General features: G+C 50.0%; 17 non-coding genes across 17 annotated transcripts; all 17 read right to left on the bottom strand.

Annotated features, from left to right (window-relative positions):
- Positions 1–1,847: 1,847 nt before the first annotated feature.
- On the bottom strand, positions 1,848–1,919 carry TRNAG-UCC (transfer RNA glycine (anticodon UCC)). Its single transcript has one exon. It is a non-coding gene; the product is annotated as a tRNA-Gly (tRNA).
- A 2,442-nt stretch (positions 1,920–4,361) lies between these two features.
- Positions 4,362–4,433, bottom strand: TRNAG-UCC (transfer RNA glycine (anticodon UCC)). The gene has a single exon. It is a non-coding gene; the product is annotated as a tRNA-Gly (tRNA).
- Positions 4,434–6,864: 2,431 nt separating this feature from the next.
- On the bottom strand, positions 6,865–6,936 carry TRNAG-UCC (transfer RNA glycine (anticodon UCC)). The gene has a single exon. It is a non-coding gene; the product is annotated as a tRNA-Gly (tRNA).
- Positions 6,937–9,378: 2,442 nt separating this feature from the next.
- Positions 9,379–9,450, bottom strand: TRNAG-UCC (transfer RNA glycine (anticodon UCC)). The gene has a single exon. It is a non-coding gene; the product is annotated as a tRNA-Gly (tRNA).
- A 1,171-nt stretch (positions 9,451–10,621) lies between these two features.
- On the bottom strand, positions 10,622–10,693 carry TRNAG-UCC (transfer RNA glycine (anticodon UCC)). Its single transcript has one exon. It is a non-coding gene; the product is annotated as a tRNA-Gly (tRNA).
- A 2,438-nt stretch (positions 10,694–13,131) lies between these two features.
- On the bottom strand, positions 13,132–13,203 carry TRNAG-UCC (transfer RNA glycine (anticodon UCC)). Its single transcript has one exon. It is a non-coding gene; the product is annotated as a tRNA-Gly (tRNA).
- Positions 13,204–20,636: 7,433 nt separating this feature from the next.
- On the bottom strand, positions 20,637–20,708 carry TRNAG-UCC (transfer RNA glycine (anticodon UCC)). The gene has a single exon. It is a non-coding gene; the product is annotated as a tRNA-Gly (tRNA).
- Positions 20,709–21,882: 1,174 nt separating this feature from the next.
- TRNAG-UCC (transfer RNA glycine (anticodon UCC)) lies at positions 21,883–21,954 on the bottom strand. The gene has a single exon. It is a non-coding gene; the product is annotated as a tRNA-Gly (tRNA).
- A 1,185-nt stretch (positions 21,955–23,139) lies between these two features.
- TRNAG-UCC (transfer RNA glycine (anticodon UCC)) lies at positions 23,140–23,211 on the bottom strand. The gene has a single exon. It is a non-coding gene; the product is annotated as a tRNA-Gly (tRNA).
- Positions 23,212–25,652: 2,441 nt separating this feature from the next.
- On the bottom strand, positions 25,653–25,724 carry TRNAG-UCC (transfer RNA glycine (anticodon UCC)). The gene has a single exon. It is a non-coding gene; the product is annotated as a tRNA-Gly (tRNA).
- Positions 25,725–31,891: 6,167 nt separating this feature from the next.
- TRNAG-UCC (transfer RNA glycine (anticodon UCC)) lies at positions 31,892–31,963 on the bottom strand. The gene has a single exon. It is a non-coding gene; the product is annotated as a tRNA-Gly (tRNA).
- Positions 31,964–38,203: 6,240 nt separating this feature from the next.
- Positions 38,204–38,275, bottom strand: TRNAG-UCC (transfer RNA glycine (anticodon UCC)). Its single transcript has one exon. It is a non-coding gene; the product is annotated as a tRNA-Gly (tRNA).
- A 1,174-nt stretch (positions 38,276–39,449) lies between these two features.
- TRNAG-UCC (transfer RNA glycine (anticodon UCC)) lies at positions 39,450–39,521 on the bottom strand. The gene has a single exon. It is a non-coding gene; the product is annotated as a tRNA-Gly (tRNA).
- Positions 39,522–50,707: 11,186 nt separating this feature from the next.
- TRNAG-UCC (transfer RNA glycine (anticodon UCC)) lies at positions 50,708–50,779 on the bottom strand. The gene has a single exon. It is a non-coding gene; the product is annotated as a tRNA-Gly (tRNA).
- A 2,442-nt stretch (positions 50,780–53,221) lies between these two features.
- TRNAG-UCC (transfer RNA glycine (anticodon UCC)) lies at positions 53,222–53,293 on the bottom strand. The gene has a single exon. It is a non-coding gene; the product is annotated as a tRNA-Gly (tRNA).
- Positions 53,294–55,732: 2,439 nt separating this feature from the next.
- TRNAG-UCC (transfer RNA glycine (anticodon UCC)) lies at positions 55,733–55,804 on the bottom strand. Its single transcript has one exon. It is a non-coding gene; the product is annotated as a tRNA-Gly (tRNA).
- Positions 55,805–56,975: 1,171 nt separating this feature from the next.
- Positions 56,976–57,047, bottom strand: TRNAG-UCC (transfer RNA glycine (anticodon UCC)). The gene has a single exon. It is a non-coding gene; the product is annotated as a tRNA-Gly (tRNA).
- Positions 57,048–60,948: the final 3,901 nt, after the last annotated feature.

Raw genomic sequence — 60,948 nt, 5'->3', positions numbered from 1 at the left:
GCCAACACCCCTTCCCCTTCTCTCTCTGTCTCTCTCTCTCTGTCTCTCTCTCTCATTCTCTCTCTCTCGCAAATAGATACTTTACTTCCCAGGTGCAACAAAACAAGCCTTCTCGAGCTGGCAGATATGGGAAGGAAGGAAGGAAGGGCCAGTTTGGAAACTCAACTCAATTACCATAAATCCCCTGCTAAGGGTTATGGGAGGGAGGAATGAAGGAACTTTGCTTCAGGGAAAGGGCTGCTGCTGCTTCAGCATGTGAGGAGCGCAGCCACACGTTTCACCTTCCTCAGTATGTTGGTTTACAGGATGAGAGAGATCCTGAAACCTCACTCTAATAGGCTGAGGTGCTGTGCTCGGTGGCCTGCTGGGACCTTTGCCCGTCAGGGCAAGGCGAATAGGCCTTCGTCAGGGCTTTGTCGGGGAGGGGCCAGGAGCCCTGCTCGCTTCAATCCCCTCACCAATAGACAGTTGCGGAAACTAGGATGCAAGAACCTTTCCTGGATGGGGTTTTGATTTTCGCGAAAAGTGTGTCAGCTTTGCTTTCAGCATGAGTCTGATTTCCCAAAAATGCATTTTGAACAATTTAAAGATTTGATCTGCGTTGGCCGGGAATCGAACCCGGGTCAACTGCTTGGAAGGCAGCTATGCTCACCACTATACCACCAACACCTGCTTGTCTGGGCTATGTGATGGAGCGCCCCTTAGAAATAAGAATAAGTCATTGGCTGGGAATGAAAAAAGCTTGCGTTTGACGCAGAAGCAGTTCGCATCATGAGGTCTTGCCGGTCAGCCCAACATTTCCCCGGGACCCCTTAAAAAAGGAGCTTGGTTTTAAGTTTGGTTTGATTGAACAGTACATTTTGTTGGCTGGGCTGGGACCCTCTCCTATTTAGCGCAAGAGTGGAACGAGGCAGCAAGTTCAAGGAATGACATTGCATCCAGGCACTTACAGCTCTTTGTGCCCTAATGCCATGACACAAAAACATAATTTGAAAAAACTTAGCAGAGGATGGTTTCGATCCATCGACCTCTGGGTTATGGGCCCAGCACGCTTCCGCTGTGCCACTCTGCTGGTTGGAGAACGAGAGCTTTTCGGGGCTTTTACAGCCTACAAACCGACAACCCTAGACCCAGTTTCGAGTGAAGCGGGCAGTAGGCCTTACAAAGCCAAACAACCTGCAACCACGCACTCCCATCCCATGGCCTTTTGCAGACAGGCCTCATTTCTCTAGCTCACACCCTAACTGCCAACACCCCTTCCCCTTCTCTCACTGTCTCTCTCTCTGTCTCTCTCTCTCATTCTCTCTCTCTCGCAAATAGATACTTTACTTCCCAGGTGCAACAAAACAAGCCTTCTCGAGCTGGCAGATATGGGAAGGAAGGAAGGAAGGGACAGTTTGGAAACTCAATTACCATAAATCCCCTGCTAAGGGTTATGGGAGGGAGGAATGAAGGAACTTTGCTTCAGGGAAAGGGCTGCTGCTGCTTCAGCATGTGAGGAGCGCAGCCACACGTTTCACCTTCCTCAGTATGTTGGTTTACAGGATGAGAGAGATCCTGAAACCTCACTCTAATAGGCTGAGGTGCTGTGCTCGGTGGCCTGCTGGGACCTTTGCCCGTCAGGGCAAGGCGAATAGGCCTTTGTCAGGCCTTCGTCAGGGCTTTGTCGGGGAGGGGCCAGGAGCCCTGCTCGCTTCAATCCCCTCACCGATAGTCAGTTGCAGAAACTAGGATGCAAGAACCTTTCCTGGATGGGGTTTTGATTTTCACGAAAAGTGTGTCAGCTTTGCTTTCAGCATGAGTCTGATTTCCAAAAAATGCATTTTGAACAATTTAAAGATTTGATCTGCGTTGGCCGGGAATCGAACCCGGGTCAACTGCTTGGAAGGCAGCTATGCTCACCACTATACCACCAACGCCTGCCTGTCTGGGCTATTTGATGGAGCGCCCCTTAGAAATAAGAATAAGTCATTGGCTGGGAATGAAAAAAGCTTGCGTTTGACGCAGAAGCAGTTCGCATCATGAGGTCTTGCCGGTCAGCCCAACATTTCCCCGGGACCCCTTAAAAAAGGAGCTTGGTTTTAAGTTTGGTTTGATTGAACAGTACATTTTGTTGGCTGGGCTGGGACCCTCTCCTATTTAGCGCAAGAGTGGAACGAGGCAGCAAGTTCAAGGAATGACATTGCATCCAGGCACTTACAGCTCTTTGTGCCCTAATGCCATGACACAAAAACATAATTTGAAAAAACTTAGCAGAGGATGGTTTTGATCCATCGACCTCTGGGTTATGGGCCCAGCATGCTTCCGCTGCGCCACTCTGCTGGTTGGAGAACAAGAGCTTTTCTGGGCTTTTACAGCCTACAAACCGACAACCCTAGACCCAGTTTCGAGTGAAGCGGGCAGTAGGCCTTACAAAGCCAAACAACCTGCAACCACGCACTCCCATCCCATGGCCTTTTGCAGACAGGCCTCATTTCTCTAGCTCACACCGTAACTGCCAACACCCCTTCCCCTTCTCTCTCTGTCTCTCTCTCTCTGTCTCTCTCTCTCATTCTCTCTCTCTCGCAAATAGATACTTTACTTCCCAGGTGCAACAAAACAAGCATTCTCGAGCTGGCAGATATGGGAAGGAAGGAAGGAAGGGCCAGTTTGGAAACTCAACTCAATTACCATAAATCCCCTGCTAAGGGTTATGGGAGGGAGGAATGAAGGAACTTTGCTTCAGGGAAAGGGCTGCTGCTGCTTCAGCAAGTGAGGAGCGCAGCCACACGTTTCACCTTCCTCAGTATGTTGGTTTACAGGATGAGAGAGATCCTGAAACCTCACTCTAATAGGCTGAGGTGCTGTGCTCGGTGGCCTGCTGGGACCTTTGCCCGTCAGGGCAAGGCGAATAGGCCTTTGTCAGGCCTTCGTCAGGGCTTTGTCGGGGAGGGGCCAGGAGCCCTGCTCGCTTCAATCCCCTCACCGATAGACAGTTGCAGAAACTAGGATGCAAGAACCTTTCCTGGATGGGGTTTTGATTTTCACGAAAAGTGTGTCAGCTTTGCTTTCAGCATGAGTCTGATTTCCAAAAAATGCATTTTGAACAATTTAAAGATTTGATCTGCGTTGGCCGGGAAGCGAACCCGGGTCAACTGCTTGGAAGGCAGTTATGCTCACCACTATACCACCAACGCCTGCCTGTCTGGGCTATCTGATGGAGCGCCCCTTAGAAATAAGAATAAGTCATTGGCTGGGAATGAAAAAAGCTTGCGTTTGACGCAGAAGCAGTTCGCATCATGAGGTCTTGCCGGTCAGCCCAACATTTCCCCGGGACCCCTTAAAAAAGGAGCTTGGTTTTAAGTTTGGTTTGATTGAACAGTACATTTTGTTGGCTGGGCTGGGACCCTCTCCTATTTAGCGCAAGAGTGGAACGAGGCAGCAAGTTCAAGGAATGACATTGCATCCAGGCACTTACAGCTCTTTGTGCCCTAATGCCATGACACAAAAACATAATTTGAAAAAACTTAGCAGAGGATGGTTTCGATCCATCAACCTCTGGGTTATGGGTCCAGCACGCTTCTGCTGCGCCACTCTGCTGGTTGGAGAACAAGAGCTTTTCTGGGCTTTTACAGCCTACAAACCGACAACCCTAGACCCAGTTTCGAGTGAAGCGGGCAGTAGGCCTTACAAAGCCAAACAACATGCAACCACGCACTCCCATCCCATGGCCTTTTGCAGACAGGCCTCATTTCTCTAGCTCACACCCTAACTGCCAACACCCCTTCCCCTTCTCTCTCTGTCTCTCTCTCTCTGTCTCTCTCTCTCATTCTCTCTCTCTCGCAAATAGATACTTTACTTCCCAGGAGCAACAAAACAAGCCTTCTCGAGCTGGCAGATATGGGAAGGAAGGAAGGAAGGGCCAGTTTGGAAACTCAACTCAATTACCATAAATCCCCTGCTAAGGGTTATGGGAGGGAGGAATGAAGGAACTTTGCTTCAGGGAAAGGGCTGCTGCTGCTTCAGCATGTGAGGAGCGCAGCTACACGTTTCACCTTCCTCAGTATGTTGGTTTACAGGATGAGAGAGATCCTGAAACCTCACTCTAATAGGCTGAGGTGCTGTGCTCGGTGGCCCGCTGGGACCTTTGCCCGTCAGGGCAAGGCGAATAGGCCTTTGTCAGGCCTTCGTCAGGGCTTTGTCGGGGAGGGGCCAGGAGCCCTGCTCGCTTCAATCCCCTCACCGATAGACAGTTGCAGAAACTAGGATGCAAGAACCTTTCCTGGATGGGGTTTTGATTTTCGCGAAAAGTGTGTCAGCTTTGCTTTCAGCATGAGTCTGATTTCCAAAAAATGCATTTTGAACAATTTAAAGATTTGATCTGCGTTGGCCGGGAATCGAACCCGGGTCAACTGCTTGGAAGGCAGCTATGCTCACCACTATACCACCAACGCCTGCCTGTCTGGACTATCTGATGGAGCGCCCCTTAGAAATAAGAATAAGTCATTGGCTGGGAATGAAAAAAGCTTGCGTTTGACGCAGAAGCAGTTCGCATCATGAGGTCTTGCCGGTCAGCCCAACATTTCCCCGGGACCCCTTAAAAAAGGAGCTTGGTTTTAAGTTTGGTTTGATTGAACAGTACATTTTGTTGGCTGGGCTGGGACCCTCTCCTATTTAGCGCAAGAGTGGAACGAGGCAGCAAGTTCAAGGAATGACATTGCATCCAGGCACTTACAGCTCTTTGTGCCCTAATGCCATGACACAAAAACATAATTTGAAAAAACTTAGCAGAGGATGGTTTCGATCCATCGACCTCTGGGTTATGGGCCCAGCACGCTTCCGCTGTGCCACTCTGCTGGCTGGAGAAGGAGAGCTTTTCGGGGCTTTTACAGCCTACAAACCGACAACCCTAGACCCAGTTTCGAGTGAAGCGGGCAGTATCCCTTACAAAGCCAAACAACCTGCAACCACGCACTCCCATCCCATGGCCTTTTGCAGACAGGCCTCATTTCTCTAGCTCACACCCTAACTGCCAACACCCCTTCCCCTTCTCTCTCTGTCTCTCTCTCTCTGTCTCTCTCTCTCATTCTCTCTCTCTCGCAAATAGATACTTTACTTCCCAGGTGCAACAAAACAAGCCTTCTCGAGCTGGCAGATATGGGAAGGAAGGAAGGAAGGGCCAGTTTGGAAACTCAACTCAATTACCATAAATCCCCTGCTAAGGGTTATGGGAGGGAGGAATGAAGGAACTTTGCTTCAGGGAAAGGGCTGCTGCTGCTTCAGCATGTGAGGAGAGCAGCCACACGTTTCACCTTCCTCAGTATGTTGGTTTACAGGATGAGAGAGATCCTGAAACCTCACTCTAATAGGCTGAGGTGCTGTGCTCGGTGGCCTGCTGGGACCTTTGCCCGTCAGGGCAAGGCGAATAGGCCTTCGTCAGGGCTTTGTCGGGGAGGGGCCAGGAGCCCTGCTCGCTTCAATCCCCTCACCGATAGACAGTTGCGGAAACTAGGATGCAAGAACCTTTCCTGGATGGGGTTTTGATTTTCGCGAAAAGTGTGTCAGCTTTGCTTTCAGCATGAGTCTGATTTCCCAAAAATGCATTTTGAACAATTTAAAGATTTGATCTGCGTTGGCCGGGAATCGAACCTGGGTCAACTGTTTGGAAGGCAGCTATGCTCACCACTATACCACCAACGCCTGTCTGTCTGGGCTATCTGATGGAGCGCCCCTTAGAAATAAGAATAAGTCATTGGCTGGGAATGAAAAAAGCTTGCGTTTGACGCAGAAGCAGTTCGCATCATGAGGTCTTGCCGGTCAGCCCAACATTTCCCCGGGACCCCTTAAAAAAGGAGCTTGGTTTTAAGTTTGGTTTGTTTGAACAGTACATTTTGTTGGCTGGGCTGGGACCCTCTCCTATTTAGCGCAAGAGTGGAACGAGGCAGCAAGTTCAAGGAATGACATTGCATCCAGGCACTTACAGCTCTTTGTGCCCTAATGCCATGACACAAAAACATAATTTGAAAAAAGTTAGCAGAGGATGGTTTCGATCCATTGACCTCTGGGTTATGGGCCCAGCACGCTTCCGCTGCGCCACTCTGCTGGTTGGAGAACAAGAGCTTTTCTGGGCTTTTACAGCCTACAAACCGACAACCCTAGACCCAGTTTCGAGTGAAGCGGGCAGTAGGCCTTACAAAGCCAAACAACCTGCAACCACGCACTCCCATCCCATAGCCTTTTGCAGACAGGCCTCATTTCTCTAGCTCACACCCTAACTGCCAACACCCCTTCCCCTTCTCTCTCTGTCTCTCTCTCTCTGTCTCTCTCTCTCATTCTCTCTCTCTCGCAAATAGATACTTTACTTCCCAGGTGCAACAAAACAAGCCTTCTCGAGCTGGCAGATATGGGAAGGAAGGAAGGAAGGGCCAGTTTGGAAACTCAACTCAATTACCATAAATCCCCTGCTAAGGGTTATGGGAGTGAGGAATGAAGGAACTTTGCTTCAGGGAAAGGGCTGCTGCTGCTTCAGCATGTGAGGAGCGCAGCCACACGTTTCACCTTCCTCAGTATGTTGGTTTACAGGATGAGAGAGATCCTGAAACCTCACTCTAATAGGCTGAGGTGCTGTGCTCGGTGGCCTGCTGGGACCTTTGCCCGTCAGGGCAAGGCGAATAGGCCTTTGTCAGGCCTTCGTCAGGGCTTTGTCGGGGAGGGGCCAGGAGCCCTGCTCGCTTCAATCCCCTCACCGATAGACAGTTGCAGAAACTAGGATGCAAGAACCTTTCCTGGATGGGGTTTTGATTTTCACGAAAAGTGTGTCAGCTTTGCTTTCAGCATGAGTCTGATTTCCAAAAAATGCATTTTGAACAATTTAAAGATTTGATCTGCGTTGGCCGGGAATCGAACCCGGGTCAACTGCTTGGAAGGCAGCTATGCTCACCACTATACCACCAACGCCTGCCTGTCTGGGCTATCTGATGGAGCGTCCCTTAGAAATAAGAATAAGTCATTGGCTGGGAATGAAAAAAGCTTGCGTTTGACGCAGAAGCAGTTCGCATCATGAGGTCTTGCCGGTCAGCCCAACATTTCCCCGGGACCCCTTAAAAAAGGAGCTTGGTTTTAAGTTTGGTTTGATTGAACAGTACATTTTGTTGGCTGGGCTGGGACCCTCTCCTATTTAGCGCAAGAGTGGAACGAGGCAGCAAGTTCAAGGAATGACATTGCATCCAGGCACTTACAGCTCTTTGTGCCCTAATGCCATGACACAAAAACATAATTTGAAAAAAGTTAGCAGAGGATGGTTTCGATCCATCGACCTCTGGGTTATGGGACCAGCACGCTTCCGCTGCGCCACTCTGCTGGTTGGAGAACAAGAGCTTTTCTGGGCTTTTACAGCCTACAAACAGACAACCCTAGACCCAGTTTCGAGTGAAGCGGGCAGTAGGCCTTACAAAGCCAAACAACCTGCAACCACGCACTCCCATCCCATGGCCTTTTGCAGACAGGCCTCATTTCTCTAGCTCACACCCTAACTGCCAACACCCCTTCCCCTTCTCTCTCTGTCTCTCTCTCTCTGTCTCTCTCTCTCATTCTCTCTCTCTCGCAAATAGATACTTTACTTCCCAGGTGCAACAAAACAAGCCTTCTCGAGCTGGCAGATATGGGAAGGAAGGAAGGAAGGGCCAGTTTGGAAACTCAACTCAATTACCATAAATCCCCTGCTAAGGGTTATGGGAGGGAGGAATGAAGGAACTTTGCTTCAGGGAAAGGGCTGCTGCTGCTTCAGCATGTGAGGAGCGCAGCCACACGTTTCACCTTCCTCAGTATGTTGGTTTACAGGATCAGAGAGATCCTGAAACCTCACTCTAATAGGCTGAGGTGCTGTGCTCGGTGGCCTGCTGGGACCTTTGCCCGTCAGGGCAAGGCGAATAGGCCTTTGTCAGGCCTTCGTCAGGGCTTTGTCGGGGAGGGGCCAGGAGCCCTGCTCGCTTCAATCCCCTCACCGATAGACAGTTGCAGAAACTAGGATGCAAGAACCTTTCCTGGATGGGGTTTTGATTTTCGCGAAAAGTGTGTCAGCTTTGCTTTCAGCATGAGTCTGATTTCCCAAAAATGCATTTTGAACAATTTAAAGATTTGATCTGCGTTGGCAGGGAATCGAACCCGGGTCAACTGCTTGGAAGGTAGCTATGCTCACCACTATACCACCAACGCCTGCCTGTCTGGGCTATCTGATGGAGCGCCCCTTAGAAATAAGAATAAGTCATTGGCTGGGAATGAAAAAAGCTTGCGTTTGACGCAGAAGCAGTTCGCATCATGAGGTCTTGCCGGTCAGCCCAACATTTCCCCGGGACCCCTTAAAAAAGGAGCTTGGTTTTAAGTTTGGTTTGTTTGAACAGTACATTTTGTTGGCTGGGCTGGGACCCTCTCCTATTTAGCGCAAGAGTGGAACGAGGCAGCAAGTTCAAGGAATGACATTGCATCCAGGCACTTACAGCTCTTTGTGCCCTAATGCCATGACACAAAAACATAATTTGAAAAAAGTTAGCAGAGGATGGTTTCGATCCATCGACCTCTGGGTTATGGGCCCAGCACGCTTCCGCTGCGCCACTCTGCTGGTTGGAGAACAAGAGCTTTTCTGGGCTTTTACAGCCTACAAACCGACAACCCTAGACCCAGTTTCGAGTGAAGCGGGCAGTAGGCCTTACAAAGCCAAACAACCTGCAACCACGCACTCCCATCCCATGGCCTTTTGCAGACAGGCCTCATTTCTCTAGCTCACACCCTAACTGCCAACACCCCTTCCCCTTCTCTCTCTGTCTCTCTCTCTCTGTCTCTCTCTCTCATTCTCTCTCTCTCGCAAATAGATACTTTACTTCCCAGGTGCAACAAAACAAGCCTTCTCGAGCTGGCAGATATGGGAAGGAAGGAAGGAAGGGCCAGTTTGGAAACTCAACTCAATTACCATAAATCCCCTGCTAAGGGTTATGGGAGGGAGGAATGAAGGAACTTTGCTTCAGGGAAAGGGCTGCTGCTGCTTCAGCATGTGAGGAGCGCAGCCACACGTTTCACCTTCTTCAGTATGTTGGTTTACAGGATGAGAGAGATCCTGAAACCTCACTCTAATAGGCTGAGGTGCTGTGCTCGGTGGCCTGCTGGGACCAAGGCCCGTCAGGGCAAGGCGAATAGGCCTTTGTCAGGCCTTCGTCAGGGCTTTGTCGGGGAGGGGCCAGGAGCCCTGCTCGCTTCAATCCCCTCACCGATAGACAGTTGCAGAAACTAGGATGCAAGAACCTTTCCTGGATGGGGTTTTGATTTTCACGAAAAGTGTGTCAGCTTTGCTTTCAGCATGAGTCTGATTTCCAAAAAATGCATTTTGAACAATTTAAAGATTTGATCTGCGTTGGCCGGGAATCGAACCCGGGTCAACTGCTTGGAAGGCAGCTATGCTCACCACTATACCACCAACGCCTGCCTGTCTGGGCTATCTGATGGAGCGTCCCTTAGAAATAAGAATAAGTCATTGGCTGGGAATGAAAAAAGCTTGCGTTTGACGCAGAAGCAGTTCGCATCATGAGGTCTTGCCGGTCAGCCCAACATTTCCCCGGGACCCCTTAAAAAAGGAGCTTGGTTTTAAGTTTGGTTTGATTGAACAGTACATTTTGTTGGCTGGGCTGGGACCCTCTCCTATTTAGCGCAAGAGTGGAACGAGGCAGCAAGTTCAAGGAATGACATTGCATCCAGGCACTTACAGCTCTTTGTGCCCTAATGCCATGACACAAAAACATAATTTGAAAAAAGTTAGCAGAGGATGGTTTCGATCCATCGACCTCTGGGTTATGGGACCAGCACGCTTCCGCTGCGCCACTCTGCTGGTTGGAGAACAAGAGCTTTTCTGGGCTTTTACAGCCTACAAACAGACAACCCTAGACCCAGTTTCGAGTGAAGCGGGCAGTAGGCCTTACAAAGCCAAACAACCTGCAACCACGCACTCCCATCCCATGGCCTTTTGCAGACAGGCCTCATTTCTCTAGCTCACACCCTAACTGCCAACACCCCTTCCCCTTCTCTCTCTGTCTCTCTCTCTCATTCTCTCTCTCTCGCAAATAGATACTTTACTTCCCAGGTGCAACAAAACAAGCCTTCTCGAGCTGGCAGATATGGGACGGAAGGAAGGAAGGGCCAGTTTGGAAACTCAACTCAATTACCATAAATCCCCTGCTAAGGGTTATGGGAGTGAGGAATGAAGGAACTTTGCTTCAGGGAAAGGGATGCTGCTGCTTCAGCATGTGAGGAGCGCAGCCACACGTTTCACCTTCCTCAGTATGTTGGTTTACAGGATGAGAGAGATCCTGAAACCTCACTCTAATAGGCTGAGGTGCTGTGCTCGGTGGCCTGCTGGGACCTTTGCCCGTCAGGGCAAGGCGAATAGGCCTTTGTCAGGCCTTCGTCAGGGCTTTGTCGGGGAGGGGCCAGGAGCCCTGCTCGCTTCAATCCCCTCACCGATAGACAGTTGCAGAAACTAGGATGCAAGAACCTTTCCTGGATGGGGTTTTGATTTTCACGAAAAGTGTGTCAGCTTTGCTTTCAGCATGAGTCTGATTTCCAAAAAATGCATTTTGAACAATTTAAAGATTTGATCTGCGTTGGCCGGGAATCGAACCCGGGTCAACTGCTTGGAAGGCAGCTATGCTCACCACTATACCACCAACGCCTGCCTGTCTGGGCTATCTGATGGAGCGTCCCTTAGAAATAAGAATAAGTCATTGGCTGGGAATGAAAAAAGCTTGCGTTTGACGCAGAAGCAGTTCGCATCATGAGGTCTTGCCGGTCAGCCCAACATTTCCCCGGGACCCCTTAAAAAAGGAGCTTGGTTTTAAGTTTGGTTTGATTGAACAGTACATTTTGTTGGCTGGGCTGGGACCCTCTCCTATTTAGCGCAAGAGTGGAACGAGGCAGCAAGTTCAAGGAATGACATTGCATCCAGGCACTTACAGCTCTTTGTGCCCTAATGCCATGACACAAAAACATAATTTGAAAAAACTTAGCAGAGGATGGTTTCGATCCATCAACCTCTGGGTTATGGGCCCAGCATGCTTCCGCTGCGCCACTCTGCTGGTTGGAGAACAAGAGCTTTTCTGGGCTTTTACAGCCTACAAACCGACAACCCTAGACCCAGTTTCGAGTGAAGCGGGCAGTATCCCTTACAAAGCCAAACAACCTGCAACCACGCACTCCCATCCCATGGCCTTTTGCAGACAGGCCTCATTTCTCTAGCTCAGACCCTAACTGCCAACACCCCTTCCCCTTCTCTCTCTGTCTCTCTCTCTCTGTCTCTCTCTCTCATTCTCTCTCTCTCGCAAATAGATGCTTTACTTCCCAGGTGCAACAAAACAAGCCTTCTCGAGCTGGCAGATATGGGAAAGAAGGAAGGAAGGGCCAGTTTGGAAACTCAACTCAATTACCATAAATCCCCTGCTAAGGGTTATGGGAGGGAGGAATGAAGGAACTTTGATTCAGGGAAAGGGCTGCTGCTGCTCCAGCATGTGAGGAGCGCAGCCACACGTTTCACCTTCCTCAGTATGTTGGTTTACAGGATGAGAGAGATCCTGAAACCTCACTCTAATAGGCTGAGGTGCTGTGCTCGGTGGCCTGCTGGGACCTTTGCCCGTCAGGGCAAGGCGAATAGGCCTTTGTCAGGCCTTCGTCAGGGCTTTGTCGGGGAGGGGCCAGGAGCCCTGCTCGCTTCAATCCCCTCACCGATAGACAGTTGCAGAAACTAGGATGCAAGAACCTTTCCTGGATGGGGTTTTGATTTTCGCGAAAAGTGTGTCAGCTTTGCTTTCAGCATGAGTCTGATTTCCCAAAAATGCATTTTGAACAATTTAAAGATTTGATCTGCGTTGGCCGGGAATCAAACCCGGGTCAACTGCTTGGAAGGCAGCTATGCTCACCACTATACCACCAACACCTGCCTGTCTGGGCTATGGGATGGAGCGCCCCTTAGAAATAAGAATAAGTCATTGGCTGGGAATGAAAAAAGCTTGCGTTTGACGCAGAAGCAGTTCGCATCATGAGGTCTTGCCGGTCAGCCCAACATTTCCCCGGGACCCCTTAAAAAAGGAGCTTGGTTTTAAGTTTGGTTTGATTGAACAGTACATTTTGTTGGCTGGGCTGGGACCCTCTCCTATTTAGCGCAAGAGTGGAACGAGGCAGCAAGTTCAAGGAATGACATTGCATCCAGGCACTTACAGCTCTTTGTGCCCTAATGCCATGACACAAAAACATAATTTGAAAAAACTTAGCAGAGGATGGTTTCGATCCATCGACCTCTGGGTTATGGGCCCAGCACGCTTCCGCTGCGCCACTCTGCTGGTTGGAGAACAAGAGCTTTTCTGGGCTTTTACAGCCTACAAACCGACAACCCTAGACCCAGTTTCGAGTGAAGCGGGCAGTAGGCCTTACAAAGCCAAACAACCTGCAACCACGCACTCCCATCCCATGGCCTTTTGCAGACAGGCCTCATTTCTCTAGCTCACACCCTAACTGCCAACACCCCTTCCCCTTCTCTCTCTGTCTCTCTCTCTCTGTCTCTCTCATTCTCTCTCTCTCGCAAGTAGATACTTTACTTCCCAGGTGCAACAAAACAAGCCTTCTCGAGCTGGCAGATATTGGAAGGAAGGAAGGAAGGGCCAGTTTGGAAACTCAACTCAATTACCATAAATCCCCTGCTAAGGGTTATGGGGGGGAGGAAAGAAGGAACTTTGCTTCAGGGAAAGGGCTGCTGCTGCTTCAGCATGTGAGGAGCGCAGCCACACGTTTCACCTTCCTCAGTATGTTGGTTTACAGGATGAGAGAGATCCTGAAACCTCACTCTAATAGGCTGAGGTGCTGTGCTCGGTGGCCTGCTGGGACCTTTGCCCGTCAGGGCAAGGCGAATAGGCCTTTGTCAGGCCTTCGTCAGGGCTTTGTCGGGGAGGGGCCAGGAGCTCTGCTCGCTTCAATCCCCTCACCGATAGACAGTTGCAGAAACTAGGATGCAAGAACCTTTCCTGGATGGGGTTTTGATTTTCGCGAAAAGTGTGTCAGCTTTGCTTTCAGCATGAGTCTGATTTCCAAAAAATGCATTTTGAACAATTTAAAGATTTGATCTGCGTTGGCCGGGAATCGAACCCGGGTCAACTGCTTGGAAGGCAGCTATGCTCACCACTATACCACCAACGCCTGCCTGTCTGAGCTCTCTGATGGAGCGCCCCTTAGAAATAAGAATAAGTCATTGGCTGGGAATGAAAAAAGCTTGCGTTTGACGCAGAAGCAGTTCGCATCATGAGGTCTTGCCGGTCAGCCCAACATTTCCCCGGGACCCCTTAAAAAAGGAGCTTGGTTTTAAGTTTGGTTTGATTGAACAGTACATTTTGTTGGCTGGGCTGGGACCCTCTCCTATTTAGCGCAAGAGTGGAACGAGGCAGCAAGTTCAAGGAATGACATTGCATCCAGGCACTTACAGCTCTTTGTGCCCTAATGCCATGACACAAAAACATAATTTGAAAAAACTTAGCAGAGGATGGTTTCGATCCATCGACCTCTGGGTTATGGGCCCAGCACGCTTCCGCTGTGCCACTCTGCTGGTTGGAGAACGAGAGCTTTTCGGGGCTTTTACAGCCTACAAACCGACAACCCTAGACCCAGTTTCGAGTGAAGCGGGCAGTAGGCCTTACAAAGCCAAACAACCTACAACCACGCACTCCCATCCCATGGCCTTTTGCAGACAGGCCTCATTTCTCTAGCTCACACCCTAACTGCCAACACCCCTTCCCCTTCTCTCACTGTCTCTCTCTCTGACTCTCTCTCTCATTCTCTCTCTCTCGCAAATAGATACTTTACTTCCCAGGTGCAACAAAACAAGCCTTCTCGAGCTGGCAGATATGGGAAGGAAGGAAGGAAGGGCCAGTTTGGAAACTCAACTCAATTACCATAAATCCCCTGCTAAGGGTTATGGGAGGGAGGAATGAAGGAACTTTGCTTCAGGGAAAGGGCTGCTGCTGCTTCAGCATGTGAGGAGCGCAGCCACACGTTTCACCTTCCTCAGTATGTTGGTTTACAGGATGAGAGAGATCCTGAAACCTCACTCTAATAGGCTGAGGTGCTGTGCTCGGTGGCCTGCTGGGACCTTTGCCCGTCAGGGCAAGGCGAATAGGCCTTTGTCAGGCCTTCGTCAGGGCTTTGTCGGGGAGGGGCCAGGAGCCCTGCTCGCTTCAATCCCCTCACCGATAGACAGTTGCAGAAACTAGGATGCAAGAACCTTTCCTGGATGGGGTTTTGATTTTCACGAAAAGTGTGTCAGCTTTGCTTTCAGCATGAGTCTGATTTCCCAAAAATGCATTTTGAACAATTTAAAGATTTGATCTGCGTTGGCAGGGAATCGAACCCGGGTCAACTGCTTGGAAGGTAGCTATGCTCACCACTATACCACCAACGCCTGCCTGTCTGGGCTATCTGATGGAGCGCCCCTTAGAAATAAGAATAAGTCATTGGCTGGGAATGAAAAAAGCTTGCGTTTGACGCAGAAGCAGTTCGCATCATGAGGTCTTGCCGGTCAGCCCAACATTTCCCCGGGACCCCTTAAAAAAGGAGCTTGGTTTTAAGTTTGGTTTGTTTGAACAGTACATTTTGTTGGCTGGGCTGGGACCCTCTCCTATTTAGCGCAAGAGTGGAACGAGGCAGCAAGTTCAAGGAATGACATTGCATCCAGGCACTTACAGCTCTTTGTGCCCTAATGCCATGACACAAAAACATAATTTGAAAAAAGTTAGCAGAGAATGGTTTCGATCCATCGACCTCTGGGTTATGGGCCCAGCACGCTTCCGCTGCGCCACTCTGCTGGTTGGAGAACAAGAGCTTTTCTGGGCTTTTACAGCCTACAAACCGACAACCCTAGACCCAGTTTCGAGTGAAGCGGGCAGTAGGCCTTACAAAGCCAAACAACCTGCAACCACGCACTCCCATCCCATGGCCTTTTGCAGACAGGCCTCATTTCTCTAGCTCACACCCTAACTGCCAACACCCCTTCCCCTTCTCTCTCTGTCTCTCTCTCTCTGTCTCTCTCTCTCATTCTCTCTCTCTCGCAAATAGATACTTTACTTCCCAGGTGCAACAAAACAAGCCTTCTCGAGCTGGCAGATATGGGAAGGAAGGAAGGAAGGGCCAGTTTGGAAACTCAACTCAATTACCATAAATCCCCTGCTAAGGGTTATGGGAGTGAGGAATGAAGGAACTTTGCTTCAGGGAAAGGGATGCTGCTGCTTCAGCATGTGAGGAGCGCAGCCACACGTTTCACCTTCCTCAGTATGTTGGTTTACAGGATGAGAGAGATCCTGAAACCTCACTCTAATAGGCTGAGGTGCTGTGCTCGGTGGCCTGCTGGGACCTTTGCCCGTCAGGGCAAGGCGAATAGGCCTTTGTCAGGCCTTCGTCAGGGCTTTGTCGGGGAGGGGCCAGGAGCCCTGCTCGCTTCAATCCCCTCACCGATAGACAGTTGCAGAAACTAGGATGCAAGAACCTTTCCTGGATGGGGTTTTGATTTTCACGAAAAGTGTGTCAGCTTTGCTTTCAGCATGAGTCTGATTTCCAAAAAATGCATTTTGAACAATTTAAAGATTTGATCTGCGTTGGCCGGGAATCGAACCCGGGTCAACAGCTTGGAAGGCAGCTATGCTCACCACTATACCACCAACGCCTGCCTGTCTGGGCTATCTGATGGAGCGTCCCTTAGAAATAAGAATAAGTCATTGGCTGGGAATGAAAAAAGCTTGCGTTTGACGCAGAAGCAGTTCGCATCATGAGGTCTTGCCGGTCAGCCCAACATTTCCCCGGGACCCCTTAAAAAAGGAGCTTGGTTTTAAGTTTGGTTTGATTGAACAGTACATTTTGTTGGCTGGGCTGGGACCCTCTCCTATTTAGCGCAAGAGTGGAACGAGGCAGCAAGTTCAAGGAATGACATTGCATCCAGGCACTTACAGCTCTTTGTGCCCTAATGCCATGACACAAAAACATAATTTGAAAAAAGTTAGCAGAGGATGGTTTCGATCCATTGACCTCTGGGTTATGGGACCAGCACGCTTCTGCTGCGCCACTCTGCTGGTTGGAGAACAAGAGCTTTTCTGGGCTTTTACAGCCTACAAACAGACAACCCTAGACCCAGTTTCGAGTGAAGCGGGCAGTAGGCCTTACAAAGCCAAACAACCTGCAACCACGCACTCCCATCCCATGGCCTTTTGCAGACAGGCCTCATTTCTCTAGCTCACACCCTAACTGCCAACACCCCTTCCCCTTCTCTCTCTGTCTCTCTCTCTCATTCTCTCTCTCTCGCAAATAGATACTTTACTTCCCAGGTGCAACAAAACAAGCCTTCTCGAGCTGGCAGATATGGGACGGAAGGAAGGAAGGGCCAGTTTGGAAACTCAACTCAATTACCATAAATCCCCTGCTAAGGGTTATGGGAGGGAGGAATGAAGGAACTTTGCTTCAGGGAAAGGGCTGCTGCTGCTTCAGCATGTGAGGAGCGCAGCCACACGTTTCACCTTCCTCAGTATGTTGGTTTACAGGATGAGAGAGATCCTGAAACCTCACTCTAATAGGCTGAGGTGCTGTGCTCGGTGGCCTGCTGGGACCTTTGCCCGTCAGGGCAAGGCGATTAGGCCTTTGTCAGGCCTTCGTCAGGGCTTTGTCGGGGAGGGGCCAGGAGCCCTGCTCGCTTCAATCCCCTCACCGATAGACAGTTGCAGAAACTAGGATGCAAGAACCTTTCCTGGATGGGGTTTTGATTTTCACGAAAAGTGTGTCAGCTTTGCTTTCAGCATGAGTCTGATTTCCAAAAAATGCATTTTGAACAATTTAAAGATTTGATCTGCGTTGGCCGGGAATCGAACCCGGGTCAACTGCTTGGAAGGCAGCTATGCTCACCACTATACCATCAACGCCTGCCTGTCTGGGCTATCTGATGGAGCCCCCCTTAGAAATAAGAATAAGTCATTGGCTGGGAATGAAAAAAGCTTGCGTTTGACGCAGAAGCAGTTCGCATCGTGAGGTCTTGCCGGTCAGCCCAACATTTCCCCGGGACCCCTTAAAAAAGGAGCTTGGTTTTAAGTTTGGTTTGATTGAACAGTACATTTTGTTGGCTGGGCTGGGACCCTCTCCTATTTAGCGCAAGAGTGGAACGAGGCAGCAAGTTCAAGGAATGACATTGCATCCAGGCACTTACAGCTCTTTGTGCCCTAATGCCATGACACAAAAACATAATTTGAAAAAACTTAGCAGAGGATGGTTTCTATCCATCGACCTCTGGGTTATGGGCCCAGCACGCTTCCGCTGCGCCACTCTGCTGGTTGGAGAACAAGAGCTTTTCTGGGCTTTTACAGCCTACAAACCGACAACCCTAGACCCAGTTTCGAGTGAAGCGGGCAGTAGGCCTTACAAAGCCAAACAACCTGCAACCACGCACTCCCATCCCATGGCCTTTTGCAGACAGGCCTCATTTCTCTAGCTCACACCCTAACTGCCAACACCCCTTCCCCTTCTCTCTCTGTCTCTCTCTCTCTCTGTCTCTCTCTCTCATTCTCTCTCTCTCGCAAATAGATACTTTACTTCCCAGGTGCAACAAAACAAGCCTTCTCGAGCTGGCAGATATGGGAAGGAAGGAAGGAAGGGCCAGTTTGGAAACTCAACTCAATTACCATAAATCCCCTGCTAAGGGTTATGGGAGGGAGGAATGAAGGAACTTTGCTTCAGGGAAAGGGCTGCTGCTGCTTCAGCATGTGAGGAGCACAGCCACACGTTTCACCTTCCTCAGTATGTTGGTTTACAGGATGAGAGAGATCCTGAAACCTCACTCTAATAGGCTGAGGTGCTGTGCTCGGTGGCCTGCTGGGACCTTTGCCCGTCAGGGCAAGGCGAATAGGCCTTTGTCAGGCCTTTGTCGGGGAGGGGCCAGGAGCCCTGCTCGCTTCAATCCCCTCACCGATAGACAGTTGCAGAAACTAGGATGCAAGAACCTTTCCTGGATGGGGTTTTGATTTTCACGAAAAGTGTGTCAGCTTTGCTTTCAGCATGAGTCTGATTTCCAAAAAATGCATTTTGAACAATTTAAAGATTTGATCTGCGTTGGCCGGGAATCGAACCCGGGTCAACTGCTTGGAAGGCAGCTATGCTCACCACTATACCATCAACGCCTGCCTGTCTGGGCTATCTGATGGAGCGCCCCTTAGAAATAAGAATAAGTCATTGGCTGGGAATGAAAAAAGCTTGCGTTTGACGCAGAAGCAGTTCGCATCATGAGGTCTTGCCGGTCAGCCCAACATTTCCCCGGGACCCCTTAAAAAAGGAGCTTGGTTTTAAGTTTGGTTTGATTGAACAGTACATTTTGTTGGCTGGGCTGGGACCCTCTCCTATTTAGCGCAAGAGTGGAACGAGGCAGCAAGTTCAAGGAATGACATTGCATCCAGGCACTTACAGCTCTTTGTGCCCTAATGCCATGACACAAAAACATAATTTGAAAAAAGTTAGCAGAGGATGGTTTCGATCCATCGACCTCTGGGTTATGGGCCCAGCACGCTTCAGCTGCGCCACTCTGCTGGTTGGAGAGAAGAGCTTTTCTGGGCTTTTACAGCCTACAAACCGACAACCATAGACCCAGTTTCGAGTGAAGCGGGCAGTAGGCCTTACAAAGCCAAACAACCTGCAACCACGCACTCCCATCCCATGGCCTTTTGCAGACAGGCCTCATTTCTCTAGCTCACACCCTAACTGCCAACACCCCTTCCCCTTCTCTCTCTGTCTCTCTCTCTCTGTCTCTCTCTCTCATTCTCTCTCTCTCGCAAATAGATACTTTACTTCCCAGGTGCAACAAAACAAGCCTTCTCGAGCTGGCAGATATGGGAAGGAAGGAAGGAAGGGCCAGTTTGGAAACTCAACTCAATTACCATAAATCCCCTGCTAAGGGTTATCGGAGGGAGGAATGAAGGAACTTTGCTTCAGGTAAAGGGCTGCTGCTGCTTCAGCATGTGAGGAGCGCAGCCACACGTTTCACCTTCCTCAGTATGTTGGTTTACAGGATGAGAGAGATCCTGAAACCTCACTCTAATAGGCTGAGGAGCTGTGCTCGGTGGCCTGCTGGGACCTTTGCCCGTCAGGGCAAGGCGAATAGGCCTTCGTCAGTGCTTTGTCGGGGAGGGGCCAGGAGCCCTGCTCGCTTCAATCCCCTCACCGATAGACAGTTGCAGAAACTAGGATGCAAGAACCTTTCCTGGATGGGGTTTTGATTTTCGCGAAAAGTGTGTCAGCTTTGCTTTCAGCATGAGTCTGATTTCCCAAAAATGTATTTTGAACAATTTAAAGATTTGATCTGCGTTGGCCGGGAATCGAACCCCGGTCAACTGCTTGGAAGGCAGCTATGCTCACCACTATACCACCAACGCCTGCCTGTCTGGGCTATGTGATGGAGCGCCCCTTAGAAATAAGAATAAGTCATTGGCTGGGAATGAAAAAAGCTTGCGTTTGACGCAGAAGCAGTTCGCATCATGAGGTCTTGCCGGTCAGCCCAACATTTCCCCGGGACCCCTTAAAAAAGGAGCTTGGTTTTAAGTTTGGTTTGATTGAACAGTACATTTTGTTGGCTGGGCTGGGACCCTCTCCTATTTAGCGCAAGAGTGGAACGAGGTAGCAAGTTCAAGGAATGACATTGCATCCAGGCACTTACAGCTCTTTGTGCCCTAATGCCATGACACAAAAACATAATTTGAAAAAACTTAGCAGAGGATGGTTTCGATCCATCGACCTCTGGATTATGGGCCCAGCACGCTTCCGCTGCGCCACTCTGCTGGTTGGAGAACAAGAGCTTTTCTGGGCTTTTACAGCCTACAAACCGACAACCCTAGACCCAGTTTCGAGTGAAGCGGGCAGTAGGCCTTACAAAGCCAAACAACCTGCAACCACGCACTCCCATCCCATGGCCTTTTGCAGACAGGCCTCATTTCTCTAGCTCACACCCTAACTGCCAACACCCCTTCCCCTTCTCTCACTGTCTCTCTCTCTCTGTCTCTCTCTCTCATTCTCTCTCTCTCGCAAATAGATACTTTACTTCCCAGGTGCAACAAAACAAGCCTTCTCGAGCTGGCAGATATGGGAAGGAAGGAAGGAAGGGCCCGTTTGGAAACTCAACTCAATTACCATAAATCCCCTGCTAAGGGTTATGGGAGGGAGGAATGAAGGAACTTTGCTTCAGGGAAAGGGCTGCTGCTGCTTCAGCATGTGAGGAGCGCAGCCACACGTTTCACCTTCCTCAGTATGTTGGTTTACAGGATGAGAGAGATCCTGAAACCTCACTCTAATAGGCTGAGGTGCTGTGCTCGGTGGCCTGCTGGGACCTTTGCCCGTCAGGGCAAGGCGAATAGGCCTTTGTCAGGCCTTCGTCAGGGCTTTGTCGGGGAGGGGCCAGGAGCCCTGCTCGCTTCAATCCCCTCACCGATAGACAGTTGCAGAAACTAGGATGCAAGAACCTTTCCTGGATGGGGTTTTGATTTTCACGAAAAGTGTGTCAGCTTTGCTTTCAGCATGAGTCTGATTTCCAAAAAATGCATTTTGAACAATTTAAAGATTTGATCTGCGTTGGCCGGGAATCGAACCCGGGTCAACTGCTTGGAAGGCAGCTATGCTCACCACTATACCACCAACGCCTGCCTGTCTGGGCTATCTGATGGAGCGCCCCTTAGAAATAAGAATAAGTCATTGGCTGGGAATGAAAAAAGCTTGCGTTTGACGCAGAAGCAGTTCGCATCATGAGGTCTTGCCGGTCAGCCCAACATTTCCCCGGGACCCCTTAAAAAAGGAGCTTGGTTTTAAGTTTGGTTTGATTGAACAGTACATTTTGTTGGCTGGGCTGGGACCCTCTCCTATTTAGCGCAAGAGTGGAACGAGGCAGCAAGTTCAAGGAATGACATTGCATCCAGGCACTTACAGCTCTTTGTGCCCTAATGCCATGACACAAAAACATAATTTGAAAAAACTTAGCAGAGGATGGTTTCGATCCATCGACCTCTGGGTTATGGGCCCAGCATGCTTCCGCTGCGCCACTCTGCTGGTTGGAGAACAAGAGCTTTTCTGGGCTTTTACAGCCTACAAACCGACAACCCTAGACCCAGTTTCGAGTGAAGCGGGCAGTATCCCTTACAAAGCCAAACAACCTGCAACCACGCACTCCCATCCCATGGCCTTTTGCAGACAGGCCTCATTTCTCTAGCTCAGACCCTAACTGCCAACACCCCTTCCCCTTCTCTCTCTGTCTCTCTCTCTCTGTCTCTCTCTCTCATTCTCTCTCTCTCGCAAATAGATGCTTTACTTCCCAGGTGCAACAAAACAAGCCTTCTCGAGCTGGCAGATATGGGAAAGAAGGAAGGAAGGGCCAGTTTGGAAACTCAACTCAATTACCATAAATCCCCTGCTAAGGGTTATGGGAGGGAGGAATGAAGGAACTTTGATTCAGGGAAAGGGCTGCTGCTGCTCCAGCATGTGAGGAGCGCAGCCACACGTTTCACCTTCCTCAGTATGTTGGTTTACAGGATGAGAGAGATCCTGAAACCTCACTCTAATAGGCTGAGGTGCTGTGCTCGGTGGCCTGCTGGGACCTTTGCCCGTCAGGGCAAGGCGAATAGGCCTTCGTCAGGGCTTTGTCGGGGAGGGGCCAGGAGCCCTGCTCGCTTCAATCCCCTCACCGATAGACAGTTGCGGAAACTAGGATGCAAGAACCTTTCCTGGATGGGGTTTTGATTTTCGCGAAAAGTGTGTCAGCTTTGCTTTCAGCATGAGTCTGATTTCCCAAAAATGCATTTTGAACAATTTAAAGATTTGATCTGCGTTGGCCGGGAATCGAACCCGGGTCAACTGCTTGGAAGGCAGCTATGCTCACCACTATACCACCAACGCCTGCCTGTCTGGGCTATGTGATGGAGCGCCCCTTAGAAATAAGAATAAGTCTTTGGCTGGGAATGAAAAAAGCTTGCGTTTGACGCAGAAGCAGTTCGCATCATGAGGTCTTGCCGGTCAGCCCAACATTTCCCCGGGACCCCTTAAAAAAGGAGCTTGGTTTTAAGTTTGGTTTGATTGAACAGTACATTTTGTTGGCTGGGCTGGGACCCTCTCCTATTTAGTGCAAGAGTGGAACGAGGCAGCAAGTTCAAGGAATGACATTGCATCCAGGCACTTACAGCTCTTTGTGCCCTAATGCCATGACACAAAAACATAATTTGAAAAAAGTTAGCAGAGGATGGTTTCGATCCATCGACCTCTGGGTTATGGGCCCAGCACGCTTCCGCTGCGCCACTCTGCTGGTTGGAGAACAAGAGCTTTTCTGGGCTTTTACAGCCTACAAACTGACAACCCTAGACCCAGTTTCGAGTGAAGCGGGCAGTAGGCCTTACAAAGCCAAACAACCTGCAACCACGCACTCCCATCCCATGGCCTTTTGCAGACAGGCCTCATTTCTCTAGCTCACACCCTAACTGCCAACACCCCTTCCCCTTCTCTCTCTGTCTCTCTCTCTCTGTCTCTCTCTCTCATTCTCTCTCTCTCGCAAGTAGATACTTTACTTCCCAGGTGCAACAAAACAAGCCTTCTCGAGCTGGCAGATATTGGAAGGAAGGAAGGAAGGGCCAGTTTGGAAACTCAACTCAATTACCATAAATCCCCTGCTAAGGGTTATGGGGGGGAGGAAAGAAGGAACTTTGCTTCAGGGAAAGGGCTGCTGCTGCTTCAGCATGTGAGGAGCGCAGCCACACGTTTCACCTTCCTCAGTATGTTGGTTTACAGGATGAGAGAGATCCTGAAACCTCACTCTAATAGGCTGAGGTGCTGTGCTCGGTGGCCTGCTGGGACCTTTGCCCGTCAGGGCAAGGCGAATAGGCCTTTGTCAGGCCTTCGTCAGGGCTTTGTCGGGGAGGGGCCAGGAGCTCTGCTCGCTTCAATCCCCTCACCGATAGACAGTTGCAGAAACTAGGATGCAAGAACCTTTCCTGGATGGGGTTTTGATTTTCGCGAAAAGTGTGTCAGCTTTGCTTTCAGCATGAGTCTGATTTCCCAAAAATGCATTTTGAACAATTTAAAGATTTGATCTGCGTTGGCCGGGAATCGAACCCGGGTCAACTGCTTGGAAGGCAGCTATGCTCACCACTATACCACCAACGCCTGCCTGTCTGAGCTCGCTGATGGAGCGCCCCTTAGAAATAAGAATAAGTCATTGGCTGGGAATGAAAAAAGCTTGCGTTTGACGCAGAAGCAGTTCGCATCATGAGGTCTTGCCGGTCAGCCCAACATTTCCCCGGGACCCCTTAAAAAAGGAGCTTGGTTTTAAGTTTGGTTTGATTGAACAGTACATTTTGTTGGCTGGGCTGGGACCCTCTCCTATTTAGCGCAAGAGTGGAACGAGGCAGCAAGTTCAAGGAATGACATTGCATCCAGGCACTTACAGCTCTTTGTGCCCTAATGCCATGACACAAAAACATAATTTGAAAAAACTTAGCAGAGGATGGTTTCGATCCATCGACCTCTGGGTTATGGGCCCAGCACGCTTCCGCTGTGCCACTCTGCTGGTTGGAGAACGAGAGCTTTTCGGGGCTTTTACAGCCTACAAACCGACAACCCTAGACCCAGTTTCGAGTGAAGCGGGCAGTAGGCCTTACAAAGCCAAACAACCTACAACCACGCACTCCCATCCCATGGCCTTTTGCAGACAGGCCTCATTTCTCTAGCTCACACCCTAACTGCCAACACCCCTTCCCCTTCTCTCACTGTCTCTCTCTCTGACTCTCTCTCTCATTCTCTCTCTCTCGCAAATAGATACTTTACTTCCCAGGTGCAACAAAACAAGCCTTCTCGAGCTGGCAGATATGGGAAGGAAGGAAGGAAGGGCCAGTTTGGAAACTCAACTCAATTACCATAAATCCCCTGCTAAGGGTTATGGGAGGGAGGAATGAAGGAACTTTGCTTCAGGGAAAGGGCTGCTGCTGCTTCAGCATGTGAGGAGCGCAGCCACACGTTTCACCTTCCTCAGTATGTTGGTTTACAGGATGAGAGAGATCCTGAAACCTCACTCTAATAGGCTGAGGTGCTGTGCTCGGTGGCCTGCTGGGACCTTTGCCCGTCAGGGCAAGGCGAATAGGCCTTTGTCAGGCCTTCGTCAGGGCTTTGTCGGGGAGGGGCCAGGAGCCCTGCTCGCTTCAATCCCCTCACCGATAGACAGTTGCAGAAACTAGGATGCAAGAACCTTTCCTGGATGGGGTTTTGATTTTCACGAAAAGTGTGTCAGCTTTGCTTTCAGCATGAGTCTGATTTCCCAAAAATGCATTTTGAACAATTTAAAGATTTGATCTGCGTTGGCAGGGAATCGAACCCGGGTCAACTGCTTGGAAGGTAGCTATGCTCACCACTATACCACCAACGCCTGCCTGTCTGGGCTATCTGATGGAGCGCCCCTTAGAAATAAGAATAAGTCATTGGCTGGGAATGAAAAAAGCTTGCGTTTGACGCAGAAGCAGTTCGCATCATGAGGTCTTGCCGGTCAGCCCAACATTTCCCCGGGACCCCTTAAAAAAAGAGCTTGGTTTTAAGTTTGGTTTGTTTGAACAGTACATTTTGTTGGCTGGGCTGGGACCCTCTCCTATTTAGCGCAAGAGTGGAACGAGGCAGCAAGTTCAAGGAATGACATTGCATCCAGGCACTTACAGCTCTTTGTGCCCTAATGCCATGACACAAAAACATAATTTGAAAAAAAGTTAGCAGAGGATGGTTTCGATCCATCGACCTCTGGGTTATGGGCCCAGCACGCTTCCGCTGCCCCACTCTGCTGGTTGGAGAACAAGAGCTTTTCTGGGCTTTTACAGCCTACAAACCGACAACCCTAGACCCAGTTTCGAGTGAAGCGGGCAGTAGGCCTTACAAAGCCAAACAACCTGCAACCACGCACTCCCATCCCATGGCCTTTTGCAGACAGGCCTCATTTCTCTAGCTCACACCCTAACTGCCAACACCCCTTCCCCTTCTCTCTCTGTCTCTCTCTCTCTGTCTCTCTCTCTCATTCTCTCTCTCTCGCAAATAGATACTTTACTTCCCAGGTGCAACAAAACAAGCCTTCTCGAGCTGGCAGATATGGGAAGGAAGGAAGGAAGGGCCAGTTTGGAAACTCAACTCAATTACCATAAATCCCCTGCTAAGGGTTATGGGAGTGAGGAATGAAGGAACTTTGCTTCAGGGAAAGGGATGCTGCTGCTTCAGCATGTGAGGAGCGCAGCCACACGTTTCACCTTCCTCAGTATGTTGGTTTACAGGATGAGAGAGATCCTGAAACCTCACTCTAATAGGCTGAGGTGCTGTGCTCGGTGGCCTGCTGGGACCTTTGCCCGTCAGGGCAAGGCGAATAGGCCTTTGTCAGGCCTTCGTCAGGGCTTTGTCGGGGAGGGGCCAGGAGCCCTGCTCGCTTCAATCCCCTCACCGATAGACAGTTGCAGAAACTAGGATGCAAGAACCTTTCCTGGATGGGGTTTTGATTTTCACGAAAAGTGTGTCAGCTTTGCTTTCAGCATGAGTCTGATTTCCAAAAAATGCATTTTGAACAATTTAAAGATTTGATCTGCGTTGGCCGGGAATCGAACCCGGGTCAACTGCTTGGAAGGCAGCTATGCTCACCACTATACCACCAACGCCTGCCTGTCTGGGCTATCTGATGGAGCGTCCCTTAGAAATAAGAATAAGTCATTGGCTGGGAATGAAAAAAGCTTGCGTTTGACGCAGAAGCAGTTCGCATCATGAGGTCTTGCCGGTCAGCCCAACATTTCCCCGGGACCCCTTAAAAAAGGAGCTTGGTTTTAAGTTTGGTTTGATTGAACAGTACATTTTGTTGGCTGGGCTGGGACCCTCTCCTATTTAGCGCAAGAGTGGAACGAGGCAGCAAGTTCAAGGAATGACATTGCATCCAGGCACTTACAGCTCTTTGTGCCCTAATGCCATGACACAAAAACATAATTTGAAAAAAGTTAGCAGAGGATGGTTTCGATCCATTGACCTCTGGGTTATGGGACCAGCACGCTTCCGCTGCGCCACTCTGCTGGTTGGAGAACAAGAGCTTTTCTGGGCTTTTACAGCCTACAAACAGACAACCCTAGACCCAGTTTCGAGTGAAGCGGGCAGTAGGCCTTACAAAGCCAAACAACCTGCAACCACGCACTCCCATCCCATGGCCTTTTGCAGACAGGCCTCATTTCTCTAGCTCACACCCTAACTGCCAACACCCCTTCCCCTTCTCTCTCTGTCTCTCTCTCTCATTCTCTCTCTCTCGCAAATAGATACTTTACTTCCCAGGTGCAACAAAACAAGCCTTCTCGAGCTGGCAGATATGGGACGGAAGGAAGGAAGGGCCAGTTTGGAAACTCAACTCAATTACCATAAATCCCCTGCTAAGGGTTATGGGAGGGAGGAATGAAGGAACTTTGCTTCAGGGAAAGGGCTGCTGCTGCTTCAGCATGTGAGGAGCGCAGCCACACGTTTCACCTTCCTCAGTATGTTGGTTTACAGGATGAGAGAGATCCTGAAACCTCACTCTAATAGGCTGAGGTGCTGTGCTCGGTGGCCTGCTGGGACCTTTGCCCGTCAGGGCAAGGCGATTAGGCCTTTGTCAGGCCTTCGTCAGGGCTTTGTCGGGGAGGGGCCAGGAGCCCTGCTCGCTTCAATCCCCTCACCGATAGACAGTTGCAGAAACTAGGATGCAAGAACCTTTCCTGGATGGGGTTTTGATTTTCACGAAAAGTGTGTCAGCTTTGCTTTCAGCATGAGTCTGATTTCCAAAAAATACATTTTGAACAATTTAAAGATTTGATCTGCGTTGGCCGGGAATCGAACCCAGGTCAACTGCTTGGAAGGCAGCTATGCTCACCACTATACCACCAACGCCTGCCTGTCTGGGCTATGTGATGGAGCGCCCCTTAGAAATAAGAATAAGTCATTGGCTGGGAATGAAAAAAGCTTGCGTTTGACGCAGAAGCAGTTCGCATCGTGAGGTCTTGCCGGTCAGCCCAACATTTCCCCGGGACCCCTTAAAAAAGGAGCTTGGTTTTAAGTTTGGTTTGATTGAACAGTACATTTTGTTGGCTGGGCTGGGACCCTCTCCTATTTAGCGCAAGAGTGGAACGAGGCAGCAAGTTCAAGGAATGACATTGCATCCAGGCACTTACAGCTCTTTGTGCCCTAATGCCATGACACAAAAACATAATTTGAAAAAACTTAGCAGAGGATGGTTTCTATCCATCAACCTCTGGGTTATGGGCCCAGCACGCTTCCGCTGCGCCACTCTGCTGGTTGGAGAACAAGAGCTTTTCTGGGCTTTTACAGCCTACAAACCGACAACCCTAGACCCAGTTTCGAGTGAAGCGGGCAGTAGGCCTTACAAAGCCAAACAACCTGCAACCACGCACTCCCATCCCATGGCCTTTTGCAGACAGGCCTCATTTCTCTAGCTCACACCCTAACTGCCAACACCCCTTCCCCTTCTCTCTCTGTCTCTCTCTCTCTCTGTCTCTCTCTCTCATTCTCTCTCTCTCGCAAATAGATACTTTACTTCCCAGGTGCAACAAAACAAGCCTTCTCGAGCTGGCAGATATGGGAAGGAAGGAAGGAAGGGCCAGTTTGGAAACTCAACTCAATTACCATAAATCCCCTGCTAAGGGTTATGGGAGGGAGGAATGAAGGAACTTTGCTTCAGGGAAAGGGCTGCTGCTGCTTCAGCATGTGAGGAGCACAGCCACACGTTTCACCTTCCTCAGTATGTTGGTTTACAGGATGAGAGAGATCCTGAAACCTCACTCTAATAGGCTGAGGTGCTGTGCTCGGTGGCCTGCTGGGACCTTTGCCCGTCAGGGCAAGGCGAATAGGCCTTTGTCAGGCCTTTGTCGGGGAGGGGCCAGGAGCCCTGCTCGCTTCAATCCCCTCACCGATAGACAGTTGCAGAAACTAGGATGCAAGAACCTTTCCTGGATGGGGTTTTGATTTTCACGAAAAGTGTGTCAGCTTTGCTTTCAGCATGAGTCTGATTTCCAAAAAATGCATTTTGAACAATTTAAAGATTTGATCTGCGTTGGCCGGGAATCGAACCCGGGTCAACTGCTTGGAAGGCAGCTATGCTCACCACTATACCATCAACGCCTGCCTGTCTGGGCTATCTGATGGAGCGCCCCTTAGAAATAAGAATAAGTCATTGGCTGGGAATGAAAAAAGCTTGCGTTTGACGCAGAAGCAGTTCGCATCATGAGGTCTTGCCGGTCAGCCCAACATTTCCCCGGGACCCCTTAAAAAAGGAGCTTGGTTTTAAGTTTGGTTTGATTGAACAGTACATTTTGTTGGCTGGGCTGGGACCCTCTCCTATTTAGCGCAAGAGTGGAACGAGGCAGCAAGTTCAAGGAATGACATTGCATCCAGGCACTTACAGCTCTTTGTGCCCTAATGCCATGACACAAAAACATAATTTGAAAAAACTTAGCAGAGGATGGTTTCGATCCATCGACCTCTGGGTTATGGGCCCAGCACGCTTCCGCTGCGCCACTCTGCTGGTTGGAGAGAAGAGCTTTTCTGGGCTTTTACAGCCTACAAACCGACAACCATAGACCCAGTTTCGAGTGAAGCGGGCAGTAGGCCTTACAAAGCCAAACAACCTGCAACCACGCACTCCCATCCCATGGCCTTTTGCAGACAGGCCTCATTTCTCTAGCTCACACCCTAACTGCCAACACCCCTTCCCCTTCTCTCTCTGTCTCTCTCTCTCTGTCTCTCTCTCTCATTCTCTCTCTCTCGCAAATAGATACTTTACTTCCCAGGTGCAACAAAACAAGCCTTCTCGAGCTGGCAGATATGGGAAGGAAGGAAGGAAGGGCCAGTTTGGAAACTCAACTCAATTACCATAAATCCCCTGCTAAGGGTTATCGGAGGGAGGAATGAAGGAACTTTGCTTCAGGTAAAGGGCTGCTGCTGCTTCAGCATGTGAGGAGCGCAGCCACACGTTTCACCTTCCTCAGTATGTTGGTTTACAGGATGAGAGAGATCCTGAAACCTCACTCTAATAGGCTGAGGAGCTGTGCTCGGTGGCCTGCTGGGACCTTTGCCCGTCAGGGCAAGGCGAATAGGCCTTCGTCAGTGCTTTGTCGGGGAGGGGCCAGGAGCCCTGCTCGCTTCAATCCCCTCACCGATAGACAGTTGCAGAAACTAGGATGCAAGAACCTTTCCTGGATGGGGTTTTGATTTTCGCGAAAAGTGTGTCAGCTTTGCTTTCAGCATGAGTCTGATTTCCCAAAAATGTATTTTGAACAATTTAAAGATTTGATCTGCGTTGGCCGGGAATCGAACCCCGGTCAACTGCTTGGAAGGCAGCTATGCTCACCACTATACCACCAACGCCTGCCTGTCTGGGCTATGTGATGGAGCGCCCCTTAGAAATAAGAATAAGTCATTGGCTGGGAATGAAAAAAGCTTGCGTTTGACGCAGAAGCAGTTCGCATCATGAGGTCTTGCCGGTCAGCCCAACATTTCCCCGGGACCCCTTAAAAAAGGAGCTTGGTTTTAAGTTTGGTTTGATTGAACAGTACATTTTGTTGGCTGGGCTGGGACCCTCTCCTATTTAGCGCAAGAGTGGAACGAGGTAGCAAGTTCAAGGAATGACATTGCATCCAGGCACTTACAGCTCTTTGTGCCCTAATGCCATGACACAAAAACATAATTTGAAAAAACTTAGCAGAGGATGGTTTCGATCCATCGACCTCTGGATTATGGGCCCAGCACGCTTCCGCTGCGCCACTCTGCTGGTTGGAGAACAAGAGCTTTTCTGGGCTTTTACAGCCTACAAACCGACAACCCTAGACCCAGTTTCGAGTGAAGCGGGCAGTAGGCCTTACAAAGCCAAACAACCTGCAACCACGCACTCCCATCCCATGGCCTTTTGCAGACAGGCCTCATTTCTCTAGCTCACACCCTAACTGCCAACACCCCTTCCCCTTCTCTCACTGTCTCTCTCTCTCTGTCTCTCTCTCTCATTCTCTCTCTCTCGCAAATAGATACTTTACTTCCCAGGTGCAACAAAACAAGCCTTCTCGAGCTGGCAGATATGGGAAGGAAGGAAGGAAGGGCCCGTTTGGAAACTCAACTCAATTACCATAAATCCCCTGCTAAGGGTTATGGGAGGGAGGAATGAAGGAACTTTGCTTCAGGGAAAGGGCTGCTGCTGCTTCAGCATGTGAGGAGCGCAGCCACACGTTTCACCTTCCTCAGTATGTTGGTTTACAGGATGAGAGAGATCCTGAAACCTCACTCTAATAGGCTGAGGTGCTGTGCTCGGTGGCCTGCTGGGACCTTTGCCCGTCAGGGCAAGGCGAATAGGCCTTTGTCAGGCCTTCGTCAGGGCTTTGTCGGGGAGGGGCCAGGAGCCCTGCTCGCTTCAATCCCCTCACCGATAGACAGTTGCAGAAACTAGGATGCAAGAACCTTTCCTGGATGGGGTTTTGATTTTCACGAAAAGTGTGTCAGCTTTGCTTTCAGCATGAGTCTGATTTCCAAAAAATGCATTTTGAACAATTTAAAGATTTGATCTGCGTTGGCCGGGAATCGAACCCGGGTCAACTGCTTGGAAGGCAGCTATGCTCACCACTATACCACTAACGCCTGCCTGTCTGGGCTATCTGATGGAGCGCCCCTTAGAAATAAGAATAAGTCATTGGCTGGGAATGAAAAAAGCTTGCGTTTGACGCAGAAGCAGTTCGCATCATGAGGTCTTGCCGGTCAGCCCAACATTTCCCCGGGACCCCTTAAAAAAGGAGCTTGGTTTTAAGTTTGGTTTGATTGAACAGTACATTTTGTTGGCTGGGCTGGGACCCTCTCCTATTTAGCGCAAGAGTGGAACGAGGCAGCAAGTTCAAGGAATGACATTGCATCCAGGCACTTACAGCTCTTTGTGCCCTAATGCCATGACACAAAAACATAATTTGAAAAAACTTAGCAGAGGATGGTTTCGATCCATCGACCTCTGGGTTATGGGCCCAGCATGCTTCCGCTGCGCCACTCTGCTGGTTGGAGAACAAGAGCTTTTCTGGGCTTTTACAGCCTACAAACCGACAACCCTAGACCCAGTTTCGAGTGAAGCGGGCAGTATCCCTTACAAAGCCAAACAACCTGCAACCACGCACTCCCATCCCATGGCCTTTTGCAGACAGGCCTCATTTCTCTAGCTCAGACCCTAACTGCCAACACCCCTTCCCCTTCTCTCTCTGTCTCTCTCTCTCTGTCTCTCTCTCTCATTCTCTCTCTCTCGCAAATAGATGCTTTACTTCCCAGGTGCAACAAAACAAGCCTTCTCGAGCTGGCAGATATGGGAAAGAAGGAAGGAAGGGCCAGTTTGGAAACTCAACTCAATTACCATAAATCCCCTGCTAAGGGTTATGGGAGGGAGGAATGAAGGAACTTTGATTCAGGGAAAGGGCTGCTGCTGCTCCAGCATGTGAGGAGCGCAGCCACACGTTTCACCTTCCTCAGTATGTTGGTTTACAGGATGAGAGAGATCCTGAAACCTCACTCTAATAGGCTGAGGTGCTGTGCTCGGTGGCCTGCTGGGACCTTTGCCCGTCAGGGCAAGGCGAATAGGCCTTCGTCAGGGCTTTGTCGGGGAGGGGCCAGGAGCCCTGCTCGCTTCAATCCCCTCACCGATAGACAGTTGCGGAAACTAGGATGCAAGAACCTTTCCTGGATGGGGTTTTGATTTTCGCGAAAAGTGTGTCAGCTTTGCTTTCAGCATGAGTCTGATTTCCCAAAAATGCATTTTGAACAATTTAAAGATTTGATCTGCGTTGGCCGGGAATCGAACCCGGGTCAACTGCTTGGAAGGCAGCTATGCTCACCACTATACCACCAACGCCTGCCTGTCTGGGCTATGTGATGGAGCGCCCCTTAGAAATAAGAATAAGTCTTTGGCTGGGAATGAAAAAAGCTTGCGTTTGACGCAGAAGCAGTTCGCATCATGAGGTCTTGCCGGTCAGCCCAACATTTCCCCGGGACCCCTTAAAAAAGGAGCTTGGTTTTAAGTTTGGTTTGATTGAACAGTACATTTTGTTGGCTGGGCTGGGACCCTCTCCTATTTAGTGCAAGAGTGGAACGAGGCAGCAAGTTCAAGGAATGACATTGCATCCAGGCACTTACAGCTCTTTGTGCCCTAATGCCATGACACAAAAACATAATTTGAAAAAACTTAGCAGAGGATGGTTTCGATCCATCGACCTCTGGGTTATGGGCCCATCCATCGACCTCTGGGTTATGGGCCCAGCACGCTTCCGCTGCGCCACTCTGCTGGTTGGAGAACAAGAGCTTTTCTGGGCTTTTACAGCCTACAAACCGACAACCCTAGACCCAGTTTCGAGTGAAGCGGGCAGTAGGCCTTACAAAGCCAAACAACCTGCAACCATGCACTCCCATCCCATGGCCTTTTGCAGACAGGCCTCATTTCTCTAGCTCACACCCTAACTGCCAACACCCCTTCCCCTTCTCTCTCTGTCTCTCTCTCTCTGTCTCTCTCTCTCATTCTCTCTCTCTCGCAAATAGATACTTTACTTCCCAGGTGCAACAAAACAAGCCTTCTCGAGCTGGCAGATATGGGAAGGAAGGAAGGAAGGGCCAGTTTGGAAACTCAACTCAATTACCATAAATCCCCTGCTAAGGGTTATGGGAGGGAGGAATGAAGGAACTTTGCTTCAGGGAAAGGGCAGCTGCTGCTTCAGCATGTGAGGAGCGCAGCCACACGTTTCACCTTCCTCAGTATGTTGGTTTACAGGATGAGAGAGATCCTGAAACCTCACTCTAATAGGCTGAGGTGCTGTGCTCGGTGGCCTGCTGGGACCTTTGCCCGTCAGGGCAAGGCGAATAGGCCTTTGTCAGGCCTTCGTCAGGGCTTTGTCGGGGAGGGGCCAGGAGCCCTGCTCGCTTCAATCCCCTCACCGATAGACAGTTGCAGAAACTAGGATGCAAGAACCTTTCCTGGATGGGGTTTTGATTTTCGCGAAAAGTGTGTCAGCTTTGCTTTCAGCATGAGTCTGATTTCCCAAAAATGCATTTTGAACAATTTAAAGATTTGATCTGCGTTGGCCGGGAATCGAACCCGGGTCAACTGCTTGGAAGGCAGCTATGCTCACCACTATACCACCAACACCTGCCTGTCTGGGCTATGTGATGGAGCGCCCCTTAGAAATAAGAATAAGTCATTGGCTGGGAATGAAAAAAGCTTGCGTTTGACGCAGAAGCAGTTCGCATCATGAGGTCTTGCCGGTCAGCCCAACATTTCCCCGGGACCCCTTAAAAAAGGAGCTTGGTTTTAAGTTTGGTTTGATTGAACAGTACATTTTGTTGGCTGGGCTGGGACCCTCTCCTATTTAGCGCAAGAGTGGAACGAGGCAGCAAGTTCAAGGAATGACATTGCATCCAGGCACTTACAGCTCTTTGTGCCCTAATGCCATGACACAAAAACATAATTTGAAAAAACTTAGCAGAGGATGGTTTCGATCCATCGACCTCTGGGTTATGGGCCCAGCACGCTTCCGCTGCGCCACTCTGCTGGTTGGAGAACAAGAGCTTTTCTGGGCTTTTACAGCCTACAAACCGACAACCCTAGACCCAGTTTCGAGTGAAGCGGGCAGTAGGCCTTACAAAGCCAAACAACCTGCAACCACGCACTCCCATCCCATGGCCTTTTGCAGACAGGCCTCATTTCTCTAGCTCACACCCTAACTGCCAACACCCCTTCCCCTTCTCTCTCTGTCTCTCTCTCTCTGTCTCTCTCTCTCATTCTCTCTCTCTCGCAAGTAGATACTTTACTTCCCAGGTGCAACAAAACAAGCCTTCTCGAGCTGGCAGATATTGGAAGGAAGGAAGGAAGGGCCAGTTTGGAAACTCAACTCAATTACCATAAATCCCCTGCTAAGGGTTATGGGGGGGAGGAAAGAAGGAACTTTGCTTCAGGGAAAGGGCTGCTGCTGCTTCAGCATGTGAGGAGCGCAGCCACACGTTTCACCTTCCTCAGTATGTTGGTTTACAGGATGAGAGAGATCCTGAAACCTCACTCTAATAGGCTGAGGTGCTGTGCTCGGTGGCCTGCTGGGACCTTTGTCCGTCAGGGCAAGGCGAATAGGCCTTTGTCAGGCCTTCGTCAGGGCTTTGTCGGGGAGGGGCCAGGAGCTCTGCTCGCTTCAATCCCCTCACCGATAGACAGTTGCAGAAACTAGGATGCAAGAACCTTTCCTGGATGGGGTTTTGATTTTCGCGAAAAGTGTGTCAGCTTTGCTTTCAGCATGAGTCTGATTTCCAAAAAATGCATTTTGAACAATTTAAAGATTTGATCTGCGTTGGCCGGGAATCGAACCCGGGTCAACTGCTTGGAAAGCAGCTATGCTCACCACTATACCACCAACGCCTGCCTGTCTGAGCTCTCTGATGGAGCGCCCCTTAGAAATAAGAATAAGTCATTGGCTGGGAATGAAAAAAGCTTGCGTTTGACGCAGAAGCAGTTCGCATCATGAGGTCTTGCCGGTCAGCCCAACATTTCCCCGGGACCCCTTAAAAAAGGAGCTTGGTTTTAAGTTTGGTTTGATTGAACAGTACATTTTGTTGGCTGGGCTGGGACCCTCTCCTATTTAGCGCAAGAGTGGAACGAGGCAGCAAGTTCAAGGAATGACATTGCATCCAGGCACTTACAGCTCTTTGTGCCCTAATGCCATGACACAAAAACATAATTTGAAAAAACTTAGCAGAGGATGGTTTCGATCCATCGACCTCTGGGTTATGGGCCCAGCACGCTTCCGCTGTGCCACTCTGCTGGTTGGAGAACGAGAGCTTTTCGGGGCTTTTACAGCCTACAAACCGACAACCCTAGACCCAGTTTCGAGTGAAGCGGGCAGTAGGCCTTACAAAGCCAAACAACCTACAACCACGCACTCCCATCCCATGGCCTTTTGCAGACAGGCCTCATTTCTCTAGCTCACACCCTAACTGCCAACACCCCTTCCCCTTCTCTCTCTGTCTCTCTCTCTCTGTCTCTCTCTCTCATTCTCTCTCTCTCGCAAATAGATACTTTACTTCCCAGGTGCAACAAAACAAGCCTTCTCGAGCTGGCAGATATGGGAAGGAAGGAAGGAAGGGCCAGTTTGGAAACTCAACTCAATTACCATAAATCCCCTGCTAAGGGTTATGGGAGGGAGGAATGAAGGAACTTTGCTTCAGGGAAAGGGCTGCTGCTGCTTCAGCATGTGAGGAGCGCAGCCACACGTTTCACCTTCCTCAGTATGTTGGTTTACAGGATGAGAGAGATCCTGAAACCTCACTCTAATAGGCTGAGGTGCTGTGCTCGGTGGCCTGCTGGGACCTTTGCCCGTCAGGGCAAGGCGAATAGGCCTTTGTCAGGCCTTCGTCAGGGCTTTGTCGGGGAGGGGCCAGGAGCCCTGCTCGCTTCAATCCCCTCACCGATAGACAGTTGCAGAAACTAGGATGCAAGAACCTTTCCTGGATGGGGTTTTGATTTTCACGAAAAGTGTGTCAGCTTTGCTTTCAGCATGAGTCTGATTTCCAAAAAATGCATTTTGAACAATTTAAAGATTTGATCTGCGTTGGCCGGGAATCGAACCCGGGTCAACTGCTTGGAAGGCAGCTATGCTCACCACTATACCACCAAAGCCTGCCTGTCTGGGCTATCTGATGGAGCGCCCCTTAGAAATAAGAATAAGTCATTGGCTGGGAATGAAAAAAGCTTGCGTTTGACGCAGAAGCAGTTCGCATCATGAGGTCTTGCCGGTCAGCCCAACATTTCCCCGGGACCCCTTAAAAAAGGAGCTTGGTTTTAAGTTTGGTTTGATTGAACAGTACATTTTGTTGGCTGGGCTGGGACCCTCTCCTATTTAGCGCAAGAGTGGAACGAGGCAGCAAGTTCAAGGAATGACATTGAAATCCAGGCACTTACAGCTCTTTGTGCCCTAATGCCATGACACAAAAACATAATTTGAAAAAACTTAGCAGAGGATGGTTTCGATCCATCGACCTCTGGGTTATGGGCCCAGCATGCTTCTGCTGCGCCACTCTGCTGGTTGGAGAACAAGAGCTTTTCTGGGCTTTTACAGCCTACAAACCGACAACCGTAGACCCAGTTTCGAGTGAAGCGGGCAGTAGGCCTTACAAAGCCAAACAACCTGCAACCACGCACTCCCATCCCATGGCCTTTTGCAGACAGGCCTCATTTCTCTAGCTCACACCGTAACTGCCAACACCCCTTCCCCTTCTCTCTCTGTCTCTCTCTCTCTGTCTCTCTCTCTCATTCTCTCTCTCTCGCAAATAGATACTTTACTTCCCAGGTGCAACAAAACAAGCATTCTCGAGCTGGCAGATATGGGAAGGAAGGAAGGAAGGGCCAGTTTGGAAACTCAACTCAATTACCATAAATCCCCTGCTAAGGGTTATGGGAGGGAGGAATGAAGGAACTTTGCTTCAGGGAAAGGGCTGCTGCTGCTTCAGCATGTGAGGAGCGCAGCCACACGTTTCACCTTCCTCAGTATGTTGGTTTACAGGATGAGAGAGATCCTGAAACCTCACTCTAATAGGCTGAGGTGCTGTGCTCGGTGGCCTGCTGGGACCTTTGCCCGTCAGGGCAAGGCGAATAGGCCTTTGTCAGGCCTTCGTCAGGGCTTTGTCGGGGAGGGGCCAGGAGCCCTGCTCGCTTCAATCCCCTCACCGATAGACAGTTGCAGAAACTAGGATGCAAGAACCTTTCCTGGATGGGGTTTTGATTTTCACGAAAAGTGTGTCAGCTTTGCTTTCAGCATGAGTCTGATTTCCAAAAAATGCATTTTGAACAATTTAAAGATTTGATCTGCGTTGGCCGGGAAGCGAACCCGGGTCACTGCTTGGAAGGCAGCTATGCTCACCACTATACCACCAACGCCTGCCTGTCTGGGCTATCTGATGGAGCGCCCCTTAGAAATAAGAATAAGTCATTGGCTGGGAATGAAAAAAGCTTGCGTTTGACGCAGAAGCAGTTCGCATCATGAGGTCTTGCCGGTCAGCCCAACATTTCCCTGGGACCCCTTAAAAAAGGAGCTTGGTTTTAAGTTTGGTTTGATTGAACAGTACATTTTGTTGGCTGGGCTGGGACCCTCTCTTATTTAGCGCAAGAGTGGAACGAGGCAGCAAGTTCAAGGAATGACATTGCATCCAGGCACTTACAGCTCTTTGTGCCCTAATGCCATGACACAAAAACATAATTTGAAAAAACTTAGCAGAGGATGGTTTCGATCCATCGACCTCTGGGTTATGGGTCCAGCACGCTTCCGCTGCGCCACTCTGCTGGTTGGAGAACAAGAGCTTTTCTGGGCTTTTACAGCCTACAAACCGACAACCCTAGACCCAGTTTCGAGTGAAGCGGGCAGTAGGCCTTACAAAGCCAAACAACATGCAACCACGCACTCCCATCCCATGGCCTTTTGCAGACAGGCCTCATTTCTCTAGCTCACACCCTAACTGCCAACACCCCTTCCCCTTCTCTCTCTGTCTCTCTCTCTCTGTCTCTCTCTCTCATTCTCTCTCTCTCGCAAATAAATACTTTACTTCCCAGGTGCAACAAAACAAGCCTTCTCGAGCTGGCAGATATGGGAAGGAAGGAAGGAAGGGCCAGTTTGGAAACTCAACTCAATTACCATAAATCCCCTGCTAAGGGTTATGGGAGGGAGGAATGAAGGAACTTTGCTTCAGGGAAAGGGCTGCTGCTGCTTCAGCATGTGAGGAGCGCAGCCACACGTTTCACCTTCCTCAGTATGTTGGTTTACAGGATGAGAGAGATCCTGAAACCTCACTCTAATAGGCTGAGGTGCTGTGCTCGGTGGCCCGCTGGGACCTTTGCCCGTCAGGGCAAGGCGAATAGGCCTTTGTCAGGCCTTCGTCAGGGCTTTGTCGGGGAGGGGCCAGGAGCCCTGCTCGCTTCAATCCCCTCACCGATAGACAGTTGCAGAAACTAGGATGCAAGAACCTTTCCTGGATGGGGTTTTGATTTTCGCGAAAAGTGTGTCAGCTTTGCTTTCAGCATGAGTCTGATTTCCAAAAAATGCATTTTGAACAATTTAAAGATTTGATCTGCGTTGGCCGGGAATCGAACCCGGGTCAACTGCTTGGAAGGCAGCTATGCTCACCACTATACCACCAACGCCTGCCTGTCTGGACTATCTGATGGAGCGCCCCTTAGAAATAAGAATAAGTCATTGGCTGGGAATGAAAAAAGCTTGCGTTTGACGCAGAAGCAGTTCGCATCATGAGGTCTTGCCGGTCAGCCCAACATTTCCCCGGGACCCCTTAAAAAAGGAGCTTGGTTTTAAGTTTGGTTTGATTGAACAGTACATTTTGTTGGCTGGGCTGGGACCCTCTCCTATTTAGCGCAAGAGTGGAACGAGGCAGCAAGTTCAAGGAATGACATTGCATCCAGGCACTTACAGCTCTTTGTGCCCTAATGCCATGACACAAAAACATAATTTGAAAAAACTTAGCAGAGGATGGTTTCGATCCATCGACCTCTGGGTTATGGGCCCAGCACGCTTCCGCTGTGCCACTCTGCTGGCTGGAGAACGAGAGCTTTTCGGGGCTTTTACAGCCTACAAACCGACAACCCTAGACCCAGTTTCGAGTGAAGCGGGCAGTATCCCTTACAAAGCCAAACAACCTGCAACCACGCACTCCCATCCCATGGCCTTTTGCAGACAGGCCTCATTTCTCTAGCTCACACCCTAACTGCCAACACCCCTTCCCCTTCTCTCTCTGTCTCTCTCTCTCTGTCTCTCTCTCTCATTCTCTCTCTCTCGCAAATAGATACTTTACTTCCCAGGTGCAACAAAACAAGCCTTCTCGAGCTGGCAGATATGGGAAGGAAGGAAGGAAGGGCCAGTTTGGAAACTCAACTCAATTACCATAAATCCCCTGCTAAGGGTTATGGGAGGGAGGAATGAAGGAACTTTGCTTCAGGGAAAGGGCTGCTGCTGCTTCAGCATGTGAGGAGCGCAGCCACACGTTTCACCTTCCTCAGTATGTTGGTTTACAGGATGAGAGAGATCCTGAAACCTCACTCTAATAGGCTGAGGTGCTGTGCTCGGTGGCCTGCTGGGACCTTTGCCCGTCAGGGCAAGGCGAATAGGCCTTCGTCAGGGCTTTGTCGGGGAGGGGCCAGGAGCCCTGCTGGCTTCAATCCCCTCACCGATAGACAGTTGCGGAAACTAGGATGCAAGAACCTTTCCTGGATGGGGTTTTGATTTTCGCGAAAAGTGTGTCAGCTTTGCTTTCAGCATGAGTCTGATTTCCCAAAAATGCATTTTGAACAATTTAAAGATTTGATCTGCGTTGGCCGGGAATCGAACCCGGGTCAACTGCTTGGAAGGCAGCTATGCTCACCACTATACCACCAACGCCTGCCTGTCTGGGCTATGTGATGGAGCGCCCCTTAGAAATAAGAATAAGTCTTTGGCTGGGAATGAAAAAAGCTTGCGTTTGACGCAGAAGCAGTTCGCATCATGAGGTCTTGCCGGTCAGCCCAACATTTCCCCGGGACCCCTTAAAAAAGGAGCTTGGTTTTAAGTTTGGTTTGTTTGAACAGTACATTTTGTTGGCTGGGCTGGGACCCTCTCCTATTTAGCGCAAGAGTGGAACGAGGCAGCAAGTTCAAGGAATGACATTGCATCCAGGCACTTACAGCTCTTTGTGCCCTAATGCCATGACACAAAAACATAATTTGAAAAAAAGTTAGCAGAGGATGGTTTCGATCCATCGACCTCTGGGTTATGGGCCCAGCACGCTTCCGCTGCCCCACTCTGCTGGTTGGAGAACAAGAGCTTTTCTGGGCTTTTACAGCCTACAAACCGACAACCCTAGACCCAGTTTCGAGTGAAGCGGGCAGTAGGCCTTACAAAGCCAAACAACCTGCAACCACGCACTCCCATCCCATGGCCTTTTGCAGACAGGCCTCATTTCTCTAGCTCACACCCTAACTGCCAACACCCCTTCCCCTTCTCTCTCTGTCTCTCTCTCTCTGTCTCTCTCTCTCATTCTCTCTCTCTCGCAAATAGATACTTTACTTCCCAGGTGCAACAAAACAAGCCTTCTCGAGCTGGCAGATATGGGAAGGAAGGAAGGAAGGGCCAGTTTGGAAACTCAACTCAATTACCATAAATCCCCTGCTAAGGGTTATGGGAGTGAGGAATGAAGGAACTTTGCTTCAGGGAAAGGGATGCTGCTGCTTCAGCATGTGAGGAGCGCAGCCACACGTTTCACCTTCCTCAGTATGTTGGTTTACAGGATGAGAGAGATCCTGAAACCTCACTCTAATAGGCTGAGGTGCTGTGCTCGGTGGCCTGCTGGGACCTTTGCCCGTCAGGGCAAGGCGAATAGGCCTTTGTCAGGCCTTCGTCAGGGCTTTGTCGGGGAGGGGCCAGGAGCCCTGCTCGCTTCAATCCCCTCACCGATAGACAGTTGCAGAAACTAGGATGCAAGAACATTTCCTGGATGGGGTTTTGATTTTCACGAAAAGTGTGTCAGCTTTGCTTTCAGCATGAGTCTGATTTCCAAAAAATGCATTTTGAACAATTTAAAGATTTGATCTGCGTTGGCCGGGAATCGAACCCGGGTCAACTGCTTGGAAGGCAGCTATGCTCACCATTATACCACCAACGCCTGCCTGTCTGGGCTATCTGATGGAGCGCCCCTTAGAAATAAGAATAAGTCATTGGCTGGGAATGAAAAAAGCTTGCGTTTGACGCAGAAGCAGTTCGCATCATGAGGTCTTGCCGGTCAGCCCAACATTTCCCCGGGACCCCTTAAAAAAGGAGCTTGGTTTTAAGTTTGGTTTGATTGAACAGTACATTTTGTTGGCTGGGCTGGGACCCTCTCCTATTTAGCGCAAGAGTGGAACGAGGCAGCAAGTTCAAGGAATGATATTGCATCCAGGCACTTACAGCTCTTTGTGCCCTAATGCCATGACACAAAAACATAATTTGAAAAAACTTAGCAGAGGATGGTTTCGATCCATCGACCTCTGGGTTATGGGCCCAGCACGCTTCCGCTGCGCCACTCTGCTGGTTGGAGAACAAGAGCTTTTCTGAGCTTTTACAGCCTACAAATTGACAACCCTAGACCCAGTTTCGAGTGAAGCGGGCAGTAGGCCTTACAAAGCCAAACAACCTGCAACCACGCACTCCCATCCCATGGCCTTTTGCAGACAGGCCTCATTTCTCTAGCTCACACCCTAACTGCCAACACCCCTTCCCCTTCTCTCTCTGTCTCTCTCTCTCTGTCTCTCTCTCTCATTCTCTCTCTCTCGCAAGTAGATACTTTACTTCCCAGGTGCAACAAAACAAGCCTTCTCGAGCTGGCAGATATGGGAAGGAAGGAAGGAAGGGCCAGTTTGGAAACTCAACTCAATTACCATAAATCCCCTGCTAAGGGTTATGGGGGGGAGGAATGAAGGAACTTTGCTTCAGGGAAAGGGCTGCTGCTGCTTCAGCATGTGAGGAGTGCAGCCACACGTTTCACCTTCCTCAGTATGTTGGTTTACAGGATGAGAGAGATCCTGAAACCTCACTCTAATAGGCTGAGGTGCTGTGCTCGGTGGCCTGCTGGGACCTTTGCCCGTCAGGGCAAGGCGAATAGGCCTTTGTCAGGCCTTCGTCAGGGCTTTGTCGGGGAGGGGCCAGGAGCCCTGCTCGCTTCAATCCCCTCACCGATAGACAGTTGCAGAAACTAGGTTGCAAGAACCTTTCCTGGATGGGGTTTTGATTTTCGCGAAAAGTGTGTCAGCTTTGCTTTCAGCATGAGTCTGATTTCCAAAAAATGCATTTTGAACAATTTAAAGATTTGATCTGCGTTGGGCGGGAATCGAACCCGGGTCAACTGCTTGGAAGGCAGCTATGCTCACCACTATACCACCAACGCCTGCCTGTCTGAGCTCTCTGATGGAGCGCCCCTTAGAAATAAGAATAAGTCATTGGCTGGGAATGAAAAAAGCTTGCGTTTGACGCAGAAGCAGTTCGCATCATGAGGTCTTGCCGGTCAGCCCAACATTTCCCCGGGACCCCTTAAAAAAGGAGCTTGGTTTTAAGTTTGGTTTGATTGAACAGTACATTTTGTTGGCTGGGCTGGGACCCTCTCCTATTTAGCGCAAGAGTGGAACGAGGCAGCAAGTTCAAGGAATGACATTGCATCCAGGCACTTACAGCTCTTTGTGCCCTAATGCCATGACACAAAAACATAATTTGAAAAAACTTAGCAGAGGATGGTTTCGATCCATCGACCTCTGGGTTATGGGCCCAGCACGCTTCCGCTGTGCCACTCTGCTGGTTGGAGAACGAGAGCTTTTCGGGGCTTTTACAGCCTACAAACCGACAACCCTAGACACAGTTTCGAGTGAAGCGGGCAGTAGGCCTTACAAAGCCAAACAACCTGCAACCACGCACTCCCATCCCATGGCCTTTTGCAGACAGGCCTCATTTCTCTAGCTCACACCCTAACTGCCAACAACCCTTCCCCTTCTCTCACTGTCTCTCTCTCTCTGTCTCTCTCTCTCATTCTCTCTCTCTCGCAAATAGATACTTTACTTCCCGGTGCAACAAAACAAGCCTTCTCGAGCTGGCAGATATGGGAAGGAAGGAAGGAAGGGCCAGTTTGGAAACTCAACTCAATTACCATAAATCCCCTGCTAAGGGTTATGGGAGGGAGGAATGAAGGAACTTTGCTTCAGGGAAAGGGCTGCTGCTGCTTCAGCATGTGAGGAGCGCAGCCACACGTTTCACCTTCCTCAGTATGTTGGTTTACAGGATGAGAGAGATCCTGAAACCTCACTCTAATAGGCTGAGGTGCTGTGCTCGGTGGCTTGCTGGGACCTTTGCCCGTCAGGGCAAGGCGAATAGGCCTTTGTCAGGCCTTCGTCAGGGCTTTGTCGGGGAGGGGCCAGGAGCCCTGCTCGCTTCAATCCCCTCACCGATAGACAGTTGCAGAAACTAGGATGCAAGAACCTTTCCTGGATGGGGTTTTGATTTTCACGAAAAGTGTGTCAGCTTTGCTTTCAGCATGAGTCTGATTTCCAAAAAATGCATTTTGAACAATTTAAAGATTTGATCTGCGTTGGCCGGTAATCGAACCCGGGTCAACTGCTTGGAAGGCAGCTATGCTCACCACTATACCACCAACGCCTGCCTGTCTGGGCTATCTGATGGAGCGCCCCTTAGAAATAAGAATAAGTCATTGGCTGGGAATGAAAAAAGCTTGCGTTTGACGCAGAAGCAGTTCGCATCATGAGGTCTTGCCGGTCAGCCCAACATTTCCCCGGGACCCCTTAAAAAAGGAGCTTGGTTTTAAGTTTGGTTTGATTGAACAGTACATTTTGTTGGCTGGGCTGGGACCCTCTCCTATTTAGCGCAAGAGTGGAACGAGGCAGCAAGTTCAAGGAATGACATTGCATCCAGGCACTTACAGCTCTTTGTGCCCTAATGCCATGACACAAAAACATAATTTGAAAAAACTTAGCAGAGGATGGTTTCGATCCATCGACCTCTGGGTTATGGGCCCAGCATGCTTCCGCTGCGCCACTCTGCTGGTTGGAGAACAAGAGCTTTTCTGGGCTTTTACAGCCTACAAACCGACAACCCTAGACCCAGTTTCGAGTGAAGCGGGCAGTATCCCTTACAAAGCCAAACAACCTGCAACCACGCACTCCCATCCCATGGCCTTTTGCAGACAGGCCTCATTTCTCTAGCTCACACCCTAACTGCCAACACCCCTTCCCCTTCTCTCTCTGTCTCTCTCTCTCTGTCTCTCTCTCTCATTCTCTCTCTCTCGCAAATAGATGCTTTACTTCCCAGGTGCAACAAAACAAGCCTTCTCGAGCTGGCAGATATGGGAAGGAAGGAAGGAAGGGCCAGTTTGGAAACTCAACTCAATTACCATAAATCCCCTGCTAAGGGTTATGGGAGGGAGGAATGAAGGAACTTTGATTCAGGGAAAGGGCTGCTGCTGCTCCAGCATGTGAGGAGCGCAGCCACACGTTTCACCTTCCTCAGTATGTTGGTTTACAGGATGAGAGAGATCCTGAAACCTCACTCTAATAGGCTGAGGTGCTGTGCTCGGTGGCCTGCTGGGACCTTTGCCCGTCAGGGCAAGGCGAATAGGCCTTCGTCAGGGCTTTGTCGGGGAGGGGCCAGGAGCCCTGCTCGCTTCAATCCCCTCACCGATAGACAGTTGCGGAAACTAGGATGCAAGAACCTTTCCTGGATGGGGTTTTGATTTTCGCGAAAAGTGTGTCAGCTTTGCTTTCAGCATGAGTCTGATTTCCCAAAAATGCATTTTGAACAATTTAAAGATTTGATCTGCGGGGAATCGAACCCGGGTCAACTGCTTGGAAGGCAGCTATGCTCACCACTATACCACCAACGCCTGCCTGTCTGGGCTATGTGATGGAGCACCCCTTAGAAATAAGAATAAGTCTTTGGCTGGGAATGAAAAAAGCTTGCGTTTGACGCAGAAGCAGTTCGCATCATGAGGTCTTGCCGGTCAGCCCAACATTTCCCCGGGACCCCTTAAAAAAGGAGCTTGGTTTTAAGTTTGGTTTGATTGAACAGTACATTTTGTTGACTGGGCTGGGACCCTCTCCTATTTAGTGCAAGAGTGGAACGAGGCAGCAAGTTCAAGGAATGACATTGCATCCAGGCACTTACAGCTCTTTGTGCCCTAATGCCATGACACAAAAACATAATTTGAAAAAACTTAGCAGAGGATGGTTTCGATCCATCGACCTCTGGGTTATGGGCCCAGCACGCTTCCGCTGCGCCACTCTGCTGGTTGGAGAACAAGAGCTTTTCTGGGCTTTTAAAGCCTACAAACCGACAACCCTAGACCCAGTTTCGAGTGAAGCGGGCAGTAGGCCTTACAAAGCCAAACAACCTGCAACCACGCACTCCCATCCCATGGCCTTTTGCAGACAGGCCTCATTTCTCTAGCTCACACCCTAACTGCCAACACCCCTTCCCCTTCTCTCTCTGTCTCTCTCTCTCTGTCTCTCTCTCTCATTCTCTCTCTCTCGCAAGTAGATACTTTACTTCCCAGGTGCAACAAAACAAGCCTTCTCGAGCTGGCAGATATGGGAAGGAAGGAAGGAAGGGCCAGTTTGGAAACTCAACTCAATTACCATAAATCCCCTGCTAAGGGTTATGGGGGGGAGGAATGAAGGAACTTTGCTTCAGGGAAAGGGCTGCTGCTGCTTCAGCATGTGAGGAGTGCAGCCACACGTTTCACCTTCCTCAGTATGTTGGTTTACAGGATGAGAGAGATCCTCACTCTAATAGGCTGAGGTGCTGTGCTCGGTGGCCTGCTGGGACCTTTGCCCGTCAGGGCAAGGCGAATAGGCCTTTGTCAGGCCTTCGTCAGGGCTTTGTCAGGGAGGGGCCAGGAGCCCTGCTCGCTTCAATCCCCTCACCGATAGACAGTTGCAGAAACTAGGTTGCAAGAACCTTTCCTGGATGGGGTTTTGATTTTCGCGAAAAGTGTGTCAGCTTTGCTTTCAGCATGAGTCTGATTTCCAAAAAATGCATTTTGAACAATTTAAAGATTTGATCTGCGTTGGGCGGGAATCGAACCCGGGTCAACTGCTTGGAAGGCAGCTATGCTCACCACTATACCACCAACGCCTGCCTGTCTGAGCTCTCTGATGGAGCGCCCCTTAGAAATAAGAATAAGTCATTGGCTGGGAATGAAAAAAGCTTGCGTTTGACGCAGAAGCAGTTCGCATCATGAGGTCTTGCCGGTCAGCCCAACATTTCCCCGGGACCCCTTAAAAAAGGAGCTTGGTTTTAAGTTTGGTTTGATTGAACAGTACATTTTGTTGGCTGGGCTGGGACCCTCTCCTATTTAGCGCAAGAGTGGAACGAGGCAGCAAGTTCAAGGAATGACATTGCATCCAGGCACTTACAGCTCTTTGTGCCCTAATGCCATGACACAAAAACATAATTTGAAAAAACTTAGCAGAGGATGGTTTCGATCCATCGACCTCTGGGTTATGGGCCCAGCACGCTTCCGCTGTGCCACTCTGCTGGTTGGAGAACGAGAGCTTTTCGGGGCTTTTACAGCCTACAAACCGACAACCCTAGACACAGTTTCGAGTGAAGCGGGCAGTAGGCCTTACAAAGCCAAACAACCTGCAACCACGCACTCCCATCCCATGGCCTTTTGCAGACAGGCCTCATTTCTCTAGCTCACACCCTAACTGCCAACACCCCTTCCCCTTCTCTCACTGTCTCTCTCTCTCTGTCTCTCTCTCTCATTCTCTCTCTCTCGCAAATAGATACTTTACTTCCCGGTGCAACAAAACAAGCCTTCTCGAGCTGGCAGATATGGGAAGGAAGGAAGGAAGGGCCAGTTTGGAAACTCAACTCAATTACCATAAATCCCCTGCTAAGGGTTATGGGAGGGAGGAATGAAGGAACTTTGCTTCAGGGAAAGGGCTGCTGCTGCTTCAGCATGTGAGGAGCGCAGCCACACGTTTCACCTTCCTCAGTATGTTGGTTTACAGGATGAGAGAGATCCTGAAACCTCACTCTAATAGGCTGAGGTGCTGTGCTCGGTGGCTTGCTGGGACCTTTGCCCGTCAGGGCAAGGCGAATAGGCCTTTGTCAGGCCTTCGTCAGGGCTTTGTCGGGGAGGGGCCAGGAGCCCTGCTCGCTTCAATCCCCTCACCGATAGACAGTTGCAGAAACTAGGATGCAAGAACCTTTCCTGGATGGGGTTTTGATTTTCACGAAAAGTGTGTCAGCTTTGCTTTCAGCATGAGTCTGATTTCCAAAAAATGCATTTTGAACAATTTAAAGATTTGATCTGCGTTGGCCGGTAATCGAACCCGGGTCAACTGCTTGGAAGGCAGCTATGCTCACCACTATACCACCAACGCCTGCCTGTCTGGGCTATCTGATGGAGCGCCCCTTAGAAATAAGAATAAGTCATTGGCTGGGAATGAAAAAAGCTTGCGTTTGACGCAGAAGCAGTTCGCATCATGAGGTCTTGCCGGTCAGCCCAACATTTCCCCGGGACCCCTTAAAAAAGGAGCTTGGTTTTAAGTTTGGTTTGATTGAACAGTACATTTTGTTGGCTGGGCTGGGACCCTCTCCTATTTAGCGCAAGAGTGGAACGAGGCAGCAAGTTCAAGGAATGACATTGCATCCAGGCACTTACAGCTCTTTGTGCCCTAATGCCATGACACAAAAACATAATTTGAAAAAACTTAGCAGAGGATGGTTTCGATCCATCGACCTCTGGGTTATGGGCCCAGCATGCTTCCGCTGCGCCACTCTGCTGGTTGGAGAACAAGAGCTTTTCTGGGCTTTTACAGCCTACAAACCGACAACCCTAGACCCAGTTTCGAGTGAAGCGGGCAGTATCCCTTACAAAGCCAAACAACCTGCAACCACGCACTCCCATCCCATGGCCTTTTGCAGACAGGCCTCATTTCTCTAGCTCACACCCTAACTGCCAACACCCCTTCCCCTTCTCTCTCTGTCTCTCTCTCTCTGTCTCTCTCTCTCATTCTCTCTCTCCCGCAAATAGATGCTTTACTTCCCAGGTGCAACAAAACAAGCCTTCTCGAGCTGGCAGATATGGGAAGGAAGGAAGGAAGGGCCAGTTTGGAAACTCAACTCAATTACCATAAATCCCCTGCTAAGGGTTATGGGAGGGAGGAATGAAGGAACTTTGATTCAGGGAAAGGGCTGCTGCTGCTCCAGCATGTGAGGAGCGCAGCCACACGTTTCACCTTCCTCAGTATGTTGGTTTACAGGATGAGAGAGATCCTGAAACCTCACTCTAATAGGCTGAGGTGCTGTGCTCGGTGGCCTGCTGGGACCTTTGCCCGTCAGGGCAAGGCGAATAGGCCTTCGTCAGGGCTTTGTCGGGGAGGGGCCAGGAGCCCTGCTCGCTTCAATCCCCTCACCGATAGACAGTTGCGGAAACTAGGATGCAAGAACCTTTCCTGGATGGGGTTTTGATTTTCGCGAAAAGTGTGTCAGCTTTGCTTTCAGCATGAGTCTGATTTCCCAAAAATGCATTTTGAACAATTTAAAGATTTGATCTGCGGGGAATCGAACCCGGGTCAACTGCTTGGAAGGCAGCTATGCTCACCACTATACCACCAACGCCTGCCTGTCTGGGCTATGTGATGGAGCACCCCTTAGAAATAAGAATAAGTCTTTGGCTGGGAATGAAAAAAGCTTGCGTTTGACGCAGAAGCAGTTCGCATCATGAGGTCTTGCCGGTCAGCCCAACATTTCCCCGGGACCCCTTAAAAAAGGAGCTTGGTTTTAAGTTTGGTTTGATTGAACAGTACATTTTGTTGGCTGGGCTGGGACCCTCTCCTATTTAGTGCAAGAGTGGAACGAGGCAGCAAGTTCAAGGAATGACATTGCATCCAGGCACTTACAGCTCTTTGTGCCCTAATGCCATGACACAAAAACATAATTTGAAAAAACTTAGCAGAGGATGGTTTCGATCCATCGACCTCTGGGTTATGGGCCCAGCACGCTTCCGCTGCGCCACTCTGCTGGTTGGAGAACAAGAGCTTTTCTGGGCTTTTACAGCCTACAAACCGACAACCCTAGACCAAGTTTCGAGTGAAGCGGGCAGTAGGCCTTACAAAGCCAAACAACCTGCAACCATGCACTCCCATCCCATGGCCTTTTGCAGACAGGCCTCATTTCTCTAGCTCACACCCTAACTGCCAACACCCCTTCCCCTTCTCTCTCTGTCTCTCTCTCTCTGTCTCTCTCTCTCATTCTCTCTCTCTCGCAAGTAGATACTTTACTTCCCAGGTGCAACAAAACAAGCCTTCTCGAGCTGGCAGATATTGGAAGGAAGGAAGGAAGGGCCAGTTTGGAAACTCAACTCAATTACCATAAATCCCCTGCTAAGGGTTATGGGGGGGAGGAAAGAAGGAACTTTGCTTCAGGGAAAGGGCTGCTGCTGCTTCAGCATGTGAGGAGCGCAGCCACACGTTTCACCTTCCTCAGTATGTTGGTTTACAGGATGAGAGAGATCCTGAAACCTCACTCTAATAGGCTGAGGTGCTGTGCTCGGTGGCCTGCTGGGACCTTTGCCCGTCAGGGCAAGGCGAATAGGCCTTTGTCAGGCCTTCGTCAGGGCTTTGTCGGGGAGGGGCCAGGAGCTCTGCTCGCTTCAATCCCCTCACCGATAGACAGTTGCAGAAACTAGGATGCAAGAACCTTTCCTGGATGGGGTTTTGATTTTCGCGAAAAGTGTGTCAGCTTTGCTTTCAGCATGAGTCTGATTTCCAAAAAATGCATTTTGAACAATTTAAAGATTTGATCTGCGTTGGCCGGGAATCGAACCCGGGTCAACTGTTTGGAAGGCAGCTATGCTCACCACTATACCACCAACGCCTGCCTGTCTGAGCTCTCTGATGGAGCGCCCCTTAGAAATAAGAATAAGTCATTGGCTGGGAATGAAAAAAGCTTGCGTTTGACGCAGAAGCAGTTCGCATCATGAGGTCTTGCCGGTCAGCCCAACATTTCCCCGGGACCCCTTAAAAAAGGAGCTTGGTTTTAAGTTTGGTTTGATTGAACAGTACATTTTGTTGGCTGGGCTGGGACCCTCTCCTATTTAGCGCAAGAGTGGAACGAGGCAGCAAGTTCAAGGAATGACATTGCATCCAGGCACTTACAGCTCTTTGTGCCCTAATGCCATGACACAAAAACATAATTTGAAAAAACTTAGCAGAGGATGGTTTCGATCCATCGACCTCTGGGTTATGGGCCCAGCACACTTCCGCTGTGCCACTCTGCTGGTTGGAGAACGAGAGCTTTTCGGGGCTTTTACAGCCTACAAACCGACAACCCTAGACCCAGTTTCGAGTGAAGCGGGCAGTAGGCCTTACAAAGCCAAACAACCTACAACCACGCACTCCCATCCCATGGCCTTTTGCAGACAGGCCTCATTTCTCTAGCTCACACCCTAACTGCCAACACCCCTTCCCCTTCTCTCACTGTCTCTCTCTCTGTCTCTCTCTCTCATTCTCTCTCTCTCGCAAATAGATACTTTACTTCCCAGGTGCAACAAAACAAGCCTTCTCGAGCTGGCAGATATGGGAAGGAAGGAAGGAAGGGCCCGTTTGGAAACTCAACTCAATTACCATAAATCCCCTGCTAAGGGTTATGGGAGGGAGGAATGAAGGAACTTTGCTTCAGGGAAAGGGCTGCTGCTGCTTCAGCATGTGAGGAGCGCAGCCACACGTTTCACCTTCCTCAGTATGTTGGTTTACAGGATGAGAGAGATCCTGAAACCTCACTCTAATAGGCTGAGGTGCTGTGCTCGGTGGCCTGCTGGGACCTTTGCCCGTCAGGGCAAGGCGAATAGGCCTTTGTCAGGGCTTTGTCGGGGAGGGGCCAGGAGCCCTGCTCGCTTCAATCCCCTCACCGATAGACAGTTGCAGAAACTAGGATGCAAGAACCTTTCCTGGATGGGGTTTTGATTTTCACGAAAAGTGTGTCAGCTTTGCTTTCAGCATGAGTCTGATTTCCAAAAAATGCATTTTGAACAATTTAAAGATTTGATCTGCGTTGGCCGGGAATCGAACCCGGGTCAACTGCTTGGAAGGCAGCTATGCTCACCACTATACCACCAACGCCTGCCTGTCTGGGCTATCTGATGGAGCGCCCCTTAGAAATAAGAATAAGTCATTGGCTGGGAATGAAAAAAGCTTGCGTTTGACGCAGAAGCAGTTCGCATCATGAGGTCTTGCCGGTCAGCCCAACATTTCCCCGGGACCCCTTAAAAAAGGAGCTTGGTTTTAAGTTTGGTTTGATTGAACAGTACATTTTGTTGGCTGGGCTGGGACCCTCTCCTATTTAGCGCAAGAGTGGAACGAGGCAGCAAGTTCAAGGAATGACATTGCATCCAGGCACTTACAGCTCTTTGTGCCCTAATGCCATGACACAAAAACATAATTTGAAAAAACTTAGCAGAGGATGGTTTCGATCCATCGACCTCTGGGTTATGGGCCCAGCATGCTTCCGCTGCGCTACTCTGCTGGTTGGAGAACAAGAGCTTTTCTGGGCTTTTACAGCCTACAAACCGACAACCCTAGACCCAGTTTCGAGTGAAGCGGGCAGTATCCCTTACAAAGCCAAACAACCTGCAACCACGCACTCCCATCCCATGGCCTTTTGCAGACAGGCCTCATTTCTCTAGCTCAGACCCTAACTGCCAACACCCCTTCCCCTTCTCTCTCTGTCTCTCTCTCTCTGTCTCTCTCTCTCATTCTCTCTCTCTCGCAAATAGATGCTTTACTTCCCAGGTGCAACAAAACAAGCCTTCTCGAGCTGGCAGATATGGGAAAGAAGGAAGGAAGGGCCAGTTTGGAAACTCAACTCAATTACCATAAATCCCCTGCTAAGGGTTATGGGAGGGAGGAATGAAGGAACTTTGATTCAGGGAAAGGGCTGCTGCTGCTCCAGCATGTGAGGAGCGCAGCCACACGTTTCACCTTCCTCAGTATGTTGGTTTACAGGATGAGAGAGATCCTGAAACCTCACTCTAATAGGCTGAGGTGCTGTGCTCGGTGGCCTGCTGGGACCTTTGCCCGTCAGGGCAAGGCGAATAGGCCTTTGTCAGGCCTTCGTCAGGGCTTTGTCGGGGAGGGGCCAGGAGCCCTGCTCGCTTCAATCCCCTCACCGATAGACAGTTGCAGAAACTAGGATGCAAGAACCTTTCCTGGATGGGGTTTTGATTTTCGCGAAAAGTGTGTCAGCTTTGCTTTCAGCATGAGTCTGATTTCCCAAAAATGCATTTTGAACAATTTAAAGATTTGATCTGCGTTGGCCGGGAATCGAACCCGGGTCAACTGCTTGGAAGGCAGCTATGCTCACCACTATACCACCAACACCTGCCTGTCTGGGCTATGTGATGGAGCGCCCCTTAGAAATAAGAATAAGTCATTGGCTGGGAATGAAAAAAGCTTGCGTTTGACGCAGAAGCAGTTCGCATCATGAGGTCTTGCCGGTCAGCCCAACATTTCCCCGGGACCCCTTAAAAAAGGAGCTTGGTTTTAAGTTTGGTTTGATTGAACAGTACATTTTGTTGGCTGGGCTGGGACCCTCTCCTATTTAGCGCAAGAGTGGAACGAGGCAGCAAGTTCAAGGAATGACATTGCATCCAGGCACTTACAGCTCTTTGTGCCCTAATGCCATGACACAAAAACATAATTTGAAAAAACTTAGCAGAGGATGGTTTCGATCCATCGACCTCTGGGTTATGGGCCCAGCACGCTTCCGCTGCGCCACTCTGCTGGTTGGAGAACAAGAGCTTTTCTGGGCTTTTACAGCCTACAAACCGACAACCCTAGACCCAGTTTCGAGTGAAGCGGGCAGTAGGCCTTACAAAGCCAAACAACCTGCAACCACGCACTCCCATCCCATGGCCTTTTGCAGACAGGCCTCATTTCTCTAGCTCACACCCTAACTGCCAACACCCCTTCCCCTTCTCTCTCTGTCTCTCTCTCTCTGTCTCTCTCTCTCATTCTCTCTCTCTCGCAAGTAGATACTTTACTTCCCAGGTGCAACAAAACAAGCCTTCTCGAGCTGGCAGATATTGGAAGGAAGGAAGGAAGGGCCAGTTTGGAAACTCAACTCAATTACCATAAATCCCCTGCTAAGGGTTATGGGGGGGAGGAAAGAAGGAACTTTGCTTCAGGGAAAGGGCTGCTGCTGCTTCAGCATGTGAGGAGCGCAGCCACACGTTTCACCTTCCTCAGTATGTTGGTTTACAGGATGAGAGAGATCCTGAAACCTCACTCTAATAGGCTGAGGTGCTGTGCTCGGTGGCCTGCTGGGACCTTTGCCCGTCAGGGCAAGGCGAATAGGCCTTTGTCAGGCCTTCGTCAGGGCTTTGTCGGGGAGGGGCCAGGAGCTCTGCTCGCTTCAATCCCCTCACCGATAGACAGTTGCAGAAACTAGGATGCAAGAACCTTTCCTGGATGGGGTTTTGATTTTCGCGAAAAGTGTGTCAGCTTTGCTTTCAGCATGAGTCTGATTTCCAAAAAATGCATTTTGAACAATTTAAAGATTTGATCTGCGTTGGCCGGGAATCGAACCCGGGTCAACTGCTTGGAAGGCAGCTATGCTCACCACTATACCACCAACGCCTGCCTGTCTGAGCTCTCTGATGGAGCGCCCCTTAGAAATAAGAATAAGTCATTGGCTGGGAATGAAAAAAGCTTGCGTTTGACGCAGAAGCAGTTCGCATCATGAGGTCTTGCCGGTCAGCCCAACATTTCCCCGGGACCCCTTAAAAAAGGAGCTTGGTTTTAAGTTTGGTTTGATTGAACAGTACATTTTGTTGGCTGGGCTGGGACCCTCTCCTATTTAGCGCAAGAGTGGAACGAGGCAGCAAGTTCAAGGAATGACATTGCATCCAGGCACTTACAGCTCTTTGTGCCCTAATGCCATGACACAAAAACATAATTTGAAAAAACTTAGCAGAGGATGGTTTCGATCCATCGACCTCTGGGTTATGGGCCCAGCACGCTTCCGCTGTGCCACTCTGCTGGTTGGAGAACGAGAGCTTTTCGGGGCTTTTACAGCCTACAAACCGACAACCCTAGACCCAGTTTCGAGTGAAGCGGGCAGTAGGCCTTACAAAGCCAAACAACCTACAACCACGCACTCCCATCCCATGGCCTTTTGCAGACAGGCCTCATTTCTCTAGCTCACACCCTAACTGCCAACACCCCTTCCCCTTCTCTCACTGTCTCTCTCTCTGACTCTCTCTCTCATTCTCTCTCTCTCGCAAATAGATACTTTACTTCCCAGGTGCAACAAAACAAGCCTTCTCGAGCTGGCAGATATGGGAAGGAAGGAAGGAAGGGCCAGTTTGGAAACTCAACTCAATTACCATAAATCCCCTGCTAAGGGTTATGGGAGGGAGGAATGAAGGAACTTTGCTTCAGGGAAAGGGCTGCTGCTGCTTCAGCATGTGAGGAGCGCAGCCACACGTTTCACCTTCCTCAGTATGTTGGTTTACAGGATGAGAGAGATCCTGAAACCTCACTCTAATAGGCTGAGGTGCTGTGCTCGGTGGCCTGCTGGGACCTTTGCCCGTCAGGGCAAGGCGAATAGGCCTTTGTCAGGCCTTCGTCAGGGCTTTGTCGGGGAGGGGCCAGGAGCCCTGCTCGCTTCAATCCCCTCACCGATAGACAGTTGCAGAAACTAGGATGCAAGAACCTTTCCTGGATGGGGTTTTGATTTTCACGAAAAGTGTGTCAGCTTTGCTTTCAGCATGAGTCTGATTTCCCAAAAATGCATTTTGAACAATTTAAAGATTTGATCTGCGTTGGCAGGGAATCGAACCCGGGTCAACTGCTTGGAAGGTAGCTATGCTCACCACTATACCACCAACGCCTGCCTGTCTGGGCTATCTGATGGAGCGCCCCTTAGAAATAAGAATAAGTCATTGGCTGGGAATGAAAAAAGCTTGCGTTTGACGCAGAAGCAGTTCGCATCATGAGGTCTTGCCGGTCAGCCCAACATTTCCCCGGGACCCCTTAAAAAAGGAGCTTGGTTTTAAGTTTGGTTTGTTTGAACAGTACATTTTGTTGGCTGGGCTGGGACCCTCTCCTATTTAGCGCAAGAGTGGAACGAGGCAGCAAGTTCAAGGAATGACATTGCATCCAGGCACTTACAGCTCTTTGTGCCCTAATGCCATGACACAAAAACATAATTTGAAAAAGTTAGCAGAGGATGGTTTCGATCCATCGACCTCTGGGTTATGGGCCCAGCACGCTTCCGCTGCGCCACTCTGCTGGTTGGAGAACAAGAGCTTTTCTGGGCTTTTACAGCCTACAAACCGACAACCCTAGACCCAGTTTCGAGTGAAGCGGGCAGTAGGCCTTACAAAGCCAAACAACCTGCAACCACGCACTCCCATCCCATGGCCTTTTGCAGACAGGCCTCATTTCTCTAGCTCACACCCTAACTGCCAACACCCCTTCCCCTTCTCTCTCTGTCTCTCTCTCTCTGTCTCTCTCTCTCATTCTCTCTCTCTCGCAAATAGATACTTTACTTCCCAGGTGCAACAAAACAAGCCTTCTCGAGCTGGCAGATATGGGAAGGAAGGAAGGAAGGGCCAGTTTGGAAACTCAACTCAATTACCATAAATCCCCTGCTAAGGGTTATGGGAGTGAGGAATGAAGGAACTTTGCTTCAGGGAAAGGGATGCTGCTGCTTCAGCATGTGAGGAGCGCAGCCACACGTTTCACCTTCCTCAGTATGTTGGTTTACAGGATGAGAGAGATCCTGAAACCTCACTCTAATAGGCTGAGGTGCTGTGCTCGGTGGCCTGCTGGGACCTTTGCCCGTCAGGGCAAGGCGAATAGGCCTTTGTCAGGCCTTCGTCAGGGCTTTGTCGGGGAGGGGCCAGGAGCCCTGCTCGCTTCAATCCCCTCACCGATAGACAGTTGCAGAAACTAGGATGCAAGAACCTTTCCTGGATGGGGTTTTGATTTTCACGAAAAGTGTGTCAGCTTTGCTTTCAGCATGAGTCTGATTTCCAAAAAATGCATTTTGAACAATTTAAAGATTTGATCTGCGTTGGCCGGGAATCGAACCCGGGTCAACTGCTTGGAAGGCAGCTATGCTCACCACTATACCACCAACGCCTGCCTGTCTGGGCTATCTGATGGAGCGTCCCTTAGAAATAAGAATAAGTCATTGGCTGGGAATGAAAAAAGCTTGCGTTTGACGCAGAAGCAGTTCGCATCATGAGGTCTTGCCGGTCAGCCCAACATTTCCCCGGGACCCCTTAAAAAAGGAGCTTGGTTTTAAGTTTGGTTTGATTGAACAGTACATTTTGTTGGCTGGGCTGGGACCCTCTCCTATTTAGCGCAAGAGTGGAACGAGGCAGCAAGTTCAAGGAATGACATTGCATCCAGGCACTTACAGCTCTTTGTGCCCTAATGCCATGACACAAAAACATAATTTGAAAAAAGTTAGCAGAGGATGGTTTCGATCCATTGACCTCTGGGTTATGGGACCAGCACGCTTCCGCTGCGCCACTCTGCTGGTTGGAGAACAAGAGCTTTTCTGGGCTTTTACAGCCTACAAACAGACAACCCTAGACCCAGTTTCGAGTGAAGCGGGCAGTAGGCCTTACAAAGCCAAACAACCTGCAACCACGCACTCCCATCCCATGGCCTTTTGCAGACAGGCCTCATTTCTCTAGCTCACACCCTAACTGCCAACACCCCTTCCCCTTCTCTCTCTGTCTCTCTCTCTCATTCTCTCTCTCTCGCAAATAGATACTTTACTTCCCAGGTGCAACAAAACAAGCCTTCTCGAGCTGGCAGATATGGGACGGAAGGAAGGAAGGGCCAGTTTGGAAACTCAACTCAATTACCATAAATCCCCTGCTAAGGGTTATGGGAGGGAGGAATGAAGGAACTTTGCTTCAGGGAAAGGGCTGCTGCTGCTTCAGCATGTGAGGAGCGCAGCCACACGTTTCACCTTCCTCAGTATGTTGGTTTACAGGATGAGAGAGATCCTGAAACCTCACTCTAATAGGCTGAGGTGCTGTGCTCGGTGGCCTGCTGGGACCTTTGCCCGTCAGGGCAAGGCGATTAGGCCTTTGTCAGGCCTTCGTCAGGGCTTTGTCGGGGAGGGGCCAGGAGCCCTGCTCGCTTCAATCCCCTCACCGATAGACAGTTGCAGAAACTAGGATGCAAGAACCTTTCCTGGATGGGGTTTTGATTTTCACGAAAAGTGTGTCAGCTTTGCTTTCAGCATGAGTCTGATTTCCAAAAAATACATTTTGAACAATTTAAAGATTTGATCTGCGTTGGCCGGGAATCGAACCCGGGTCAACTGCTTGGAAGGCAGCTATGCTCACCACTATACCACCAACGCCTGCCTGTCTGGGCTATGTGATGGAGCGCCCCTTAGAAATAAGAATAAGTCATTGGCTGGGAATGAAAAAAGCTTGCGTTTGACGCAGAAGCAGTTCGCATCGTGAGGTCTTGCCGGTCAGCCCAACATTTCCCCGGGACCCCTTAAAAAAGGAGCTTGGTTTTAAGTTTGGTTTGATTGAACAGTACATTTTGTTGGCTGGGCTGGGACCCTCTCCTATTTAGCGCAAGAGTGGAACGAGGCAGCAAGTTCAAGGAATGACATTGCATCCAGGCACTTACAGCTCTTTGTGCCCTAATGCCATGACACAAAAACATAATTTGAAAAAACTTAGCAGAGGATGGTTTCTATCCATCGACCTCTGGGTTATGGGCCCAGCACGCTTCCGCTGCGCCACTCTGCTGGTTGGAGAACAAGAGCTTTTCTGGGCTTTTACAGCCTACAAACCGACAACCCTAGACCCAGTTTCGAGTGAAGCGGGCAGTAGGCCTTACAAAGCCAAACAACCTGCAACCACGCACTCCCATCCCATGGCCTTTTGCAGACAGGCCTCATTTCTCTAGCTCACACCCTAACTGCCAACACCCCTTCCCCTTCTCTCTCTGTCTCTCTCTCTCATTCTCTCTCTCTCGCAAATAGATACTTTACTTCCCAGGTGCAACAAAACAAGCCTTCTCGAGCTGGCAGATATGGGAAGGAAGGAAGGAAGGGCCAGTTTGGAAACTCAACTCAATTACCATAAATCCCCTGCTAAGGGTTATGGGAGGGAGGAATGAAGGAACTTTGCTTCAGGGAAAGGGCTGCTGCTGCTTCAGCATGTGAGGAGCACAGCCACACGTTTCACCTTCCTCAGTATGTTGGTTTACAGGATGAGAGAGATCCTGAAACCTCACTCTAATAGGCTGAGGTGCTGTGCTCGGTGGCCTGCTGGGACCTTTGCCCGTCAGGGCAAGGCGAATAGGCCTTTGTCAGGCCTTTGTCGGGGAGGGGCCAGGAGCCCTGCTCGCTTCAATCCCCTCACCGATAGACAGTTGCAGAAACTAGGATGCAAGAACCTTTCCTGGATGGGGTTTTGATTTTCACGAAAAGTGTGTCAGCTTTGCTTTCAGCATGAGTCTGATTTCCAAAAAATGCATTTTGAACAATTTAAAGATTTGATCTGCGTTGGCCGGGAATCGAACCCGGGTCAACTGCTTGGAAGGCAGCTATGCTCACCACTATACCATCAACGCCTGCCTGTCTGGGCTATCTGATGGAGCGCCCCTTAGAAATAAGAATAAGTCATTGGCTGGGAATGAAAAAAGCTTGCGTTTGACGCAGAAGCAGTTCGCATCATGAGGTCTTGCCGGTCAGCCCAACATTTCCCCGGGACCCCTTAAAAAAGGAGCTTGGTTTTAAGTTTGGTTTGATTGAACAGTACATTTTGTTGGCTGGGCTGGGACCCTCTCCTATTTAGCGCAAGAGTGGAACGAGGCAGCAAGTTCAAGGAATGACATTGCATCCAGGCACTTACAGCTCTTTGTGCCCTAATGCCATGACACAAAAACATAATTTGAAAAAAGTTAGCAGAGGATGGTTTCGATCCATCGACCTCTGGGTTATGGGCCCAGCACGCTTCCGCTGCGCCACTCTGCTGGTTGGAGAGAAGAGCTTTTCTGGGCTTTTACAGCCTACAAACCGACAACCATAGACCCAGTTTCGAGTGAAGCGGGCAGTAGGCCTTACAAAGCCAAACAACCTGCAACCACGCACTCCCATCCCATGGCCTTTTGCAGACAGGCCTCATTTCTCTAGCTCACACCCTAACTGCCAACACCCCTTCCCCTTCTCTCTCTGTCTCTCTCTCTCTGTCTCTCTCTCTCATTCTCTCTCTCTCGCAAATAGATACTTTACTTCCCAGGTGCAACAAAACAAGCCTTCTCGAGCTGGCAGATATGGGAAGGAAGGAAGGAAGGGCCAGTTTGGAAACTCAACTCAATTACCATAAATCCCCTGCTAAGGGTTATCGGAGGGAGGAATGAAGGAACTTTGCTTCAGGTAAAGGGCTGCTGCTGCTTCAGCATGTGAGGAGCGCAGCCACACGTTTCACCTTCCTCAGTATGTTGGTTTACAGGATGAGAGAGATCCTGAAACCTCACTCTAATAGGCTGAGGAGCTGTGCTCGGTGGCCTGCTGGGACCTTTGCCCGTCAGGGCAAGGCGAATAGGCCTTCGTCAGTGCTTTGTCGGGGAGGGGCCAGGAGCCCTGCTCGCTTCAATCCCCTCACCGATAGACAGTTGCAGAAACTAGGATGCAAGAACCTTTCCTGGATGGGGTTTTGATTTTCGCGAAAAGTGTGTCAGCTTTGCTTTCAGCATGAGTCTGATTTCCCAAAAATGTATTTTGAACAATTTAAAGATTTGATCTGCGTTGGCCGGGAATCGAACCCCGGTCAACTGCTTGGAAGGCAGCTATGCTCACCACTATACCACCAACGCCTGCCTGTCTGGGCTATGTGATGGAGCGCCCCTTAGAAATAAGAATAAGTCATTGGCTGGGAATGAAAAAAGCTTGCTTTTGACGCAGAAGCAGTTCGCATCATGAGGTCTTGCCGGTCAGCCCAACATTTCCCCGGGACCCCTTAAAAAAGGAGCTTGGTTTTAAGTTTGGTTTGATTGAACAGTACATTTTGTTGGCTGGGCTGGGACCCTCTCCTATTTAGCGCAAGAGTGGAACGAGGTAGCAAGTTCAAGGAATGACATTGCATCCAGGCACTTACAGCTCTTTGTGCCCTAATGCCATGACACAAAAACATAATTTGAAAAAACTTAGCAGAGGATGGTTTCGATCCATCGACCTCTGGATTATGGGCCCAGCACGCTTCCGCTGCGCCACTCTGCTGGTTGGAGAACAAGAGCTTTTCTGGGCTTTTACAGCCTACAAACCGACAACCCTAGACCCAGTTTCGAGTGAAGCGGGCAGTAGGCCTTACAAAGCCAAACAACCTGCAACCACGCACTCCCATCCCATGGCCTTTTGCAGACAGGCCTCATTTCTCTAGCTCACACCCTAACTGCCAACACCCCTTCCCCTTCTCTCACTGTCTCTCTCTCTCTGTCTCTCTCTCTCATTCTCTCTCTCGCAAATAGATACTTTACTTCCCAGGTGCAACAAAACAAGCCTTCTCGAGCTGGCAGATATGGGAAGGAAGGAAGGAAGGGCCCGTTTGGAAACTCAACTCAATTACCATAAATCCCCTGCTAAGGGTTATGGGAGGGAGGAATGAAGGAACTTTGCTTCAGGGAAAGGGCTGCTGCTGCTTCAGCATGTGAGGAGCGCAGCCACACGTTTCACCTTCCTCAGTATGTTGGTTTACAGGATGAGAGAGATCCTGAAACCTCACTCTAATAGGCTGAGGTGCTGTGCTCGGTGGCCTGCTGGGACCTTTGCCCGTCAGGGCAAGGCGAATAGGCCTTTGTCAGGCCTTCGTCAGGGCTTTGTCGGGGAGGGGCCAGGAGCCCTGCTCGCTTCAATCCCCTCACCGATAGACAGTTGCAGAAACTAGGATGCAAGAACCTTTCCTGGATGGGGTTTTGATTTTCACGAAAAGTGTGTCAGCTTTGCTTTCAGCATGAGTCTGATTTCCAAAAAATGCATTTTGAACAATTTAAAGATTTGATCTGCGTTGGCCGGGAATCGAACCCGGCTCAACTGCTTGGAAGGCAGCTATGCTCACCACTATACCACCAACGCCTGCCTGTCTGGGCTATCTGATGGAGCGCCCCTTAGAAATAAGAATAAGTCATTGGCTGGGAATGAAAAAAGCTTGCGTTTGACGCAGAAGCAGTTCGCATCATGAGGTCTTGCCGGTCAGCCCAACATTTCCCCGGGACCCCTTAAAAAAGGAGCTTGGTTTTAAGTT

The sequence above is a fragment of the Ambystoma mexicanum genome, chromosome 6q (assembly GCF_040938575.1).
Source record: "Ambystoma mexicanum isolate Mex_15411 chromosome 6q, UKY_AmexF1_1, whole genome shotgun sequence".
Lineage (NCBI taxonomy): Eukaryota > Metazoa > Chordata > Amphibia > Caudata > Ambystomatidae > Ambystoma > Ambystoma mexicanum.
Note: the sequence above shows the minus strand (reverse complement) of the source record. Positions and strands in the feature narration are given on the sequence as shown.